This window comes from Triticum urartu, chromosome 6A (assembly GCF_056163025.1).
Source record: "Triticum urartu cultivar PI428250 chromosome 6A, HENAU_Tu73, whole genome shotgun sequence".
Classification (NCBI taxonomy): domain Eukaryota; kingdom Viridiplantae; phylum Streptophyta; class Magnoliopsida; order Poales; family Poaceae; genus Triticum; species Triticum urartu.
In genome coordinates this window covers 540,363,721-540,435,809 of record NC_141878.1, presented here as the reverse complement: position 1 = coordinate 540,435,809, position 72,089 = coordinate 540,363,721, and the positions used below count along the sequence as shown (strand labels likewise).

The 72,089-nt window shown below is 45.9% G+C and overlaps 2 protein-coding genes across 5 annotated transcripts; one reads left to right on the top strand and one right to left on the bottom strand.

Annotated features, from left to right (window-relative positions):
* The first annotated feature begins 45,257 nt into the window (after positions 1–45,257).
* On the top strand, positions 45,258–48,851 carry LOC125514803 (uncharacterized). Of its 2 annotated transcripts, none has more exons than XM_048680157.2 (2): positions 45,258–45,468; positions 47,588–48,851. In XM_048680157.2, the coding sequence occupies exon 2, from the start codon at positions 47,600–47,602 to the stop codon at positions 48,638–48,640; it is 1,041 nt and encodes a 346-aa protein (XP_048536114.1). In that variant the 5' UTR covers positions 45,258–45,468; positions 47,588–47,599; the 3' UTR covers positions 48,641–48,851. The 2 variants fall into 2 exon arrangements, with proteins under 2 accessions (XP_048536114.1, XP_048536113.1); XM_048680156.2 differs by having other exon boundaries at positions 45,260–45,468; positions 47,584–48,851.
* Positions 48,852–49,424: 573 nt separating this feature from the next.
* LOC125514802 (separase) lies at positions 49,425–62,325 on the bottom strand. 3 transcript variants are annotated; one of them, XM_048680151.2, is made up of 27 exons: positions 61,531–62,325; positions 61,269–61,446; positions 61,085–61,177; positions 59,907–60,038; positions 59,344–59,807; positions 59,148–59,256; positions 58,734–58,859; positions 58,350–58,649; positions 58,144–58,263; positions 57,825–58,046; positions 57,496–57,606; positions 57,219–57,365; positions 56,764–57,132; positions 56,589–56,678; positions 56,210–56,458; positions 55,836–55,959; positions 54,853–55,740; positions 54,081–54,324; positions 53,876–53,978; positions 53,522–53,713; positions 53,383–53,435; positions 53,066–53,295; positions 52,731–52,977; positions 52,176–52,566; positions 51,546–51,785; positions 51,020–51,107; positions 49,425–50,472 (listed from the first exon to the last, which is right to left on the bottom strand). In XM_048680151.2, the coding sequence occupies exons 1-27, from the start codon at positions 62,256–62,258 to the stop codon at positions 49,955–49,957; spliced, it is 6,756 nt and encodes a 2,251-aa protein (XP_048536108.2). In that variant the 5' UTR covers positions 62,259–62,325; the 3' UTR covers positions 49,425–49,954. The 3 variants fall into 3 exon arrangements, with proteins under 3 accessions (XP_048536108.2, XP_048536109.2, XP_048536111.2); XM_048680152.2 differs by having other exon boundaries at positions 59,148–59,253; XM_048680154.2 differs by lacking the exons at positions 61,269–61,446; positions 61,531–62,325 and having other exon boundaries at positions 59,924–60,038.
* Positions 62,326–72,089: the final 9,764 nt, after the last annotated feature.

Genomic DNA, 72,089 nt, shown 5'->3' with positions numbered 1-72,089 from the left:
CTTCCTTTTCCAAGAGGGGAGAGAGGGAAGGAGTAGGAGAGGGAGAAGGAAAGAGAGGGGGCGCCGCCCCCTCCCTAGTCCAATTCGGACTTGTCATGGGGGGGCGTGCGGCCACCCCATGAGGCCCCCTTTTCCTTTCCCATATGGCCCATTAAGGCCCACTACTTCCCCCGGTGAATTCCCGTAACTCTCTGATACTCCAAAAAAATACCCGAACCACTCAGAACTTTTCCGATGTCCGAATATAGCCTTCCAATCAATCTTTACATCTCGACCATTTCGAGACTACTCGTCACGCCCGTGGTCTCATCCGGGACTCCGAACAACATTCGGTCATCAAATCACATAAACTCATAATACAAATCGTCATCGAACGTTAAGCGTACGGACCCTACGGGTTCGAGAACTATGTAGACATGAACGAGACACATATCCGGTCAATAACCAATAGCGGAACCTGGATGCTCATATTGGCTCCTACATATTCTACGAAGATCTTTATCGGTCAAACCGCATAACAACATAAGTTGTTCCCTTTGTCATCGGTATGTTACTTGCCCGAGATTTGATCGTCGGTATCATCATACCTAGTTCAATCTCATTATCGGACAGTCTCTTTACTCGTTCCGTAATGCATCATCCTGCAACTAACTCATTAGTCACATTGCTTGCAAGGCTTATAGTGATGTGCATTACCGAGAGGGCCCAGAGATACCTCTCCGACAATCGGAGTGACAAATCCTAATCTCGATCTATGCCAACTCAACAAATACCATCGGAGACACCTGTAGAGCATCTTTATAATCACCCAGTTACGTTGTGATGTTTGATAGCACACAAGGTGTTCCTCCGGTATTCGAGAGTTGCATAATCTCATATTTTGAGGAACATGTATAAGTCATGAAGAAAGAAATAGGAATAAACTAAACGATCATAGTGCTAAGCTAACGGATGGTCTTGTCCATCACATCATTCTCTAATGATGTGATCTCGTTCATCAAATGACAACACATGTCTATGTCTAGGAAAGTTAACCATCTTTGATTAACGAGCTAGTCAAGTAGAGGCATACTAGGGACACTTTGTTTGTCTATGTATTCACACATGTACTAAGTTTCCGGTTAATACAATTCTAGCATGAATAATAAACATTTATCATGATATAAGGAAATATAAATAACAACTTTATTATTGACTCTAGGTCATATTTCCTTCAATCTCCCACTTGCACTAGAGTCAATAATCTAGCTCACACCGTCATGTGATTTCACACCAATAGTTCACATCTTTATGTGATTAGTTCACATCTTAATGTGACTAATACGCAAAGGGTTTACTAGAGTCAATAATCTAGTTCACATCGCCATGTGATTAACACCCAAAGAGTGATCATGTTTTGCTTGTGAGAGAAGTTTAGTCTACGGGTCTGCAACATTCAGATCCGTATGTATTTTGCAAATTTCTATGTCTACAATACTCTGCACGGAGCTACTCTAGCTAATTGCTCCCACTTTCAATATGTATCTAGATCGAGACTTGGAGTCATCTAGATCGGTGTCAAAAGCTTGCATCGACATAACTCTTTACGACGAACTCTTTTATCACCTCCATAACCGAGAAATATTTCCTTAGTCCTCTAAGGATAATTTTGACCGATGTCCAGTGATCTACTCCTAGATCACTATTGTATTCCCTTGCCAAAATCATGCTAAGGTATACGATAGGTCTGGTACACAGCATAGCATACTTTATAGAACCTATGACTGAGGCATAGGGAATGACTTTTCATTCTCTTTCTATTTCTTTCCGTGGTCGGGTTTTTAGTCTTTACTCAACTTCACACCTTGTAACACAGGCAAGAACTCCTTCTTTGACTGTTCCATTTTGAACTACTTCAAAAACTTGTCAAGGTATGTACTCATTGAAAAAATTATCAAGCATCTTGATCTATCCCTATAGATCTTGATGCCCAATATGTAAGCAGCTTCATCGAGGTCTTTTATTGAAAAATTCTTATTCAAGTTACCTTTTATGCTATCCAGAAATTTTGTATCATTTCCGATCAATAATATGGCATCCACATATAATATCAAAAATGTTGTAGAGCTCCCACTCACTTTCTTGTAAATACAAGCTTCTCCAAAAGTCTGTATAAAACTATATGCTTTGATCAACTCATCAAAGCATATATTCCAACTCCGAGATGCTTGCACCAGTCCATAGATGGATCGCTGGAGCTTGCACACTTTGTTAGCACCTTTAGGATTGACAAAACCTTCTGGTTGCATCATATACAACCCTTCTTTAATAAATCCATTAATGAATGTAGTTTTACCAGATTTCCTAAAATGTGGCAACTGCTAACATGATTTGGGCAGACTTTTAAGCATCGATACGAGTGAGAAAATCTCATCGTAGTCGACACCTTGAACTTGTCGAAAACCTTTTGTGACAATTCGAGCTTTGTAGATAGTAACACTACTATCAGCGTCCGTCTTCCTCTTGAAGATCCATTTATTCTGAATGGCTCACCGGTCATCGGGCAAGTCAATCAAAGTCCATACTTTGTTCTCATACATGGATCCCATCTCAGATTTCAGGGCCTTAAGCCATTTCGCGGAATCTGGGCTCATCATCGCTTCCTCATAGTTTGTAAGTTCGTCATGGTCTAGTAACATGCCTTCCAGAACAGGATTACCGTACCACTCTGGTGCGAAACGTACTCTGGTTGACCTACAAGGTTCAGTAGTAACTTGATCTGAAGTTTTCATGATCATCATCATTAACTTCCTCACTAATTGGTGTAGGCATCACTGGAACTGGTTTCTGTGATGAACTACTTTCCAATTCGGGAGAAGGTATAATTACCTCATCAAGTTCTACTTTCCTCCCACTCACTTCTTTCGAGAGAAACTCCTTCTCTAAAAAGGATTCACTCTTAGCAACAAAGATCTTGCCTTCGGATCTGTGATAGAAGGTGTACCCAGCAGTTTCTTTTGGGTATCCTATGAAGACGCACTTCTCTGATTTGGGTTTGAGCTTATCAGGCTGAAACTTTTTCACATAAGTATCGCAACCCCAAACTTTAAGAAACGACAGCTTTGGTTTCTTGCCAAATCATAGTTCATACAGTGTCTTCACAACGGATTTAGATGGTGCCCTATTTAACGTGAATGCAACTGTCTCTAATGCATAACCCCCAAAATGATAGCGGTAAATCGGTAAGAGACATCATAGATCGCACCATATCTAATAAAGTACGGTTACGATGTTCGAACACACCATTACACTGTGGTGTTCCAGGTGGCGTGAGTTGCGAAACTATTCGACATTGTTTCAACTGAAGGCCAAACTCATAACTCAAATATTTTGTCTCCGTGATCAGATCGTAGAAACTTTATTTTCTTGTTACGATGATTCTCCACTTCACTCTGAAATTCTTTGAACTTTTCAAACGTTTCAGACTTGTGTTTCATTAAGTAGATATACTCATATCTGCCCAAATCATCTGTGAAGGTCGGAAAATAATGATACCCGCCGCGAGCCTCAACACTCATTGGATCACATACATCAGCATGTATTATTTCTAATAAGTCTATTGCTCGCTCCATTATTCCGGAGAATGGAGTCTTAGTCATCTTGCCCATGAGGCATGGTTTGCAAGTATCAAGTGATTCCAAAAGCCCATCAGCATGGAGTTTCTTCATGCGCTTTACACCAATATGACCTAAACGGCAGTGCCACAAATAAGTTGCACTATCATTATTAACTTTGTATCTTTTGGCATCAATATTATGAATATGTGTATCACTACAATCGAGATTCAATAAACCATTTATATTAAGTGTATGACCATATAAGGTTTTATTCATGTAAACAGAACAACAATTATTCTTTGACTTAATGAATAACCGTATTGCAATAAACATGATCCAATCATATTCATGCTCAACGCATACACCAAATAACATTTATTTTAGGTTCAACACTAATCCCGAAGGTAAAAGGAGTGTGCGATGGTGATCTTATCAACCTTGGAATCATTTCCAATACACATCGTCACCTTGTCCTTAACTAGTCTTTGTTTATCTTGCAACTCCTATTTTCGAGTTACTACTCTTAGCAACTGAACCAGTATCAAATACTGGGGGGTTGCTATAAACACTAGTAAAGTACACATCAATAACTTGTATATCAAATATACCTTTGTTCACTTTGCCATCCTTCTTATCAGCCAAGTAACTAGGGTAGTTCCACTTCCACTGACCATTTCCTTTGCAGTAAAAGCACTCAATGTCAGGCTTGGGTCTAGCTTTGGGCTTCTTCATGGGAGTGGAAACTTGCTTGACATTCTTCTTGAAGTTCCCTTTATTTTCCTTTGCCCTTTTACTTGAAACTAGTGGTCATGTCAACCATCAACACTTGATGCATTTTCTTGATTTCTACCTTTGCCGACTTCAGCATCGCGAAGAGCTCGGGAATTGTTTTATGTCATCCCTTGCATATTACAGTTCATCACTAAGTTCCAGTAACTTGGTGATAGTGACTAGAGAACTCTGTCAATCACTATCTTATCTAGAATATTAACTCCCACTTGATTCAAGCAATTGTAGTACCCAGACAATCTGAGCACATGCTCATTGGTTGAGCTATTCTCCTCCATCTTGTAGGCAAAGTACTTGTCGGAGGTCTCATACCTCTCGACTCGGGCATGAGTCTGAAATACCAATTTCAGCTCTTGGAACATCTTATATGCTCCATGGCGTTCAAAACATTTTGAAGTCCCGGTTCTAAGCCGTAAAGCATGGCACACTAAAATATCAAGTAGTCATCATATCAAGCTTGTCAAATGTTAATAATGTCTGCATCTGCTCCTGCAATAGGTCCGTCACCTAACGGTGCATCAAGGACATAATTCTTCTGTGCAGCAATGAGGATAATCCTCAGATCACGGAGCTAGTCCACATCATTGCTACTAACATCTTTCAACATAGTTTTCTCTAGGAACATATCATAAATAAAACTGGGAAGTTATATGCGAGCAATTGATCTACAACATAGATATGCAAATACTATCAGGACTAAGTTCATGATAAATTTAAGTTCAATTAATCACATTACTTAAGAACTCCCACTTAGATAGACATCCCTCTAATCATCTAAGTGATCACGTGATCCATATCAACTAAACCATGTCTGATCATCACGTGAGATGGAGTAGTTTTCAATGGTGAACATCACTATGTTGATCATATCTACTATATGATTCACGTTCGACCTTTCGGTCTCAGTGTTCCGAGGCCATATCTGCATATGCTAGGCTTGTCAAGTTTAAACCGAGTATTTTACATGTGCAAAACTGGCTTGCACCCGTTGTGTGTGAACGTAGAGCTTATCACACCCGATCATCACGTGGTGTCTCCGCACGAAGAACTGTCGCAACGGTGCATACTCAGGGAGAACACTTATACCTTGAAATTTTAGTGAGGGGTCATCTCATAATGCTATTGTCGTACTAAGCAAAATAAGATGCATAAAGGATAAACATCACATGCAATCAAAATATGTGACATGATATGGCCATCATCATCTTGTGCCTTTGGTCTCCATCTCCAAAGTACCGTCATGATCTCCATCGTCACCGGCATGACACCATGATCTCCATCATCTTGATCTCTATCAACGTGTCGTCAGCTTTTGCAACTATTGCTATCGCATAGTGATAAAGTAAAGCAATTGTATGGTGCTTGCATCTTATGCAATAAAGAGACAACCATAAGGCTCCTGCCAGTTGCCGATAACTTTAACAAAACATGATCATCTCATACAACAATTTATATCTCATCACGTCTTGACCATATCACATCACAACATGCCCTGCAAAAACAAGTTAGACGTCCTCTACTTTGTTGTTGCAAGTTTTATGTGGCTGCTATGGCTTCTAGCAAGAACCGTTCTTGCCTACGCATCAAAACCACAACGTAGTATAGTGATTGCTTTTTGATCTTCAAAAAGAACCCTGTTCATTGAAACCGATTCAACTAAAGTTGGAGAAACAGACACCCACTAGCCACCTGTGTGTGAAGCACGTCGGTAGAACCAGTCTCGCGTAAGCGTACGCGTAATGTCGGTCTGAGCCGCTTCATCCAACAATACCGCTAAATCAAGAATCAACTAGTGACGGCAAGCAATATGTATATACCCACGCCCACAACTCCTTTGTGTTCTACTCGTGCATATAACCTCTACCATAGACCTAGCTCGGATGCCATTGTTGGGGAACGTAGTATTTCAAAAAAATTGCCTACGATCACGCAAGATCTATCTAGGAGAACCATAGCAATGAGCGGGGAGATTTTGTCCACGTACCCTCGTAGACCGAAAGCGGAAGCGTCTAGTAACACGGTTGATGTAGTCGAACGTCTTCGCGATCCAACCGATCAAGTACCGAACGCACGACACCTCTGCGATCTGCACACGTTTAGCTCGGTGACGTCCCTCGAACTCTTGATCCAGTTGAGGCCGAGGGTGAGTTCCGTCAGCACGACGGCATGTTGACGGTGATGGTGAAGTTACCGACACAGGGCTTTGCCTAAGCACTACAACAATATGACCGAGGTGGAAAACTGTGGAGGGGGCACCGCACACGGCTAAAGATCAACTTGTGTCTCATTGGGGTGCCCCTTCCCACGTATATAAAGGAGGGGGGAAGAGGAGGTCGACCTAGGAGGGGCGCGCCTATAGGGGGAGTCCAACTAGGTTTCCCAATCCTAGTTGGAGTCCCCTTCCTTTTCCAAGAGGGGAGAGAGGGAAGGAGTAGGAGAGGGAGAAGGAAAGAGAGGGGGGCGTCGCCCCCTCCCTAGTCCAATTCGTACTTGCCATGGGGGGCGCGCAGCCACCCCTTGAGGCCCCTTTCTTCTTTCCCATATGGCCCATTAAGGCCCACTACTTCCCCCCGCGAATTCCCGTAACTCTCCGGTACTCCCAAAAATACCTGAACCACTTAGAACTATTTTGATGTCCGAATATAGCCTTCCAATATATCAAACTTTACGTCTCGACCATTTAGAGACTCCTCGTCATGTCTGTGATCTCATCTGGGACTCCGAACAACCTTTGGTACATCAAATCACATAACTCATAATACATATTGTCATCGAACGTTAAGCATGCGAACCCTATGGTTTCGAGAACTATGTAGACATGACCGAGACATATCTCCGGTCAATATCCAATACGGAACCTGGATGCTCATATTGGTTCCTACATACTCTACGAAGATCTTTATCGGTCAAACCGCATAACGACATACGGTGTTCCCTTTGTCATCGGTAGGTTACTTGCTCGAGTTTCGATCGTCGGTATCATCATACCTAGTTCAATCTCGTCACTGGCAAGTCTCTTTACTCATTCCATAATCCACCATCTCGTGACTAACTCATTAGTCACATTGCTTGCAAGGCTCATAGTGATGTGCATTACCGAGAGGGCCCAGAGATACCTCTCCGATACATAAAGTGACAAATCCTAATCTCGATCGATGCCAACCCAACAAACACCTTCGAAGACACCTGTAGAGCATCTTTATAATCACCCGGTTATGTTGTGACGTTTGATAGCACACAAGGTGTTCCTCTGGTATTCGGGAGTTGCATAATCTCATAGTCTGAGGAACATGTATAAGTCATGAAGAAAGCAATAGCAATAAACTAAACTATCATAGTGTTAAGCTAACGGATGGGTGTTGTCCATCACATCATTCTCTAATGATGTGATCTCGTTCATCAAATGACAACACATGTCTATGGCTAAGAAACTTAACCATCTTTGATTAACGAGCTAGTCAAGTAGAGGCATACTAGGGACACTTTGTTTGTCTATGTATTCACACATGTACTAAGTTTCCGGTTAATACAATTCTAGCATGAATAATAAACATTTATCATGATATAAGGAAATATAAATAACAACTTTATTATTGCCTCTAGGGCATAATTCCTTTAGTATGTAGTCCAATAAGTGTTGTTGCAAGGAGTGGATTTATCTATCTTCAAGGATGACTCAAGTAGATATTTATATTTACTAACTGAGACATAAATCTAGATCTTCTGAAATGTTTCAAAAGATTTTCAGTATGAAGTAGAAATCAATGTAACAAAAAAATTATGTTTCTACAATTGGATTGCAGAAAAGAATATTTGAGTTACAAATTTAGCGAATGTCTGATGAGCTATAAAAGACATTTATAGCTTGCACCTCCTAAAAACACTACTAAGAATAGAGTGTTTTGAGTAGATGTAATCAAACTATGTATGACATGGTGAGATCAGAGATGACATTGATTGTTCCACCGATATACTTTTAAAATGATGCTTTAGAGAGTATGGCTTTTTAAACTGAAAAGAGTGCCATCAAATTTGTTGGAATAAGTGCTACTTTGTAGGTTATCCCAAATGGTTGGGTATTCCTTTATCACTATGCCAAGGCAAAGTATTTTGCTAGAGAGTGCGGTAGTTTTGAAGAACAGTTTTCTGGAAAATAATGAGTGGGAGGACAGTGCAACTCGATAAGATTACAGAATCTTCGTAATCAGGTCGAAGAAAAGAAATGCTAGAATTAGTTCTAGTATTTCATACTTCGACTGGTAAGGAAGCCTCTACGTAAGATGTAGTAATTTCGGTCAAACGTGCAGCTGAACTATATAGGTTGGAAAATTCATACAGACCATCAGGGTGTGCAGATGAAATATTGTTGAAACAAACAATGAACCTATAATACACAAAGAAGCATTAATGGGCCCTGACTCCGGAATTGGCTATACGCCAAAATAATCTAAGATAGTATACATACAGATAATTCAAGTTTAGAACTTGATAGACCCTCTGAATGCTTTGCAAAAATGCTTAGGCTAGTCTTTTTGCATACTCGTTTGACTAATATTTTAAAGATGGCCCCATATGCTAAGTATATGAAAGATATTGTCACTAATAAAAGAAAGATACCTGAAGCTGAAATTTCCACCATGCTTGCAAATTACTCTTTTAGGATGGAGTACCTAAGAAACTACGAGATCCAGGAATACCTACTATACTATGCTCCATTAAAAGAAATTATGTTAAAACTGCTTTGTGTGACTTGGGAGCCGGTGTTAGTGTTATGTCTTTCTCTTTATATAGAAGACTTGATTTGAATAAACTCACACCTACTAAAATATCATTGCAAATGGCTGATAAATCAACTGTCATACCTATAGGTATTTGTGAGGATGTGCCTATTATAGTTGCAAATGTTACTATCTTAACAGACTTTATTATACTTGATATGCCCGGCGACGACAACATGTCGATTATCCTTGGTAGACCCTTTTTGAATACTGCAGGGGCTTTTATTGATTGCAACAAAAGCAAGGTCACTTTCATATAAATGGTAATGAGCATACGCTGCACTTTCCGAACAAACAATTACAAGTGAATGGTATCAATTGTATTGGGAAGGTTTCGACGATTACTATTGGAAGTTTTCAACTCCCTCTTCCTACTATCAAAAACAAATATGAAACTCTTATTATTAGGGAGATGCATATCCCCGTTGAGAAATTTGTTCGTAGGAAACATGAACTTATTTTGGAGAAGTTCCTCAAAAAAGAGTGCCAAGGGAGTCACTGGGGACTCCTCGGATAGTGACCCCAACATTCCACGTAGGACGGAGGTCCAGCCGTGCGAATGGCCACATAATGCCTTCATGAACAAAGTCGGATTCTACCAAGAGTTCATGCAATTTGTTGCAAATGTCGGGTTGACCGACTTCCTCACAGATGAGTGTGACCAGTAACATCCTTACAAATTCCTTTGTGCAAAATTTCCATTTCTTAAATAGGCTCGAACCCCCCATGGTGCATTTTGTGAGATATGTTTGATTCCCTCTGATGGGGAATTAAGAGAGCCTACACCGGGGGATTTTGAGGGTTTCCTCCGCACTCTAACTATGGGAGACGAAAGGGGCATGTCGAAAGCCCGAGCTACTAGTTTGCAATTTCCTGTTGTCCATTACTTTGCTTTATTCATAGGGAAATGTTTGACTTCTAGGGAGCAAGGTTGTGCAATCTATGCCCCTGACCTCACCATTTTACGACACTTATAGCCTTGAAGCTATCATTGCACGCCGCTTAGACACTAACAGGACTAGGGGCAAGATTCACAGTGGTATTTATGCTACTCGTTTAGCGAGACGTTTCCATGTCAATATACGCCCCCATGATTATTTGTTGCCTAGGATTTATCTAGATCACCAGGCTATGATAGATCACCATTTTATTGATGCCCCTGAGCATCCCACCCCATTCATTATAACTTGGTTTTTAGTGAGGATACTCGTGATATTATTAGGTTCCCTGCACCTGCTTTGTTTGACTCTCATGCCAGGAACAGATACACCGTCATGCCACCGGACGTCGTTGCTTACTGAAACACGTTGGCAGTGGTAGAGAACAAGGCCCAGGCTTGGGACGCTCAAGTGCCGTGTCGGTGTACTAGAGTAGGGGTACCCTAGTATCCCGAACTTGTGCACGGGCAGTCGCAGCATCCCGCGGCAAGGCTTGTCGGGTGACCGCCAAGATCCTCCGTGGTTCCTTTGGAGCCATTCAAGAACAAAGTGTCCAAGCCAAGAAGACAAGACCCCGGCAAGAGGAGCTTGTCGGGAAGACTAACAAAAGCATCCCAAGACCCCGGCAAGAGGAGCTTGCCGAGAAGGCCACCCAAGGCATTTCAAGGAACTTGCCGCGGCGCACCACGCGTCCCGGCAAGACCCGGTGAGCGACAAGCTCCCGGACGCGACAAGACAACGACCGCGGCAAGGCGCTTGCCGCGGCAAGCCACCTCTCCGCGCCCGCGCTCCAGCACATCCACCAACGTGTCGCTCTGGGGCACTTCCAGGCGTATGTGGCGGAAGGCTGTGCAGCTAGGGGCGTGCGGTGGCAAGCGGCGCTGACAAGATCGCCATCGTGGCGAACGGTGGCGTCCCTGGCGGTCCCTTTTCGCACTGTTTAGGCGACACAGACGGGCATTTAAGGCCCTTGTCCCCTGCCGTCAGGGTTAGGTATGATACACTGTAGCAGGTAGCTGTGTCTATCACAACACCTTTCCATTTTTGCCCTTTACCTCCGTTGCCACCTGTCGGTAACCCCTTGAGCATATAAAAGGAGGTCCGTGTGCAACATGGGGGGGGGGGGTTCGAACACTCACGCTCGGTCTCGCTAGCTGCTGGTGTGTACTGTAGCACTCCGCGCTCCCGAGCAAGAAATCAATACAGACCACAAAGCAGGAGTAGGGTTTTACGCATCCGTGAGGCCCGAACCTGGGTAAATCGCTCGCGTGCTTCGCCTCGATTTGCTCTTTGCATGATCTCCGCCCCCGCCGAACCGAAAGGGACCCGGTCCGCCGGTCCCATAGGTGCCCGTGGATCAGTACCCCGACATCTTTGGCGCGCCAGGTAGGGGGCGTCGAGGTTGTGTGAACCAGATCCGGCGTTCTCGCGAGCTAGATCTTCATCACCCTCATCAACATGCCGCCGAAGAAGAAGGTTTCGGAGGCAGCTGCTCCGTCCGCGCCGAGCCAACCACCGCCGGAGCAAACGGTTGGTGGGGCGGGCGTCGGCGGAAGGACACGCGTCGACGAGGGAGCTCATGGTGCTGCCAGGTCCCAGGACAAGGCTGCGCCACCCATCGGCGGCGTAGCCGGCTCCCACAACGACCGGGCGCACTCCAAGACCTCGGCGTCCGTGCATGCACCACGCCCATCTCAGGAGGCGCGGGACCGGCAGCGTCATGGTACTCACGGTACCATGCGTTCGCTAGACCAAGATCGAGCTGGTGGCTCTCGGAGCGCTCAGGACCACCATGCACGTCAACCTGCTGGCGCTAGCGAGACACGGTCGCTTGGACGAGATATTGCTCCTTCTAACGTGGTTAGAAGTCCGAGCATATCCCGCTCCTCGCACCGTTCGCCACCGCCACCCGCCACTACAGCAGAAGCTTTGGCGCGAGCCCAGCTGCTCCTAGACTACCCTCCAGCGGCGGACAAGATCGACGACTGGAGGGCCACTATCCAGAGTCTCATCGGCTTCGCCAACGGCGACACTCCTCGGCAGCCGAGCACGTCGCAGCCGCAGCGAGTCAGCCAGGCACGAGCCGGAGACGACAAGACTGGTGGGGGTGCAACTACTGTGCACTCCCCACCCCGAAGGCCAAGATCGCCGACTCGCCGGATTCACCTCGACAGCGACTCCACCGCGTCGTCAGATCCGCGAGCTCGTCGCGATCAGCGCCAAGTTCTTCAAGAACGACAACAAGAAGACGCTCGTACTCGCATCGAGCGCCGGAGAGAAGCGCGGCGTCAATCAGACCAGCGCGCTGGGCCCTCTGTTGACATGCATGCGCCAGGGGAACCAGGCGACTTGCCGTACACGGTAGGTTGCCCTGCGTTCACTCATGAGCTGCGGCAAGTCCAGTGGCCCAGTACGAAGAATTTCAAACCAGATGTACCAGAGAAGTACGACGGCAAGTCGCATCCGTCGGAGTTCCTCAGCATCTACACCATCGCGGTGCAGGCTGCTGGGGGCGGGACGACAAGATCCTTGCCAACTACTTCCCGTTGGTGCTCAAGCCCAACGCCAGGTCCTGGCTCATGCACTTGCCGGACAACTCCATATCCTCCTGGGCTGATCTATGTCATCAGTTTGTCGGCGCCTTTACTGGCGGCCACAAACCTCATGGCCAAGAAAGTGATCTTCATCTGCTCGTCCAGAAGGAAGGAGAGCCCCTGCGCAAGTACATCCAGAGGTTCAGCCGTGTACAGTACAACATCCCAGACGTCCACCCCGCCGCGGTTATCAGCGCGTTTCATCAAAACGTGCGTAACCGCAGGATGCGGGAGGAGATGGCGATGTGCAGGATCAGAGACGTCAGCGAGCTATATGCCCTGGCCGACAAGTGTGCACGCGCTGAAGAAGGGAGGAGACTCCCCGGAGAGAATGCAGGAATGGGAGGATCTGACAGTGAGGATGCTGCCCCGGCAAAGAAAAACCAGCGGCGGAACAGGAAGAAGAAAGGCAAAGAGGTGCTAGTCGTTGAACAGTCCGGCAATGAAGGTGGCGCCAAGAAAGCCAAAGTTGATAGCTCCGGCAAGGAGGTTGCCGCGTGCACCAACTGCCAGGCTGTGGCGGTCGCCGACAAGCAGGACGGCTCCGACAAGCAGTATTGCAAGATTCACCGCACCAAGGGCCATGACCTCCAAAGCTGCAAGAAAGTCGAGCAGCTTGTCCAGCAACAAAAGGCTGAGTACGAGCGGAGAGACAAGGAGAGGGCCCAAGGTGGCGCTGCAGAATCTGGCAAGAAGCGCGCCGGCCGAGGAGGACGCGCGGCAAGGCCAAGCAGCGGCAAGGAGACAGACCTCCCCGCGGCCGCGATAACGATGAAGACGACGACTACGAAGACATGGATGATGTTGAGACCAGTGAGCAGGAGTTCCAGAAAGCCACAGAGGTCTTGTGCGTTGACGGCGGCGCTTCCCTGCATACTTCGCACCGCCAACTCAAGCAGTGGGTGCGGGAAGTCAATGCAGCGGAACCACCTGTCGAATCGCGCAAACTTCTGAAATGGTCCAGCACGCCTATCATCTTCGACATTGAGGATCACCCTGATCGCACAACTGCGGTCGGGTGTTTGCCGATGTTGGTATCACCAACTATCCGCAACCTCAAAGTCACCAAGATGCTAGTTGACGGCGGGGCCGGCTTGAACCTGATCTCCTCCGCTGTACTCCAAAAACTCCAAATCCCTGACAGCGAGCTCGAAGAGACCGGCACATTCCAAGGAATCAATCCGGGAAGGAGAAAGCCGAAGGGGAAGGTCACGCTGCCGGTAACATTTGGCAACGAGCTGAACTACAGGACTGAGAGGGTCACATTTGACGTTGCCGATATTCCATTGCCTTACAATGGGATACTTGGCCGTCCAGCACTCGCCAAGTTCATGGCAGCCTCTCACTATGCGTATAACATGCTAAAGATGCCAGGCCCGATAAGCGTCATCTCTGTCCCTGGCGACAAGAAGGATGCTCTTATCTGTGCCGACAAGATCTACCGGGAAGCAGCAGCCGCAGCAGATCACAAGCCACTTGCCGCTGAAGCTCCCGGGGGGAAGAAGACTAAGTCCGGCAAGAGCTCTGATGCCCACTCCGGCAAGCGCACCTCTTTGGAGTGCTGCGCTGCCGTCGAGGACGCACCATCGAGCTCCACCGGCAAGTGCAAGAAAACAATGGCAGCTCCGCCAGAGACGAAAAAGGTGTCCGCCAAGGAGGATGGCACTGGTGGTACCTTCACCATCAGTGCCACGCTTGATCCTAAATAGGAAAGCGCGCTCGTTGCTTTCCTGCGGGCGAATGTCGACGTGTTTGCATGGCAACTGTCTGACATCCCCGGTGTTCCCAGGAAAGTGATTGAGCACCACCTTGCCGTTTGTCCTCATGCGCGGCCCGTCAAGCAGAAAGTCAGGAAGCAAGCAGTGGAGCGCCAAGAATTCATTACAAAAGAGATCAAGAAGTTGGAAGCAGCAGGCCTTGTCAGAGGAGTGCTCCATCCTACGTGGTTGGCCAATCCTGTAGTCGTGCGCAAGGCAAACGGGAAATGGAGACTTTGTATCGATTTTACTGATGTTAACAAAGCTTGTCCCAAAGACCCATTTCCCTTGCCGCGCATTGACCAGATTGTTGACTCCACAGCCGGATGTGATTTGCTTTCACTTCTTGACGCATACTCAGGATACCATCAGATCTTCATGGCAGAAGAGGATGAGGAGAAGACCGCATTTATTACTCCATGTGGCGCGTACTGTTTCGTACGGATGCCTTTCGGATTAAAAAATGCTGGTTCAACATTTGCAAGAGTAGTCCATGTCGCTCTCGAGCCACAAATACACAGAAATGTGGAAGCCTACATGGATGATATAGTGGTCAAGAGCAAAGAGAGAGCAACCCTGATTCAAGATTTAGACGAGACCTTTGCAAATCTGCGCAAGATCAGCCTCAAGCTCAACCCAGAGAAGTGTGTGTTTGGAGTTCCCTCCAGCAAGCTTCTCGGGTTCTTTGTGTCTCAGCGGGGAATTGAAGCCAATCCCGACAAGATCAAGGCCATTGAGCAGATTGAAGCACCCAAGCGCGTCAAGGATGTACAAAGACTTGCCGGTTGTGTGGCTGCTCTCAGCAGGTTTATCTCTCGGTCTGCTGAGCGCACCCTGCCATTTTTCAAATTATTGAAAAAGGCAGGTCCAATGAGATGGACACCGGAAGCGGACGCTGCGCTGCAAGACTTGAAGAGATACCTGTCCTCCCCTCCAATACTTGTCGCACCTAAGCCACAAGAAAAGTTGCTGCTTTATATAGCGGCAACCAATCAAGTGGTTAGTGCTGCGCTAGTAGCAGAGAGGGAGGCAGATGACGAGCCAGCAACCACGGCAAGCGAGTCCAGCGACAAGCAGAGGGCTTCCCCGACAAGCTCTGGTCCCGACAAAGATGAATCTGCGCAAATGCACAACAAGATACAGAAGAAGATGGTGCAGCGCCCAGTTTACTTTGTCAGTTCCCTTCTGCAGGGGGCTAGGTCAAGGTACTCTGGCGTGCAGAAATTGCTTTTCGGCCTTCTCATGGCCTCGAGAAAGCTGCGCCATTACTTCCAAGCACATGAGATAACAGTTGTCACTCGCTTTCCGCTGAAGAGGATACTGCAGAATCCAGAAGCGACATGCAGGATTATTGAGTGGGCACTGGAACTGTCAAGCTTTGGCCTCAAGTTTGAAAGTACTTTAACTATCCAGAGCAGAGCATTGGCAGAATTCATAGCAGAATGGACGCCAACACCAGATGAAGAAATTCCAGAAACGAGCATCCCCGTCAAGGAAGCAAGCAAAGAGTGGCTGATATACATTGATGGTGCCTTTTCGCTGCAAGGCGCCGGCGCTGGTGTGCTGCTTGTCGCACCCACCGGAGAGCACCTCAAGTACGTAGTCCAGATGCACTTTCCCAAGGAGCAAGCAACAAACAATACTGCAGAGTATGAGAGCTTGCTTGCCGGTCTACGGATCGCGGCAGACCTTGGGATCAAGAAGCTCATTGTCAGGGGTGACTCACATCTTGTCGTCCGCCAAGTAAACAAGAGTTATCAGAGTCCGTTGATGGAAGCTTACGTCGACGAAGTGAGAAAGCTGGAAGAGCACTTTGACGGCCTACAAATGGAACATGTTCCAAGAGCTCAGAACGCCATTGCTGATGGCCTGTCAAAGTGTGCTGCACTTAAGTTACCTGTGGAACCAGGGATCTTTGTGCTCAAGCTGACTCAGCCGTCCGTAACGCCATCAACTAGACAGACCAAGAAGAGGAAGTTTCTTTCTGGTGACTGTTTGCCGGCAGAGCTTCCCGAAGCCGCCGTCAAGAAAGTCCCTAAAATCAACGCCAAGAGTGCTGAGGAGCAGTCTGCTCCGGCAAGCCCTAGGGTTTGTTCCGTTGTAGCAGAAGCTCCCGACAAGTTTTGCTCCGGCAAGCTTGCCGGGGGGCGTCAAGCTCCGGCAGAGGCCCAGGTTCTCGCCGTAGAAGCGGACGTTCCCGCAGCCGCAGATTTGCCTTTAGTCCTTGTTGTCGAGCCACAAGCTCCAGCATGGGCACAGCAGATTGTCCATTTTCTTCAGACAGGAGAACTTCTCGAAGAGCAAGAAGAAGCGGAAAGAGTAGCCCGGCAGTCAAGTATGTACCAGTTTGTTGACAAGACACTGTACAGAAGAAGACTCAACGGTGTGAAATTGAAGTGTATTCAACGGGAAGATGGACAAAAGCTGTTGGCAGAGATACATGGAGGCGTATGTGGTCACCACATTGGCGCAAGAGCACTTGTTGGTAAAGCTTTCCGGCAAGGTTTCTTCTGGCCAACAGCCCTCCAGGATGCAACTGCACAAGTAACCAAGTGTGAAGCGTGCCAGTTCCATTCCAAGCAGATACACCAGCCAGCTCAAGCTCTCCAGACGATCCCTTTATCCTGGCCATTTTCGGTCTGGGGGCTCGATATCCTCGGCCCCTTTCCCCGAGCTGTCGGGGGCTTTGAGTACTTGTACGTTGCAATCGACAAGTTCACAAAGTGGCCGGAAGTGGAACCAGTGAGGAAGGTGACCGCACAGTCAGCCGTCAAGTTCTTCAGGTCGATTGTTTGCCGCTTCGGGATCCCTAACAGGATAATCACCGACAACGGTACACAGTTCACGAGCCGCACCTTCATGCAGTACGTCCAAGATCTTGGCGCCAAGGTCTGCTTCGCTTCTGTTGCTCACCCAAGAAGCAACGGTCAAGCGGAGAGGGCAAATGCTGAAGTGCTGCGCGGGCTCAAGACCAGAACTTTCGACAGGCTGCACAAGTGCGGAAGAAACTGGATCGAGGAGCTGCCGGTGGTTCTTTGGTCGATCAGGACGACGCCAAATCGAGCCACTGGCCAGACACCTTTTGCTCTAGTCTATGGAGCAGAGGCAGTTATCCCCACGGAACTCGTATACGGGTCACCTCGAGTGCTCGCTTATGATGAGCTTGAGCAAGAGCAGCTGCGACAAGATGACGCGCTGCTCCTTGAGGAAGACCGTCTTCAGGCTGCTGTGCGAGCTGCTCGCTACCAGCAAGCTTTGTGCCGCTACCATAGCCGCAAAGTTAATGCCAGAAGTCTCGAGGAAGGCGACCTTGTTCTTCGGCGCGTTCAGTCCGCCAAGAATTCCAACAAGTTGACGCCGAAGTGGGAAGGCCCTTACCGGGTGAAACGAGTCACTAGGCCTGGCGCTGTCCGCCTTGAGACCGAAGATGGCATTCCGGTGAGCAACTCCTGGAACATTGAGCATCTTCGTAAGTTTTACCCGTAAGGCGCGGTTGTCGGAACCTGTTCCGGCAACCACCTTTTGTACAAGTCTTGCCGTTGTTGCATGTAATCCTTTGTACAAAGCCGGGCGCAGACCCCGTGCGTAAATAAAGCTCATGTGCTCCGCACATTTTGTCGATTTTATGCTTTCTATTTTTTGGCATATATGATCTGACATTTGTGCAGCACCTACTCCACGGTAAGCAATAACGAGCCGTAAAGCTCCATATCTGTGTTGTCTCTTCTTCCTTCTGAAAGCAAGGTTCCCCTCGCCCACAAGTTTGCCGGGGGGGAAAGGAAAGGATGATGGTATGGACCAGGCGTCGTTCAAGAAAGCTTCGCCTTGCCGGGAAGCAAACAAAAGAAAAGCTAAGTTGCCAAAGTTTGAGCAATCAAATTTTTTAAATTCTAAGTTATCTCCCTTGAACGACCGCGCTTTGTATGGAAAACCTGTGCGCGGAGGAACCAACTCGCAGCTAGTTGCGCCTTTACTTTGTTTCGAGTCCGCTCAACAACTTAAGTGAGCTGCTAGCGCCCTTACTTTGCTTCGAGTCCGCTCGGCAACTTAAGTCAGCTGCTAGCGCCCTTACTTTGTTTCGAGTTCGCTCAGCAACTTAAGTGAGCTACAACTAGTTCTGACAAGGTTTCTTGTCGGTAGTGGCACCGCCAGCAGGCTGCTGACGTTCCGCACTCAGCGCTCGCGGCTCAGGTGCCTGCACTGGCAAGTTCCCTAAAAGCGTAGGGTAAAAGCATACAAAGCAAAGAGTCAAGTAAAGGGAATAACGTTGCAATCATTCCATAGAACCAAGCTATATTACAAAGATAGCTTGTCGCAGCTCTAACAGATTGTTTTCATGACATGGTGAGCAGCGACAAGGAAAGAAGAAATGGGCGGCCTAATCTACGCGATCGCCTTCGACCCGCTTGATCCCACTCACCTTGTCCACAATGGGTGCGACAAGGGCCTTGAGCTCCTCCAGATCAGCCTCCGGCGGCAAGGTCCTGAGAATTTTGGTGAGGCGGAGGCCCGGATTGCGGAAGGCCACCTTCATCAACACCTTCTGGAGGGCTCCTGCGCAGATCTTGCGTGACTCGTCGGCCAGCTGCTTGGGGATCCTCTCCCGGAGTCGCTGGAGGGCTGTCGCCACGCCCTTGAAGAACAGGACGAGCTTGGCGCTGGGTTGGAGATTGTCGTCGGAGGGATACCCAAGATCCACCATTCCCAACTGCGCCAGCTCCTTGTCGATATCTGTGGCGGCGTTCACCAGACTATCCGTCCAGTGCGTCACAGTCTCCCTGAAGGCGTTCTGGGCAGCGGCAGCGCTCTCCAACAGCGCCTTGTCGGCCTTGATCTCCTCCTTCAAGGCCGCCTCCCGCTTCTTGGCGCTATCCAGAGTCTTGGTCAAAGTGGTTAGCTTCAACTCAAGATCCACGTTGGAGACCTTGGCGGCGCTGAGCTCTCTGCCCTTCTCGGCGAGATCGGCTTCTAGCTGTGCCACCTTTGTCTTCAACTCCTCCTTGCCGGCCTCGGCGGCGGCGGCAGCGTCCTATGCTTGTTTGAGGCTTTCGCCGAGCTTTCCCTCGCGCGCGGCAAGCTCTTCCTCATGGGAGTCGAGATTGACCTTCCGCTGCGCTAGCTCGCCCTCCCCCGCGGCTAGCTTCACAGCGGCAAGACGCTGCCGCTCTTCGACTTCGGCCTTCTCAAGAAGGAAGGCCTTCTGCGCTTCGCCAAGCTGCTCCCGCTCCTCCGCCAGGGACCGGAGGGCTTCCCGGTGGAAACCCCCGAGCTCTTCCGCGCGCGTTTCGATGTCAGCTCCCGCCTTCGCGACAAGCGCCTCCCGGGACTCCAGCTTGGCTTGCCGCACGCGGTAAAGCGACATCAGCCTCCGCAGCAACCGCTCTTCTTCGGGCTCGTTGCTGCTGCTGCTTGGCGCGCCGACCAGCTTCAGCCCCGCGGAGGCAAGCACTTCTCCGTCGAAGACCTCCCCCTCGACCGGCGCTCTGGAGCTTGATGCCTAGGGAAGATTGATAAAGACGTCATCGCCGGCCTTCAAATAGACGCCCGGCTGGGGCTCCTTGGAGCTTGGCGCTGCGGCTTCGGCGGATGGGTCGGCGGTCGGCGTAGCGCCTGGCGCTCCTGCGGCCTCTGGGCCGTCAGTACGACCGCCAGACTCCTCGCCAGTTGCTGCGGCAGCAGCCTTGGCGGCCTCTGCGCCGGCGGCGTCTCCAGCACCGGTTGGTTCGTCGGCGGCGACCTCGGTCTCCATCTGCTCCGCAACGGATGGATCTGACGGCCGGGAAAGGGGAGAAGAGTCAAACAAAATCCAACAGAAAAAAGATCAAAAGAAGAAGGATCCAAGAGAAGTTTTGAAGCAAGGGGAGTACCTGCACCAGGCTCTGCGGTCGTGGTCTCCGTCGTCGGGGGGCCGCTGGCACTGTCCCTCGCCGGAGAACCCTCCCTTGCCGGAGACTTCTCCCTCACCGGGAAGCCTTCCCTTGCCGGAGAATTCTCCCTTGTCGGAGAATTCTCCCTTGGTTCCTAGTGGGGCTGCTCGGCTCCTACACAAGTCAACAAGCAGATATCAGCAAAGACAAGTACCCAAACGCACCTCGCAGCAGGAAGTAAATCATGCACTTACGCTGGGGGCTGCCCTGGAGGAAAGTCGCCGGGTCCGGCAGGGTTGTCTCGGGCGCGCCACCTGCTGTCGCAGTGGGCTCGTCCTCGATGACGATCACCGGGACCTTAGCTCTCTTTGCCGCTCTCTGGGCCAGAGTCCTAAAAAGGAACAAGTTCAGAAGAAAAGCAAGTGAGAAACAAGATCAACAGCAAGAATTGAAGAACTACAAGTACAGCAAGAGAAGCTTACTCTTCTTCTTCTTCCTCGTCGGAGCTTAACGCGGAGAAGTCGAAGCCCGGTGCGCGCCCGGCGGGAGGAGGCGGAGGAGAAGCTTCCCTTGGCCGCTTGGCGGGAGCAGTGGCGGCGGTCTGAGACGACCCCGCTCCGGCTGTCGGCGCGGCGTGAGTAGCGGTAGGGACTGAAGCAGTGGTCCGGCTAGAATCCGCTCCAGTTGCCGTCGTAGCATGAGGCGCTCCCGCGGCAACGGTGTTTGCCATGGTGGAGCGTGTCACGCGGCATGGCGACTGTTGACCCGCTTGCCGCTCCGCCACATCACCGACCTTGCGGAGACGCCTTCTTGGCGGGGATGGAGGCTCTGCTTGCGGCAAGCTGCTCGAAGATGAGGAGGAAGAAGAGTTGATTTCCAACGAGCCGCTCGTGTCCTTGGCGGGCTCGCTCGGCTCGGCGCCACGCCCGGCAAGCTCCTTCTTGCCGGCGGGCTCCCCTCGCTCGGCACGGCTTGCCGCCTCCGCTGCATCTGCTTCCTCCATAGTGAACCCAAATTCACCCGCGGCTGCGGCTGCCGCTGCCTCCTCCAGCCTAGTGGCGATGAGCGCCATCTCCGCATCCGTGGTGTCGCGGGTGAGGCCGTACTTTTCGTCGGGGCGGATTGGCACCTCCACCAAGTCGTCGAAGAACTGCTGCACGACCTCATCAGCAGGCTCCTGCCAAGTTGGCACAATCCCGTGCGAGTCGCACTCCGGCATCATTGCACGGATGCGGTCGAGCGCGGAATTGTTGCACAAAGGCACGACGCCCCCCGGCAACCTGAACACCTCGGGATGTTGGGGGTCATACTTGAACAGTTCCTGCAGCATCGCGTTGAGCTCCAGGACTGTGAAGTTGTAGTTGAGGCCCGGCCGCAGCCTCATGATATCTGCCGCGTTCTTGAACTCCCAAGTGGGCCTCCCCCGTTCCTGCAGGGGGCGATGCGGCGGCGAAGGAATTCTGCACCAACAGCGCCAACAGTAAGCCCGGCAAGCCTGAGGCGCAGGATCCTGGTGACGGCGATCTTCAGCCTGTCGTCCTCCGGGGCCACGTCGCTCCAGTCGCTGTCGCGTGCTACTGGGGTTCGGCGCCGGGTGGTGAATGGCTGCGGGCTCTCCTCGTCAACCCAGCACCAATCAGCCCTCCACTCCTCCCACTTGCCGCGGAACTCTCCCTCCAGATAGGTTTCCTTCTTACCGGCCCTTGAGATCCAGGCGATTCCGCCGGATAGAGCCTCTCCTCTCTCCACTCGGGGGATAAAGAAGTGGCGGAAGAGGGCTACGTTGGGAAGGACTCCGACAAAGTTTTCGCAGAGATGCGCGAAAACTGCCATCGTCAGAACGGCATTGGGGGTGAAGTCAAGGAGGTGGAATCCATACGTATTCATGATGTCGCAGAAGAAATCAGAGAAGGGCGGGCAGAGCCCGCAGTAGAAGAACAGAGCAAAGAAGGGGTGCCCATTCGGAGCCTTCTTCCAAGCGGCGGCGGGGAGAACCTTTGTGCGCGGATGCGCGCGCGTCTCCGCCGACCAGAACAGATAGTAGTTCTCCCTCAGCTCCTTTGCGCCGAGCTTGGGGGGGAAGACAGACCGCTCCTTTCGCAGCGCCGCGAGCCGCTGCGCCTCGGTCGACTTCACAGCCTTCCCCTTGTCGACCTTTGGAGCCATGACGGAAGCAGTGGAGGAGGTTGACGGCGTTGGTGGTGCTGGCGGCGATGGGGGGCGAAGCACTGCTCTCTCTCTCTCAGCTTTGGGGAGGCGAGGGGAGCGGCGGAGATTTCTGAGATTGGAAGCGGCAACGGGCAAATGGGCAAACTGCCCCTGTTTCCTCCGCTTATAAAGGGGGAGGGGGCGGACGTTCCGCATTTCCGAATAAAGAAACCCCCACGATCTCTCCCACGACGCCGCATTCAACGCGTGCCGTTCAGGGAGGGCGCGGTGGATACGGAGTGAGATACGGCGTAACCTAGGCCGCGTGTGCCCGTGCCCTGTTTTGGGCCTGGCCCAACAGCGCTCGGCACCGTGTATGGCCCAGGCCCGGGGGCTCCTGTCGGTGTACTAGAGTAGGGGTACCCTAGTATCCTGAACTTGTGCACGGGCAGTCGCAGCATCCCGCGGCAAGGCTTGCCGGGTGACCGCCAAGATCCTCCGTGGTTCCTTTGGAGCCATTCAAGAACAAAGTGTCCAAGCCAAGAAGACAAGACCCCGGCAAGAGGAGCTTGCCGGGAAGACTAACAAAAGCATCCCAAGACCCCGGGAAGAGGAGCTTGCCGGGAAGGCCACCCAAGGCATTTCAAGGAACTTGCCGCGGCGCACCACGCGTCCCGGCAAGACCCGGTGAGCGACAAGCTCCCGGACGCGACAAGACAACGACCGCGGCAAGGCGCTTGCCGCGGCAAGCCACCTCTCCGCGCCCGCGCTCCAGCACATCCACCAACGTGTCGCTCTGGGGCACTTCCAGGCGTATGTGGCGGAAGGCTGTGCAGCTAGGGGCGTGCGGTGGCAAGCGGCGCTGACAAGATCGCCATCGTGGCGAACGGTGGCGTCCCTGGCGGTCCCTTTTCGCACTGTTTAGGCGACACAGACGGGCATTTAAGGCCCTTGTCCCCTGCCGTCAGGGTTAGGTATGATACACTGTAGCAGGTAGCTGTGTCTATCACAACACCTTTCCATTTTTGCCCTTTACCTCCGTTGCCACCTGTCGGTAACCCCTTGAGCATATAAAAGGAGGTCCGTGTGCAACATGGGGGGGGGGGGGGTTCGAACACTCACGCTCGGTCTCGCTAGCTGCTGGTGTGTACTGTAGCACTCCGCGCTCCCGAGCAAGAAATCAATACAGACCACAAAGCAGGAGTAGGGTTTTACGCATCCGTGAGGCCCGAACCTGGGTAAATCGCTCGCGTGCTTCGCCTCGATTTGCTCTTTGCACGATCTCCGCCCCCGCCGAACCGAAAGGGACCCGGTCCGCCGGTCCCATAGGTGCCCGTGGATCAGTACCCCGGCATGCCGCAACCCCAGCACTTTCATATCGGACCAGATGGATACTAAGGGTGGTGATTACCAAGCTAGGCGAAAGCATAAGCTTGGGGGAGTACGTATTTCTCACCGACATTACATTCATGTTCATACATTTCATTCCACCTGTCGGTGTTCATCCTTTTTAATTATATAATCCATGTCAGTTTTTATTTCTCGCTTTCTTCTTGTGTGCTTGAAAAACTTTGAGAAAATATAATAAAATCTCGCTTCTTTTCATTGTTTTTCTAGTTTAATTAGTTGTAGTATTAAAAGAAAACCCAACAAGATTTATCATTTCTTCTTTTGCTTGTTGGGAGCTTTCCCGTGTAAATAGTTTTTTCTCATTTTTGATTTTTCCTTCGCTTATTTGCTTTCTTCAAGAAAAACTAAAACCCCAAAAGTATTTCAGTGTGTTTCTGTGAAATTCTTTTCTTTTGTTGACTCATCGTAATGAGAAGACCACAATGAAAATGTTGAGTGGCTCTCATATGGATTATTGTTGATCTAACAAAGAACCCTGTTGTTTGTGAGCTGCGTTGGAATTTTCTCAAAGAGGAGAGGATGATGCAGTATAGTAGAGATAAGTATTTCCCTCAGTTAAGAACCAAGGTTATGAATCCAGTAGGAGAACCACGCAACACCTTGTTAGTAGTACCTACACACAAAATAACAAATACTTGCACCCAACGCAAACAAGCGGTTGTCAATCCCTCAGCGGTTAATTGCAAGGATCAAATCTCGTAGTGATAGATAGATAACTAAAACAGAAAATAAAATAAATAGAGAAAAATTGCATCAAATATTTTTATTTTAATATATGACAAAAAGTAGACCCGGGGACCATAACTTTCACTAGAGGCTTCTCTCTTGAAAATAGCATACGGTGGGTAAACAAATTATTGTTGGGGCAAATAATCATGACGATATCCAAGGAAATGATCACGTATATAGGCATCACGTCCGAGACAAGTAGACCAACTCCTTCTTGCATCTCCTACTATTACTCCATGCATCGACTGCTATCCAACATGCATCTAGAGTATTAAGTTAATAAAGAATGGAGTAACGCCTTGAGCAAGATGACATGATGTAGATAAAATAATTAAACTCATGCATTAATTAACCCCATCTTTTTATCCTTAATGGCAATGAAGCAAATACTTGTCACATCCCTTTCTGTCACTGGGATTGAGCACCGCAAGATCGAATGCATCACAAAGCACCTCTCCCATTGCAAGAAAAATCAATCTAGTTGGCCAAACCAAATCAATAGATCAAAGAGAAATACAAAGCTATAACAATCATGCATAAAAGAGTTCAGAGAAACTTAAATAATATTCATGGATAATCTGATCATAAACTCACAATCCATCGAATCCCAACAAACACACCGCAAAAAGCCATTACATCGAATAGATCTCCAAGAACATCGAGGAGAACATTGTATTGGAGATAAAAGAGAGAGAAGAAGCCATCTAGCTACTAGCTATAGACCTATAGGTCTATGGTGAACTACTCACACACCATCGGAAGGGCAGCAAGGTTGATGTAGAGCCCCTCCATGATCGATTCCCCCTCCAGCATAGTACCAGAGAAGGCCTCCAGATGGGATATCGTGGGACAGAAACTTGCAACGGCGGAAAAAGTATTTCGGGTGGATCTCTAATGTCACGGGAATATCTGAGAATTTATATAGGCAAAATTAGGTCAAGAGGTGCCACGAGGGGCCCACAAACCGAGCCCTCCCCCCCCCCCCCCGGGGCGTGTGCTACCTCTTGAGCATGCGTTAGTTTTCCCTTGAATAGGAAAGGGTGATGCAGCAAAGTAGCGTAAGTATTTCCCTCAGTTTTTTGAGAACCAAGGTATCAATCCAGTAGAAGACAACGCACAAGTCACCTAGTACCTAAACAAACAAACAAGAACCTTGCAACCAACGCGATAAAGGGGTTGTCAATCCCTTCACGGTCACTCGCAAAAGTGAGATCTGATAAAGATAGTAAAGTAAATATTTTTGGTATTTTTGTAGTATAGATTGGAAAGTAAAGATTGCAAAAAAGTAAACGAGATGCGATGTAAATAAAAGAGATGCAATATAATAAGAAAGAGACCCGGGGGCCATAGGTTTCACTAGTGGCTTCTCTCAAGAGAGCATGTATTACGGTGGGTGAACAAATTACTACCAAGCAATTGATAGAAAAGCGCACAGTTATGAAGATATCTAAGGCAATGATCATGAATATAGGCATCACGTCTGTGTCAAGTAGATCGAAACAATTCTGCATCTACTACTATTACTGCACACATCAACCGCTATCCAGCATGCATCTAGAGTATTAAGTTCATAAGAACATAGTAACGCTTTAAGCAAGATGACATGATGTAGAGGGATAAACTCAAGCAATATGATATAAACCCCCATCTTTTATCCTCGATGGAAACAATACAATACGTGCCTTGCTGCCCCTACTGTCATTGGGAAAGGACACCGCAAGATTGAACCCAAAGCTAAGCATTTCTCCCATTGCAAGAAAGATCAATCTAGTAGGCCAAACTAAACCGATAATTCGAAGAGACTTGCAAAGATATCAAATCATGCATATAAGAATTCAGAGAAGAACCAAATAATATTCATAGATAATCTTGTTCATAAACCCACAATTCATCGGATCTCGGCAAACACACCGCAAAAGAGTATTACATCAAATAGATCTCCAAGAACATCAAGGAGAATGTTGTATTGAGAATCAAAGAGAGAGAAGAAGCCATCTAGCTAATAACTATGGACCCAAAGGTTTGTGGTAAACTACTCACGCTTCATCGGAGAGGCTATGGTGTTGATGTAGAAGCCCTCTGTGATTGACTCCCCCTCCGGTAGATCACCGGAAAAGGCCCCAAGATGGGATCTCATAGGTACAGAAGGTTGCGGTGGTGGAAAAGTGGTTTCGTGGCTCCCTGTGATCGATCCAGGGTATAAGAGTATATATAGGCGAAAGAAGTACGTTGGTGGAGCTACGAGGGGCCCACGAGGGTGGGGGCGCGCCTACCCCCCTGGGCGCACCCTCCTACCTCGTGGCCGCCTCACGGAGTTCCAGACTTCCACTCCAAGTCTCCTGGTTTGCTTTCGGTCCAAGAAAGATCATCGCGAAGGTTTCATTTTATTTGGACTCCGTTTGGTATTCCTTTTCTGCGAAACTCTAAAATAGGCAAAAAAAATAGAAACTGGCACTGGGCCTCCGGTTAATAGGTTAGTCCCAAAAATAATATAAAAGAGCACATTAAAGCTCATTAAACATCCAAAATAGATAATATAATAGCATGGAACAATCAAAAATTATAGATACATTGGAGACGTATCAGCGCGCCTCCCGAGCTTGTTGCTCCCTCGTGGCTCGTCAGGTCTTCTCCTGAACCTTCTAGGGTCTCTTCTAGTATAGAAAAATTAATGTGAAGTTTTTTCTCTGTTTGGTATCATAAAGAACTGAGTAGTGCCTTAAGCAAGATGACATGATGTAGACAAAGTAAACTCAAGCAATATGAATAAACCCCATTGTTTTATCCTTATTGGCAACAATAAAAATATGTGCCTTGTCCCTTTCTGTCACTGGGATATAGATCACCGCAAGATTGAACCCATCACAAAGCACCTCTCCCATTGCAAGATAAATCAATCTAGTTGGCCAAACCAAATCAATAGATCGGAGAGAAATAGAAAGCTATAATAAGCATGCATAAAAGAGTTCAGAGAAGACTCAAATAATATTCATGGATAATCTGATCATAAACTCACAATTCATCAAATCCCAGCAAACACACCGCAAAAACGATTACATCGCATAGATCTCCAAAAACATCAAGCAGAACATTGTATTGAAGATCAATGAGAGAGAAGAAATCATCTAGCTACTAGCTATGGACCCGTCGGTCTGTGGTAAACTACTCACACATCATCAAAGGGGTAGCAAGGTTGATGTAGAAGCCCTCCGTGATCGATTCCCCCTTAGGCAAAATGCCAGAAAAGGCCTACAAATGGGATCTCACGAGAACAGAAACTTGCGGCAGCAGAAAAAGTGTTTTGGGTGGCTCTCTATTGGTTTCCCGATTTTAGAGAATTTATAGAGGCGGAATTAGGTCAAACGGAGGCACCAGGGCACGCCCTGGTGGCTTGTGGCCACGTCCTTCGCCTTCTGCCTTCCTCCCGAAGCTTCCAGTGTCTCTTATGTCCAAAAAAATCGTCAAAAAGTTTTGTGGCATTTGGACTTCATTTGGTACTGATTTCCTGGAAAACCAAAAACAGGCAAAAAAATAGCAACTGGCACTTGGCACTAAGTTAATACTCTACCTAATAATAAAAGCACGGAGTGCTTCCGCTCGCACACCCGTCGCGGCACTTTTGCAAAAAAAAAGTCCCTGCTTTTTTCTGTATTCAACCCGCAGTCCCTACTTAAGACATAGCCCGAACAGTTATTTTACATTTTTTAAAACCTCCTGACCTTTTAGATAATTCATCCGTGGAACATATTTTGGTCAAACAAATGCTTTTCTAAATTATTCATATCTTTTAAACCGTAACTCCGATTTTAACATGTTATATATGAAATTTGATTAGAAAAACATGTAGAATATGAATATGATACTATTTTTATCTATTCAATATTTTTAAATATTTTGTTGGAAGATATTTAGATCAAACAAATACTTTTTAAAATTATCCGTATCTTTTAAACTGTACCTCCGATTTGAACATGTTATATATGAAATTTGATTAGAAAAATGTCTAGAATATGAATATGATGTTATTTTTACATGTTAAATATTTTTTAGATATTATTTTATTTTGGAAGCAAACTTATAATCTATAGCGCACAATCCGTTTTTCTTTCATACCAGCGGCGATCCGGATTGCAAATAAACACCCACTAAAACCATATAGCAAAAAGAAAATATCGATAACTACACATGCATACCTCTGAAAGACCTCATAAAGGAAAATAACAGATTTCTCATCACGAGAGTGGGAGAAAGCGAGGGAGAGAGAGACGCCTTAGGATTAACCACATTCAAACATGTTTTGGTTTGTGTGAACACTGAAACCACCGCTGGCGAGGGTGAGAAAGAGGATAAGCGGCAACACAAATGTGATGCCTCGCTAAAATAAAGGAGATGGACCCATTGTTGTCTTGAGTGATGGTTGTTGGGTTAAGAGCGTGTGTTATTTTTTTCTCCTGTTGCAACGCATGGGGCTCTTTTGCCAGTATCATATAATTGCATATAAAACATCCAAGATTGATACTATAATAGCATGGAACAATCAAAAATTATAGATACGTTGGAGACGTATCACTCTTGCACTATTATTATTTTTATATCATTCGGTTGTCCAAGTGAAAGGCAATAAAGACGATAACTTGATGAAGTGGTTGTGGCAAGGAAAAGCGGGTGTGAGCTCAACTTGTTTTTGTTTTTGTAAATATGTTTAACTTAGTATCCATGATTCAGCATATTATGAGTAAACATGTTTATGATGACAATTAGAGATTATAGTTGCTCATGACATGCTTAAGTAGTTAGGAGTGGATAATGATTTATCTTGGGTGTCAACATGCATTAAAATAGTTATGATGTAGTATGATAGTGTGGTATCTCTCTCTGAATGTTTCAAGTGGCTTGACTTGGCACATGTTCACGCATGTAGATGATTCAAAACCAACATAGCCTCCATGATATTTATGTTCATGGTGTTTATATACTACTCATGCTAGTATTCAATGTTAATTATTCACAATGCATGATTATGACTGTTGTCGCTCTCTAGTCGGTCGCTTCTCAACCTATTTGCTAGCCTTCTCCTGTACTAAGCGGGAATACTGCTTGTGCATCCAAATCCCTAAACCAAAGTTGTTCCAGATGAGTCCATTATATCTACCTATATGCGGTATTACTTCGTCATTCCAAGTAAATTTGCATGTGTCACCTCCAATCCTTCAAATAATCATCTGTTTGGTGTGCCCATACCACTCATGGAGCGACATGGGGTGGTCAGTATCTTCCATGCTGAGTGGGTTATTCTCATGATAAGTGTTTATTCACTTGTCCTTACATGAAATGGGTTGGTATTTGGGTGCCCAGTCCCATGATCAAATCGCAAAGTAATGAAAAAAACTCCCCTGAAAAGTTGTTGGTATGGAGGGCACCCGAGGATTCGGCTAGCCATGGCTTGTGTTTGTTGGCTGATGGGGAGTAAACTTTACCTTTCCGCTCGAGAACCGCCGCTAATATGTTTAGCATGGAAGATATTGAAAACTCTCGGTCGTGACGTTGACAGGAAAGGCATACCTCCCAAAATTATATCCATCTCTCTTCTAAGATTTGAGCTCTAGCACCTCTGCAAATCCCTGCTTCCCTTTGCGAAGGGCCTATCCATTACTTTTATGTTATTTTACCTTTATTGTTGAGTCATCACCTTCTCAATTAAAGCACCAGTCCTGAGAGCACTATTGTCATTTTTATGCATTGTGTGTAGTTAATATTGTGTGCATCATGACTGGATCTCTTCTACCATGAGTTACAATGTTTAGTCACTGCTTGAACTTTGGAAGTGCTCTGCATTTATGTTTTGCAGTCTGAGAAAGGGCTAGCGAGATACCATGTTGTCATATTGTATCATGATTGTTTTGACAAAGTGTTGGCATTTGAGCTATGTTATTATTGCTCGCTAGTTGATTATGACATTGATATGAGTGTATAATTTCTAAGAGTTGTCATTTGCATCGTTAGTTATGATCTTTGCTGAAAACTTGGGTACTATTTAAGCTTATATACGGATACAACAACAAAAGAGTTATCACTTTTAGTTTGTCAACTGAATTGCTTGAGGACAAGCAATGAGTTAAGCTTGGGGGAGTTGATACGTCTCCGTCGTATCTACTTTTCCAAACACATTTGCTCTTATTTTAGACTCCAATTTGCATGATTTGAATAAACTAACCTGGAATGATGCTGTTTTCAGCAGAACCAGCATGGTGTTGTTTTTGTGCAGAAATAGAAGTTCTCGGAATTGGACGAAACTTTTTATAGATTTTTATGGGATATATAAAAAATACTGGAGCGAAGATCCATAGGAGGGGGCCCACCAGTGGCCCACAAGCCACATGGGCGCGACCACCCCCCTGGGCACGCCCATGTAGCTTGTGGGGCCCATGTGGCTCCACTGACCCTAATCTCAAGCCTATAAATTCCTATTTCCTGAGAAAAAAATAAGAGAAGAAGTTTCATTGCGTTTTACGATACGGAGCCGCTGCCACCTCATGTTCTTCATTGGGAGGACAGACCTGGAGTCTGTTCGAGGCTCTGAAGAGGGGGATTCATTGTCGTCATCATCACCAACCCTTGTTCATCATCAATTTCATGATGCTCACCACTGGGAGTGAGTAATTCCTTCATAGGTTTCTGGACAGTGATGGAATTGGATAAGATTTATCATGTAATCGAGTCAATTTGTTAGGGCTTGATCCCTAGCATCCACTATGTTCTGAGATTGATGTTGCTATGACTTTGCTATGATTAATGCTTGTCACTAGGGCCCGAGTGCCATGATTTCAGATATGGAGCCTTTATGTTTTCATGAATATATTTGAGTTCTTGATCCTATCCTGCAAGTTATATGCACCTATTACGTGTTATGATCTGCATACCCCAAGGTGACAATAATTGGGATCTTTCCTGTGATTACTGTAGTTTGAGGAGTTCATGTATTCACTATGTGTTAATGCTTTGTTCCGGTTCTCTATTAAAAGGAGGCTTTAATATCCCTTAGTTTCCTTATGGACCCCGCTGCCACGGGATGTAAGGATGGCAATTTTACCCATGGGTACGGGTACCCGCGGGTACCGTACCCGCATGGGTAGAGTATAGGCACACTTTTATACCCACGGGTAGTACCCATATCCTACCCATTAAGTCATGGGTAGGGTACGGGTATAGTCTTGTACCCACGGGTATACCCATACCTTGCCCGTTGGTGAACTAATGTTAAGTTGTCCTCAATTACTCATTAATTTGCCATGTGACTCGTCTACTCCTATTGACTTAAGAGTATGTTGTGGTTTCTCAATTTTGATATTGGTCAATTACTCATCTACCTGTTATTGAGCTGACATAATTGGTTTTTTGTAAATTGTGCTATTAATAAGCGTAAAATTGTGAACAACTTGTGTACTATTTGTTCTGCCCGCTGGGTACCCAATGGGTACGGGTACCGGTCGGGTATGGGTATGGGTAAAGTTTCATGCCCATGGGTACGGGTATGGGTGGAATTTTGTGCCCACTGACTATACGGGTATGGGTATGGTATTGCTCTACCCTGCCCATACCCTGCCCATTGCCATCCTTTGGGATGGTAGGACAAAATATGCCATGCAAGTTCTTATCATAAGCACGCATGACTATATACAAATTACATGCCTATATTACATTGATGAATTAGAGCTAGTTCTGTGTCGCTCTAGGTTGTGACTGTTACATGGTGAATGTCATCCAACACAATTATCCATCATTGATCCAATGCCTACGCTTTTTCATATATTAATCTTTGCTAAGTTACTACTGATGTTCCTGATGCTGTTACAATCACTACAAAACTGCTACTGCTATTGTTACCGTTATCGTTACTATTGCTATTGTTACCACTGCTATCAAATTATCATACTATTGTGCTACTGATCACTCTGCCGCAGATATTTAGTTCTCCAAGTGTGGTTGAATTGACAACTCAACTACTAATACATTCAAAAATTCTTTGGCTCCCCTTGTGTCGAATCAATAAATTTGGGTTGAATACTCTAGCCTCGAAAACTATTGTGATCCCCTATACTTGTGGGTTATCAGCACGCTTAGCAGTAGCGCGGGGTAATAGATCTACACTACTACTATGCGACTACCTGTAGCACAGGCAGTAAGCCCGTGATGCTGGTAAGTGGGGCCCACAAGCTGGCTATACGTATAAATAGTACCAGCGTCGGGTGCCTACACCGCGCTACTGCTATAAGATTAGTTGCAGCGCTGGTAGGATATCCAATGCTGCTAATGTGGCCTACCCTGGGGGTACCGTGGGGACCACTTAGTAGTAGCGATGGGTTGCTTACCCAGTGCTGCTACTAAGTGGTACCTATAGCGCTGGGTTTTGCCCGCGCTGCTACTCGTTAATAGTAGCGTGAGGTAGGTAGCCTGCGCTACTGCTAAGCATCTACCTATACACTTTTTCCTAGTAGTGCGTCCATTTACCGGTTGTACCGCTGTAGTATAAATTCCAGCATAATTGTTGATTTGGAGAGGACTATAAAAGGAAGTGGTTCTTCCACCTCCCACCAACCTCTTGCCTCTCTCTTTCCTCCATTGTTTCCCTTCAAGCTTTCTTGCTCGGTCTCCTTTTCTAGCCAACCAAACTTGTTGATTTGCTAGGGATTGAGGGAGGAGACCTAGATCTACACTTCTGTTGGGGAACGTAGTAATTTCAAAAAAATTCCTACGCACACGCAAGATCATGGTGATGCATAGCAACGAGAGGGGAGAGTATCGTCTATGTACCCTCGTAGATCGTAAGCGGAAGCATTATGACAATGCGGTTGATATAGTCGTATGTCTTCACGATCGACCGATCTAGCACCGAAGGTACAGCACCTCCGCGATCTGCACACGTTCAGCTCAATGACGTCCCACGAACTCACGATCCAGTAGAGCTTCGAGGGAGAGTTTCGTCAGCACGATGGCATGATGACGGTGATGATGTTGCTACCAACGCATGGCTTCGCCTAAGCACTGCTACGATATAATCGGGGTGGATTATGGTGGAGGGGGGCACCGCACACGGCTTGGAACAATCAACTTGTGTGTCTTGGGGTGCCCCCTGCCCCCGTATATAAAGGAGCAAGGGGGGAGGCCGTCCGGCCCTTGCAGGGCGTGCCAGGAGGAGGAGTCCTCCTCCTAGTAGGAGTCGGACTCCCCTTTCCTACTCCTACTAGGAGGGGAAAAGGAAGGAGGAGAGGGAGAAAGAAGGAGAGGGGTGAAAGGAGGAAAGGGGGTCGGCCCCCTAGTCCAATTCGGTTTGGGCTGGGGGGGCTGCCTTGTCATGCCTCCTCTCTTCCACCACTTGGCCCATGAGGCCCAATACTTCTTCCCCCGTATTCCCGTTACTCCCCGGTACTCCGAAAAATACCTGAATCACTCGGAACCTTTCCGATGTTCGAATATAGTCGTCCAATATATCGATCTTTACGTCTCGACCATTTCAAGACTCCTCGTCATGTCCTCGATCTCATCTGGGACTCCGAACTACCTTCGGTACATCAAACACATAAACTCATAATACCGATCATCACCCAACGTTAAGCGTGCGGACCCTACGGGTTTGAGAACTATGTAGACATGACTGAGACACGTCTTCGGTCAATAACCAATAGCGGAACCTGGATGCTCATATTGGTTCCAACATATTCTAGGAAGATCTTTATCAGTTAAACCGCATAACAACATATGTTGTTCCCTTTGTCATCGGTATGTTACTTGACCGAGATTCGATCGTCGGTATCTCAATACCTAGTTCAATCTCGTTACCGGCAAGTCTCTTTACTCGTTCCGTAATGCATCATCCCGCAACTAACTCATTAGCACATTGCTTGCAAGGCTTATAGTGATGTGCATTACCGAGAGGGCCCAGAGATACCTCTCCGACAATCGGAGTGACAAATCCTAATCTCGATCTATGCCAACTCAACAAGTACCATCAGAGACACCTGTAGAGCACCTTTATAATCACACAGTTACGTTGTGACGTTTGGTAGCACACAAAGTGTTCCTCCGGTATTCGGGAGTTGCATAATCTCATAGTCATAGGAACATGTATAAGTTATGAAGAAAGCAATAGCAACAAACTAAACTATCATCATGCTAAGCTAACGGATGGGTCAAGTCAATCACATCATTCTCTAATGATGTGATCCCGTTAATCAGATGACAACTCATGTCTATGGTTAGGAAACATAACCATCATTGATTCAACGAGCTAGTCAAGTAGAGGCAAACTAGTGACACCCTGTTTGTCTATGTATTCACACATGTACTAAGTTTCCGGTTAATACAATTCTAGCATGAATAATAAACATTTATCATGATATAAGGAAATATAAATAACAACTTTATTATTGCCTCTAGGGCATATTTCCTTCAGTCTCCCACTTGCACTAGAGTCAATAATCTAGTTCACATCGTCATGTGATTTAACACCAATAGTTCACATTTTTATGTGATTAGTTCACATCTCCATGTGACTAACACCCAAAGGGTTTACTAGAGTCAATAATCTAGTTCACATCACTATGTGATTAACACCCAAAGAGTGATCAGGTTTTGCTTGTGAGAGCAATTTAGTCAACGGGTCTGCAACATTCAGATCCGTATGTATTTCGCAAATTTCTATGTCTACAATGCTCTGCACGGAGCTACTCTAGCTAATTTCTCCCACTTTCAATATGTATCCAGATCGAGACTTAGAGTCATCTAGATCGATGCAAAAAGCTTGCATCGACGTAACTCTTTACGACAAACTCTCTTATCACCTACATAACCGAGAAATATTTCCTTAGTCCTCTAAGGATAATTTTGACCGTTGTCCAATGATCTACTCCTAGATCACTATTGTACTCCCTCGCCAGAATCATGCCAAGGTATACAATAGGACTGGTAAACAGCATAGCATACTTTATAGAACCTATGACTGAGGCATAGGGAATGACTTTTCATTCTCTTTCTATTTTCTATTGTGGTCGGGTTTTGAGTATTTACTCAACTTCACACCTTGCAACACAGGCAAGAACTCTTTCTTTGACTGTTCCATTTTGAACTACTTCAAAATCTTGTCAAGGTATGTACTCATTGAAAAAACTTATCAAGCGTCTTGATCTATCTCTATAGATCTTGATGCTCAATTTGTAAGCAGCTTCACCGAGGTATTTCTTTGAAAAACCTTTTCCAAACACTCCTTTATGCTTTCCAAAAAATTCTACATTATTTCCGATCAACAATATGTCATTCACATATACTTACCAGAAATGTTGTAGTGCTCTCACTCACTTTCTTGTAAATACAGGCTTCACCGCAAGTCTGTATAAAACCATATGCTTTGATCACTTTATCAAAGCATATATTCCAACTCCGAGATGCTTGCACTAGTCCATAGATGGATCGCTGGAGCTTGCTTACTTTGTTAGCACCTTTAGGATCGACAAAACCTTCTGGTTGCATCATATACAACTCTTCTTTAAGAAATCCATTAAGGAATACAGTTTTGACATCCATTTGCCAGATTTCACAAAATGCGGCAACTGCTAACATGATTCGGACAGACTTTTAAGCATCAATACGAGTGAGAAAATCTCATCGTAGTCAACACCTTGAACTTGTCAAAAACATTTTGCGACAATTCGAGCTTTGTAGATAGTTACACTACTATCAGTGTCTGTCTTCCTCTTGAAGATCCATTTTTTCTTAATGACTCACCAATCATCGGGCAAGTCAATCAAAGTCCATACTTTGTTCTCATACATGGATTCCATCTCAGATTTCATGGCCTCAAGCCATTTCGCGGAATCTGGGCTCATCATCGCTTCCTCATAATTCGTAGGTTCATCATGGTCTAGTAACGTGACATCCAGAACAGGATTACCGTACCACTCTAGTGCGGATCTCACTCTGGTTGACCTACGAGGTTCGGTAGTAACTTGATCTGAAGTTACATGATCATCATCATTAGCTTCCTCACTAATTGGTGTAGCAGTCACAGGAACAGATTTCTGTGATGAACTACTTTCCAATATGGGAGCAGGTACAGTTACCTTATCAAGTTCTACTTTCCTCCCAATCACTTCTTTCGAGAGAAACTTCTTCTCTAGAAAGGATCCATTCTTAGCAACGAATATCTTGCCTTCGGATCTGTGTTAGAAGGTGTACCCAACAGTTTACTTTGGGTATCCTATGAAGACGCATTTCTCCGATTTGGGTTCGAGCTCATCGGGTTGAAACTTTTTTACATAAGCATCATAGCCCCAAACTTTAAGAAACGACAGCTTAGGTTTCTTGCTAAACCACAGTTCATATGGTGTCGTCTCAACGGATTTAGATGGTGCCCTATTTAACGTGAATGCAGTTGTCTCTAATGCATAACCCCAAAACAATAGTGATAAATCGGTAAGAGACATCATAGATTGCACCATATCTAATAAAGTATGGTTATGACGTTCGGACACACCATTATGCTATGGTGTTTCAGGTGACGTGAGTTGCGAAACTATTCCGCATTGTTTCAAATGAAGACCAAACTCGTAACTCAAATATTCTCCTCCACGATTAGATCATAGAAACTTTATTATCTTATTACAATGATTTTCCACTTCACTCTAAAATTCTTTGAACTTTTCAAATGTTTCAGACTTATGTTTCATCAAGTAGATATACCCGTATCTGCTCAAATCATATGTGAAGGTCAGAAAATAACGATACCCGCCGTGAGCCTCAACACTCATTGGACCGCATACATTAGTATGTATTATTTCCAATAAGTCAGTTGCTTGCTCCATTGTTCCGGAGAACGGAGTCTTAGTCATCTTGCCTATGAGGCATGGTTCACAAGCATCAAGTGATTCATAATCAAGTGATTCCAAAAACCCATCAGCATGGAGTTTCTTCATGTGCTTTACACCAATATGACCTAAACGGCAGTGCCACAAATAAGTTGCACTATCATTATTAACTTTGCATCTTTTGGCTTCAATATTATGAATATGTGTATCACTACGATCGAGATTCAATAAACCATTTATATTGAGTGTATGACCATAGAAGGTTTTATTCATGTAAGTAGAATAATAATTATTCTTTGACTTAAATGAATAACTGTATTGCAATAAACATGATCAAATCATATTCATGCTCAACGCAAACACCAAATAACATTTATTTAGGTTTAACACTAATCCCGAAAGTATAGGGAGTGTGCGATGATGATCATATCAATCTTAGAACCACTTTCAACACACATCGTCACTTCACCCTTAACTAGTCTATGTTCATGCTGCAACTCCCGTTTCGAGTTACTACTCTTTAGTGACTGAACTAGTATCAAATACTCTTTAGTGCTGGAACGTAGTAATTTCAAAAAAAATTCCTACGCACACGCAAGATCATGGTGATGCATAGCAACGAGAGGGGAGAGTATCGTCTACGTACCCTCGTAGACCGTAAGCGGAAGCGTTATGACAACACGGTTGATGTAGTCGTACGTCTTCACGATCGACCGATCTAGCACCGAAGGTACGGCACCTCCGCGATCTGCACACGTTCAGCTCGATGGCGTCCCGCGAACTCATGATCCAGTAGAGCTTCGAGGGAGAGTTTCGTCAGCACGATGGTGTGATGATGGTGATGATGTTGCTACCGACGCAGGGCTTCGCCTAAGCACTGCTACGATATGATCGAGGTGGATTATGGTGGAGAGGGGCACCGCACACAGCTTGGAACAATCAACTTGTGTGTCTTGGGGTGCCCCCCTGCCCCCGCATATAAAGGAGCAAGGGGGAAGGCCGGCCGGCCCTTGCAGGGCGCCCCAGGAGGAGGAGTCCTCCTCCTAGTAGGAGTAGGACTCCCCTTTCCTACTCCTACTAGGAGGGGGAAAGGAAGGAGGAGAGGGAGAAGGAAGGAGATGGATGAAAGGAGGAAAGGGGGGTCGACCCCCTAGTCCAATTCGGTTTGGGCTAGGGGGGCCGCGCGCCCTGCCTTGTCCTGCCTCCTCTCTTCCACCACTTGGCCCATGAGGCCCAATACTTCTTCCCCCGTATTCCCTTAACTCCTGGGTACTTTGAAAAATACCCGAATCACTCGGAACCTTTCCGATGTTCGAATATAGTCGTCCAATATATCGATCTTTACGTCTCGACCATTTTGAGACTCCTCGTCATGTCCCAGATCTCATCCGGGACTCCGAACTACCTTCGGTACATCAAACACATAAACTCATAATGCCGATCGTCACCGAACGTTAAGCGCGCGGACCCTACGGGTTCAAGAACTATGTAGACATGACCGAGAAACGTATTCGGTCAATAACCAATAGCGGAACCTGGATGCTCATATTGGTTCCTACATATTCTACGAAGATCTTTATCGGTCAAATAGCATAACAACATACGTTGTTCCCTTTGTCATCGGTATGTTACTTGCCCGAGATTCGATCGTCGGTATCTCAATACCTAGTTCAATCTCGTTACCGGCAAGTCTCTTTACTCGTTCCGTAATGCATCATCTCGCAACTAACTCATTAGCACATTGCTTGCAAGGCTTATAGTGATGTGCATTACCGAGAGGGCCCAGAGATACCTCTCCGACAATCGGAGTGACAAATCCTAATCTCGATCTATGCCAACTCAACAAGTACCATCGGAGAAACCTGTAGAGCACCTTTATAATCACACAGTTACGTTGTGACGTTTGGTAGCACACAAAGTGTTCCTCCGGTATTCAGGAGTTGCATAATCTCATAGTCATAGGAACATGTATAAGTTATGAAGAAAGCAATAGCAACAAACTAAACTATCATCATGCTAAGCTAATGGATGGGTCAAGTCAATCACATCATTCTCTAATGATGTGATCCCGTTAATCAAATGACAACTCATGTCTATGGTTAGAAAACATAACCATCATTGATTCAACGAGCTAGTCAAGTAGAGGCAAACTAGTGACACTCTGTTTGTCTATGTATTCACACATGTACTAAGTTTCCGGTTAATACAATTCTAGCATGAATAATAAACGTTTATCATGATATAAGGAAATATAGATAACAACTTTATTATTGCCTCTAGGGCATATTTCCTTCAACTTTCACCAAAGGAAATTTGATTCCCCCATACTTTCTTGTGTGGATTTTGTTACTCTTGTGTGTTTGGGCACCCTAGATGGAAGAGGTCACCTCAGAGCTACATTCCATTGTGGTGAAGCTTCGTCGTGGTGTTGGGAGCCTCCAATTAAGTTGTGGAGAGAGCTCCAACCTTGTTTGTAAAGGTTCGGTCACCGCCTTCAAGGGCACCACTAGTGGAATCACAACATCTTGCATTGTGCGAGGGCGTGAGGAGAATATGGTAGCCCTAATGGCTTCTTGGGGAGCATTGCCCCTCCACACCACTCTAATGGAGACATAACTCCTCCTAAAGGGAGGAAACTTCCATAACGCATCCTCGTCTCCGTCGACTCCAATTTTGGTTATTTCTAACCTTCGCTTTGTGCAAGCTTATTATGTTTGTATCTTGTGCTTGCTTGTGTGCTTGTTGTTGTGCTTGTCATATAGGTTGTCCACCTAGTTGCATATCTAGACAACTATTTTATTGTCAAGCCTAATTTGATTAAAAGAGCTAAAAGTTGGTAATCGCCTATTCACCTCCCTCCCCCTCTAGTCGACCATAGTGATCCTTTCAGGTGGCCCCAGGGACCCTCTATTAGTGGTTGGTTACTTGGCCCGTTACTTTCACATGATTTTTTACTTTAGTTTTTTTCTTCTGAAAATGCCAAAAATATTTATCCCACATTATCGTTTAATAGACTTGTGCAACTAGCAAGAATTGACACCCTTGTTAGAACTGTTGGGGACACAAGTCAAGTTTTATTTGTATTGAAGGGCACGGTTGCAGGATACCAGCACCTCCATGGATTGATACCTTGATTTATCACTGAGGGAAATCTTGTTGTGTACTGCAAACTCCTACATCGAGGAGCCCAATGTGTGTTATGATCTATAACAAGCAATGATGCATTGGATATTGTCACCCCATTGGCACCGACTTTTGGTTGAACGGTGGATGCATGATAGTAACAACAACGCATCATGTTCGGCACAAGGTTCATGGTTTAGACGGTGCGATGATGCGGCTATCGCTTTATGCAAACTCGACTCCTACTTTTTTGCTCTAAGTGTTTCTTTACAGACGATGGATGACGATTCAAGGGTCTAGGATGTTCAAATGAAGGGCTTTTGAAGAGTTGCTGGAGATTTGGTTGCATTTAGGTCCCTCCCTTTAAAATAATAAAACAAAAAAGAACAAAATGTCTGCTCACTTGGTTAGTATAGGTTTTTTTCCTTTTCTAGCAGAGTCGAACTTCAAGCTTGGGTCTTTGTATCAACATAGAATTTTTGTTGACTAATAGGTGATATGTGTGTTGTTATGTAGTGACTTCGTCAATGAAGCTTTGCAGGTAATCTTACATAGGCTCTTAAGCTTGGATGTTGTTGAGTGTGTGTATATGTTTATAAGTTGTATTAAATGTCTTTAGATGTTTGCTGAGTGTTAGTAGGGCGGGGCGTACCATCGATCGCTCGCCTCCTTCATTGTTTGTTCCCAAATACGAGATATGGACTGTACGACCATTGCAGCATGAAAACCCTGCATGCAACACTAGTTATGTGCATATATATTCAACATAACTGACAATTCCATGTATGAAACAAACATGCAAAAGCCACTAATCTCTCATTGACAAACATTTGAGGCACCAGGCTAGCTAATACGGACTCGCTGAGAATGAACCTTGCTCCCAAGAGCCTCGTCGGAGCCAAAACAGGCAAGCCAGTTGCATTCACTAGCCACCATCTTTCATAAAAATCGTGTGATACCATGGTTGACATGGTACCATTGCACAAAAATCTAACTTGAATGTTTCGACAAATCATTTATTTTGTCATGAATGTTCACAAGATATGTGCCAACGGTCCCTAAAAAGATTAAATTGAAATTCAAAATACACATAGAGAAACAAAACACATAACAGAATAATAGTGACATTTTTTTGGGGTATTCATGTTGGGTTTGTTTCAAATTTAGATCTTGTTTTCCGTTAGAGAAGAAAGAAATGAGAATTAATGAGAGGAACATTGTTGGTCGGTGGAAACCATTCCCGTGTTACGACAGAGAAATTAACTGCCCTGTCCAATTACATCTGACTGACTGAGAACCATTTTGTGGTTGAATGACTAGGTCAAGGGTGCTTGTACCCCCAACCCTCCATGGGCCAAACCCTCGCATTTGGCCCTTTGTATATCTCATTCAGGCTGAAATCTCTTCGGTGGTAGGTACTCGATTTCTAAAAAATATTTATACTTAATCATACGGAGAACAAGTTTAAATCACCATCTCAGAGAAGAAAAGAAAATACCCCCCCCCCCCCCCCCCCCCAAAAAAAAGGGTAATCGCCAACGGAATCGAAGTCATATAGCACATTTAAATACTAAAACTACTCAATGCCTCACGGTTCTCATCATGGGGGAGAGAGATCGAAAGCGGGACCGCAGCGCAGCATCGATCATGTGATCCCCGTAGCGTCCTTTCCCCGTCTGCGTTTTCTTCCTCTGAAGTCTGAACCACCGAAACTGAGTTTTCAGGCCTGAGAACAAGAAAGGATGGCAGCCAACAGCACACAAATCCAGTGCGTGCGTGCCGCGCTTCGCGGTCCATCCAGACCCTATCTATCCCCATCCAGATTTGATCGCATCATTATTCTCTTGCTGCCACATGCTGATATTAGTACTAGTAGTAGTCTGCAGGAATCTTCCAGCTTAGTCGCCCTTGATCGACCGATCCATCTGATCTGCACGGTGGACAAATCGCACAAGAAGACAGCTAAGCCAAGGTTGCGGTTGTTTTCACTCTTCTCCTTACTTGTTGGCGTGAAAGTCTCTCTAGTCCCCTTAAATAAAATGCCACAAGTCGACCAGAGAAGGGTGACCCTTTCCGGTGGTATACTAAACCACGTCACAAACGCAAAAAAAAGTACAAAAATGCGCGTATGGTTGTACAGCTAAACAGCATGTTTTCTATCTTCGTCAATGTACCACACCAAGTCCTAAACTAAAGAACCACATCAACTATTTACGACTCAAATTGTTCTACGCATGTGGCGATTTCCTTGATCTTAAAGCTCCGCAATTTTGATCCGGTCTCCAGCAGACGATGTGTGAGTGTGTGCGTCTCCGTTGTAATAGGTGTTCTGAAAAAGAAAATATTATACACAACGCGAAGAACGTATCAACATGCAACGAGTCGTAGGGTGCATTTTAGGCCGAGGACCTCGCTCAGAGTTCTCAAAGTCCTAAAGATAAATGAGGTCACAAACATAACGTATCATCTATCGTGAAGTGAAATTTCAAACAACGACACAAGAAACATAAAAAAGAAATTCAGTTCTAGCAGTGTTAACTGATGAAATTAACAATGCAGTCCAAATTAACTACTTTTCATTGCATTCTTTCCTCGATTCTCCAATCAAATTTAAAGTGAAATGCTTGTGTTAGGATATATGTATGTTGTATCTACCACGTGACTATACCTGGCCATACCTCGGGCCGGGCCTAGCCAAGCCCGACGCAAAAAACCCAGGCCCGAGCCCGGCCCGGCCCGACCGCCGAGCCTATTTTTTGGGCCCGAGCCCGGCCCAAACACGTAAAAGCCCGTCGGGCTTCGGGCCGGCCCAGGTCGTCCTTCAGGAAAACGCGAAAAACGATGGGCCCAGCCCGGCCCGGCCTTCGGGCTCAAAATCTAGGCCCGAGCCCGACCCGAGAGCGGCGTCGGGCCGGGCTGCCCATGGCCAGGACTACACGTGACACATATGGTAAGCAAAGCCAAACAACTCAAAAAATGTATGTTGTATCTATGTACTCATACATTTTAATTTGATTAGGTGCACAATATACGTTTTCTACAAGTCATAGAGGGTTATATATCTTTTTGTAGTTCATCATTAACATTTCAAATTGAGAAGCCCACAAAATTTAGCAATGGGCTTAAGCGTCGCCACCACCGTTCGACTAGTTAGCTATGACTAACCATAAGCTCCACTGCATCGTCAATTAGTAATGTTGTTGCTTCCTCGTCTGATGGGCCTACACTCAACTGATGCCTCGCCATAGTTGATTGTCAAGGAGAGGATGGGGCGATGAGGGGAAACAGGCTATCATGCACTCTAGGAGATCTCAAGGTCCAAGCCTCGGCCCTTCTTGGTCAATGTGATGTAGTGGCACTAGCGCCTCCCACTTCAACAAGGATGATGATTGGTCGGTGCACGAGATGATGACATTGCAGATCTAGTATGTGCGGTCGGATGAAGAGGAGTATGGCTCCAGTGAATGGCGATGCGTTGTCTAATCGAGGCGACGGTTCTCATTGTAAAAAAGGTGCCACCAATGAGATAATGTTGATCATGGTGAAAATCAAGTGTACATTTCACGCAGAAGGGCACAAAAACAAACAAAACATTATCCTTTGGCGGCCTATTTAATTTAGCTCATTGATAGCAAAGCTGACCATGTCAATCTCTAGACGATAATTTGGTAACAAACTATAGCATTAACTCGTAATCTTTTGGGCACCAAAAGAGCATGTGCTTGGTGGTTCCGTCGACAAATCACTAATTAAGACCCTCTTTTAGTAGCAGGATCTCGCAAAACACCCGAAAATAGGGTGTACAAGATTGCAATGCCAAACCTTTTGTAATGTAAAGCACATGAGAGTAAGAACCGTCCGCTTATTTTCAAACCACATGTAGAGACATGAAAGTAGGCATGGGTCGATTTTTCATACACTCCAGAAGAAGAAGAAGAAGAAGAAGGAGGAGGAGGAGGAGGAGGAGGACACCGAGACATAGGAGCTTTTTCAAGATGAGATAGCTCGGTAATTCGATCGACATGAAAAGAAAAATAACTCCCAAACCAAATGTTAGCATCACTCACGGTCATCGTCGGTTATAATACTTTTTTTTATGAGGATCGACGGTTCTACTACTTTTGTTTTTTGAAAGCTCGTCGGTTCTACTACTTGAACCGCTGGAGAGACGAGGCGTGAAAAGGTGAAGAGACCACGTGACGTATCATTCTCCGCGCGAAGGAATCAAAAAGATCGTTTTAACACGCGGGGTAAAAACACCCCCACCTCCCGCGATAAATAAATTCCGAACGAATATGAATATTCCGCCTCCCCGTCCGTCCGTCCGTCGTTTCAACGCAGCAGCACATGCCCCTCCGATCCCGTCGGTTGCGTCACTCACCGCGGCGCCTCCTCCCTCATCCCTCCCCCGCATGGACGCCGCCCACGCGCCCCGCCTCCTCCACGCCTCTGCCCACGGCCCTCGTGTCCGCCCGCGACGGGCTCGGCCCACGGACCCGCCCCACGCCTCCCCCGCCCCAAACCCCGAGCCGTAATTGCAACGCCAACGCAACAAAAAAGCAAACGTGGCCGCCGCTGCCTATCCCCCAGCCTCCTCCGGCCCACCGGCCATCCTCTCCCCCCCTCCCCCCTCGCGTCCATTTCCCAACTCCCCATTCTCTTTTTTTTCCTTATCCAGTTTTTTTTTCTCTTCTTTTTGCGCCACTTTTCTTCTCCTCTCTCCCTCGACCAAATCGTTGGCCTCCATAACTTGCGTCCTTGTCCTCTCCGTTCCCCCGCACGCCTCCCCCTCGTGCCCCTCGCCGTCGTCGCCCCGCCGTACCCGACTCCGCCGCCGGGACCGCCCGGACCCGCGCCCCTTGCCGACCCCGCCGCGGCCTAGGTATATATCCAACTACAGCCCCCCCTGCCTTGCCTCTGATTCGGTTCGCTTGATTTGGTGGTTGTGGTTTTGGTCTGGGAGGGACGGGGTGAGGCCTGCCCCTCTGGGGCGTGGAGTGGTGAGGGACGTGCTTTTGCTTGCGTGTTGCGCTGGGAATTGCGGGGAGACGGCCTGTTGCCGGGGAATTTCGGGTGTTCCGGCGGCGATTTGAGTGCTCTGCGGCTGGTTCCCGCGGGGAGGAGGCGGCACGGGGCCGTATCTGGGGAGCCCAGGCCGTGATCCGGGCGGGGGCTGCCGGGGAGCGGTCTGGGCAGGGGATCTCTCATGGGGTGACCAAAATTGGTCCTCTCCGTGCGAATTTCGCCAGGGACAGTGAGGATTTGGGTGCTTGCGATCACGATCTCTTGGGTCTTTGCTGTGAATTGGAGTTACCTCAGCAAACGGGGCTTCTCTTCCGCCAATTGCGAGTGGGTGAAGCAGCAATTTTCTCACTTTTGCTTGGTGTTTGGCTCTGCGTCTAGTGTAGATTGGAACCGTGTGCCCCAATGGCGTGGTCCATGAATTTGATGTGCAGTTGCGATTGTTGCTGTGTCTAGATTTCTCTTTTTCTGTTGGAAATGATTGACTCAACAGAAAGGAAGAACAAAACTCTAGTCTGTTGATGCTCATTTCTCTAGGAATGTGAATAATTAGGAGTCTTAAGTAAAGCAACAGGGCTCCGTTCTCCGGATTTGTTAGCATTCTGCCATGCAGTTCTTCGCCTGGAAGTGCAGGAAGAGAGATCTTGCTTAGTTACTACTGCACCATCGAGTGGATAGGGTGCTTTTACATGGAAGGGAAATAAATGCATCCTTTTGCCGCTAATGTTGGCTCGAGAATGCTGGATTTGGGTCCAAGACACCAAGTTGCGGCAAAAGAGATCATTTCCCAACCTCCTTCCATGTGCTTGCAATCTGCATTTATCGTGTAAGCAGGACCAGGAGCAAAGCGAAACTTAAAGGAGACACCTTTGCTTCATATTCTTTCCGTGTGCTGGTAACGTAGCATGTCCTCAAAGGATGGAATCTTTGGCCCAAGTGCAGTATCAAATGATTCTCTCCAATTAAAAAAAGTAGTATGTGTTGTTCCTTGTTTTTTCACATCTAATCTGGCAGATCTGAGACGAGCTGAGATGCTCCATGTGAGTCGCTGGTTTTTTTCCTTTAGCTAGTCTTATCTGGCTCTTAGGTGTTATTTTTTAATGGGGAATGTAGATCACATCTGATGCATTTCATTATTTAATGCTCCTGGTTGTGCCAGCGCCTTGTTTCTTTATTTATCTGCCTTCCCAACTGTACTTGGATCCCAGAAAGTCTATTTGTGACTTCTGGTGCCTGTGCTGCTTTGTTAGCCATTCTTGTGGATCTGAAGTTTGATAGCCTGCGCTGCAAGAGTAAAGCTGCAATTGTGTGGTAACGTTGCTCAAGAGTTTTCTTGTCTCAATCGAATTCTGTGGGGGGGTCGATTTGGTTATGAAAACATGATCGTTTGCCTAGAAGTTGATGTGCTCCTTGGTTGCATGTATATTGGCAATCTGTTGATACACTTTCACCAGTAATATGCTTCAGCTTTATTACTTGTGTGCTTTTGACACGATTCACAACCTTCTACATTATCTCCGTGGACTTTGATCTATGATGTGTTCTTCATCATGAGTGATGCAGATCAAGTAATCTTCAGGGCTTGGCTTTGCATATTCATTTTTATTTCTAGGGTAGAACTTTCTCCTGATGATCTTGGAAGTGTATGATCCCAGTTCCCAGAACCTAATGAAATCGGCACCTGTAGATCACCAGTCTACTTGATTGTGTTTCATGCTGTCAGCCCCCTTTGCTGCCCTGCTGCTTATGCTGTTGAACCATTCGGGGCAGAGAATATGCTGGATGAGTTCATACTCATTTTCCCCTTCATATGACTTTGATTGTCAATATACTAACATAATTGGAAGGGACTTTCTTTTGTTTGTTCATATTTCTGGTGTGGTTCTGATCTCTCCCCTCCTTTATTTGCTATTGATCCTCCTGTTTATTGTACGTTACACTGTTATGAGGTGCTCATGTAGTGATGGTTTTCCAGACAGGTTTCCAAGAAAATGGCAAGAAATGCAAGGGCAAAGAGGCATGCGGCTCGTCGTCTCAGGGCCACGCCGTATCCCATTCCTTCATACCGCTGGAAAGCAATGAAAGGAGCCAACCGGAAGAAAGCACTGCCAACTGTGCAGAAGATGGACTGGGAAGATGCCAACTGCTCTGTATGCATGGAATACCCACACAATGCTGTGCTTCTCCTTTGTTCGTCTCATGACAAGGGCTGCCGCCCTTACATGTGTGGAACGAGCTACCGGCACTCAAATTGCCTCGATCAGTTCAAGAAGGCATACACCAAGGGGGCATTGCTTGAGGAACTGCCTGCCAGCACTGTTGGCAGTACCTTGGACTTTGTGCCATTGACTGCAGTCGAGAAGACTGAGTCCATTGACCTCGCATGCCCATTGTGTCGTGGCAAAGTGAAGGGGTGGACTGTGGTAGAACCTGCTCGAAGTTACCTGAATGGGAAAAGGAGAACATGCATGCAGGATGGCTGCTCGTTTGTGGGGACGTACAAGGAACTCCGCAAGCATGTGAAGTTGGAGCACCCTCTTGTGCAGCCAAGGGAAGTGGATCCTGCCGTGGAACAGAAGTGGAGATCGCTCGAGTTTGAAAGAGAGAGGGAAGACGCACTCAGCACGGTCACTTCATCAATGGGGAGGGCAGTGGTTTGGGGTGACTATGTGTTGGACCTGGAGGATGGAGCGGACTTGGAGGACGAAGACAGCGACGACGACGATCGTGGCAATGACCGGGAGGCGGATAACGCTCGGAGGTTGATAATATTCATGATGCGTCAAGTTGCTCAGCGACATCGAACGCAAAGTCTCCAGAGTCCAAGTGGCATGCCTGGAAATGCCGATGAAGATTATGCGGTTAGCGGTGGTGGTGCCAACGAGACCACCCCATACCCTTTCACCTCGGAGGGCGACGACGAGGATGATATGGCTCTGGCCGGAGCAGGAGGCGCGGGTATGCTTAGATCAGACAGGCGTCGCCGGCGACGCCGTAGGAACCGTGGAAGACTGTTTTTAGATTCTAATTGAGAAGGCAGGGGCTCTGTCACCAGAGTACATGCACAGCTGATTCCCTGGTGCCTGGCATTCATCAATTCCAACCAAAATTTACTTGTTCATGATCATTGTACCAAAGTAGTTTGTCTTAACCTCAGCTCATTGCTTTCCATCAACCATGTATCATTTTCACATTCTTTGCTGAAAAAGGAAAATGCCGCATCCATCTTGTGCGGCTTGTGTAGTTTCCAATTGTTTCTGGCCAATTATTTCAGCTGCTGTTCTTTGTTGTGTGCGTGGCTCTGCTGTGTTGGATACTGCGTTGTCCACCTATTTCATTTGTGACATGTTGTTGGGTTTTAAATACAGCACTCACTGCACTGCCGGGTGAAGCTATGAATAATTGCAGACATGAGAACGATGAAATGCACATCTGCGCTCGCATAATACAGCACATTTTGGCATAGTGCTCCCTTCCTTCCATAACATTGTGCGTACGGACATTTTTCACTAGTCAAACATTGTAGAGTTCGACCAAGAATATCTAATAGTACAATATAAAACAGAAATGCTAAAAATCTGGCGTCGGATTTTTAAACATGGCATGGCAATTCCTGGCAAAAAAAACTGAACATGGCAAGGATTTTTTATGCTTGCTAAAAAAAACTGACATCAATTTGTAGCAAAATCCATGTAAAAAAACATGTCTCATGAATCATGATGTACCTGATTTAAATTTGGTCAAAGTTTATGAAGCTTGACTTTTGGAGATAAACTTTGCCAGCTATATTATGGAAGCTACAACGGTACGAGAACATACAATTAAACCAGTTATATTATAATGTAACAGAAAGAATCACATCTGTAGTGTACAAAATAATACAAACAACAGTTACCAGTTGCCTTGGGGCTGGTTCAGTTGCTCTACATGCTACGATTTCCAGTACATGAGATTACATATGTGCTCAAAATTACATTTGGAAGCACATGTATAACAAATTAACAACAGATCAAGGCTCATTTGCTCTACATGCTACTGATTTCCCGGAGCATAATTCTACTCGTATATACCCTGTGTTGGCACAGCACTGAATCTCGTCAGAATCGATGAAATTTCGGGCTGGTCCTTGGGTAAAAAAACAGCCAATCAGCATTATCTAGTTAGCTCTGCATCTGCTGCTAAGTACAAACAACAGCATAAACATGTCACCAGAACATTTGAGCTTGTGCAATGACATGCCTATCATGGCACTTCCCTCGGTGCGATGCGGTTTGCATCAGTGGCTCAAAGCCCAGAACTACAGCATGCAGTCCTCGATGATCTCCCATTAGAACACTGCATGTCCATTACTTCTTCCTGATGATAGTAGGCACACCATAACAAACAGGAGATGCACCGATCATAAGAGGAAGCCTGCAAGCACGCCTAGCTTCACTTATATGTGAAGCTATTCGCCTGTGCCCGCAGTTACAGCAGCTACTACTGCCGCCCATCTCTACTGTCTGTTGTTGCTTCCTAGATCGTGAGCCTTTTCGTCTTGACCTACCATTGTCCTTCGCGGCGATGGTCATGGACTCAAATTCTTGTGTCAGAGGGCAACATTTAGAGCAATTCTTGGCAGCCGTGACATTTTCTTGCAGCCATGAATTGAGCAGTGCTTTACTAAATCGATCTATATCTTTATCTGAGACGTCCCAGAGATTTGCAATGACGGACGGAGAACCAGCAAATAAATAAGACAAAGGGGTCCCTTGAGGAGCATACGCTCCTTTGCAATGAAGTGTCCCACTACTGCAACCCATGAGGAGAGCAGCTGCACAATTATCTAACTTCTCAATTTCCTTTCCAGAGACATACTGGCTTCCTGCAACATTTTCTCAGACTAGTTAGAACACTCTGTTAGTACAACTGATACCTGAGCAGTACCCAGTTTATAAAAAGTATCTGAATACTGAACGGTACTAAGTGCTGGGAGTTCATATTCCTCAACAATAATAGCACAAGTGGTCATCAAACCACCAGACTTGAAGGCATTTGTTAGCACTAGCATCAGAAGCAATAGTTCCTACTGATACATCTGCCACTATACTACTATACAAGTATTAGGTTTTATAAAACTATGCGTCATCTAGTGCTAGTTAAAGTTCCTGTGGAAGCTTTCAATAGAAGCTTGGTGAGCATTTTGTACAAAATAACTTAACACGGGTAGCTATGCCCATAGAAGAACCAGACACTGTTTTTTAGCTTGCATCCTATAGTATGGATATTATGGTAATGCGCTACACTTTGATGGCTTCAAATGTTGAAGGTTGAAGCCGTGGAAGTTCAAATGACTCCGACACAAGCACATTATACAAGCCAGCAAAATGACTTAACTACCAATATTTATATCCATAGACCATAGTGCATACCACTTCCATGTCCAAAGTAGAGAAAAAGATCATGATTCCTCAGGGCCAAGACAAGCTCTTCAGCTGTAGGAGCATCCCCAGCATTTCCCTGCATGGCATCAATGCATCACAATTATATGCTGGTGATTGCTTTAAGAAAAATCCAAATTTATACTTTAACTAGCTTGCATCATTCTTGGATACATGGCTTATTTCCTTGTGACAGACGTTAAAGCGCTTCAGCAGGTTGCATCATCTATATATAGTATGCTAAACTTGATGCATGCCTGACTAGTGAAACTAACAATACACTCAAATGTAGAGTCTACACCAAAAGCTACCAGGAAACCAGATTTCCAACTATTTATATTTACCATTTCTAGAGTTTAAAGAAAACAGTAAAGGTTCCACTTTCGCAAGCCAGACTACATTGTTTATACAACACAGGTGTAGGATTCTTCTTTTGCAATATTCACCATTGAGAAGGTTGTTTAAACAAGCAGCACATTTTCTCATCATCTCTAAATAGTTAACAGATCATCGTTACCTTCCACTCGTAGTTTCTAAACAACTGATCAAATTCCTCTTGTGTGCTGATCAAATCACCACCAGGATTCAACAGATAGAATGCATTGAAAGGGTCAATAACAGGAAAAGGAGGGTCTATGACACTGGCATCTTTCTGATGATCAGTGCTTCTAGTCAATGCTAGAAAGATGCTTCTCACTGACGGCATGCGGTACATTTCCTGATTCCTTAACACAGGCAAGTTCTCCCAAGGAAGCATCTGCACTCAATCATTTTTAAGAAGAGGTTAAAGAAGATATATGATGGGGATCAAAAAAAGCTTCTATTGGTAATATTGCTAGAGAAAGAATACGAGAAAGCTAGCAGTAGAACATTTCCTTTCGAGGTTAAAGAATATTGCTACACTAAAATTTACCATGAAAGATCCTTACAGTGTTGTTTCATCCATTGTTTAATTATTTACCGCAAAAATGAATTACATTAGATCACATCAAGGTAGATGCAAATGATGACACAGCTTTCATTTAATTTATATCCCTTCTAGTGGCTAATCAGTAGGCGGAACATCCGTCAAAACTTATAACAGAGTCAAAAGGACCTTTTTAATAACAGAAGAGATAGCCAATAATAAGGATATCATATTGCTCACCTGCACCTCAGTATCCAGAACTAAAATCACTGGAGTTCTCTCAACTGGCTCGGCCAGCTCATTCACTACACCATTGCATAAATGCTCAAGGGACACCAGAGCTTCAGCATCAATCTGGCAAGAGAAGGCTCTAAGTCTATCTCTTCCACAACACCCTCCCCTGCCAAAGTAAGCTTTATATGATACAAGCTGAGAAACACATTCTTTCAGTTCATCCACTGATGTAACCCCACCAAGGATGACCTTGATGAGCGCTGGATTTAATTCAAGTTTGAATTCTGATTCTAGACCAGTGATTAGATTTTCCAGCACTGCCTCACTGTGTTGGTCAGCTGATTGGTGCCCCAGCAGAAGGTATTTCCAGGGTCCTAGCCACAATTTTTCCATGCTTCTGTTCAAAACGGCAAACAAAGACATCAGAACAAAGGAATATTGATTTTTAAAACATAATCCTATAATGAAAACGCAAATCTTCAATAATGTACGGAGCAAGATATCTAGAGACCGTCTTAAAATATTTACAGTTGCACGCGTAGCATACATAAGAAATCTTACTCCAGTATCTCATTAAGGTCGTTGTTGAGCTTCATTCTATCCGACCACCACCTTACTGTATTTGCTTGTCCATCCTTTGGAATATCAATTGCACCAGAGAGGGATCTAAAGTTATCCTCAAGTAGCTTTCTGAAAGTTGGAGCCACGTAATCTATAATAGTGCAGCTCCAAGGGCACTTCCAATTCTTATCTGAAGCTCTAGTTGGATTATCCAGTTCTTTGATAGAAGAGTCTTCATTATGTGCTTCTGTCAAACAATAAGCATGTGAATAAAAAGTGCAAGAGACCCAATATTAACTTATAAGACTATGCAACACAACAGGCAATCTACACACCTTTTGAAATAGAATCCACTGGTAGAAGCATTGTGGTAGGCTTGTTTGTTGAATCAAACCTTGAGAGCAACATCCAAGCAGGAAACAGGGAAGGGAGAAGAAGTGCTTCCCCAAGAACATTCACAAAATCACCTCCAAGCATACTAATGCACACAATTGGTACATCAGGAAGTTGATTGAAGAATTCTGATACATGCTTTTCGAGATGTTCCATGTCTGCCGATGAAAACCTGATACCGAAATTGTAGTTTAATTATACATGTACATACACCATATGAAACAATAAATCAGCAAGTTAACTATTTAAAATTTTAAACCTTAGAAACTTTGGGACCTCATCTATCTTGTCTGCGAAATCTCCAACAAGACCCTGAAAACATGAAGGGGAAATTATTAGAACAAATGAAGTATGCCAGTATGTGTTAATCTGGTTGTGAACTTCGGAGTGGTACAAACCTTCGAATCTGTTTTTCTGGGCAATGCCTGTAAGCTTGCAAGGTAATGGCAATTGAGATGAGTTCCAACAGAAGCTTGATGAAAGTAAGCAGCCCAATGATTCAAAGAGAGAGATCCCTTGGAATACAAAGGTAATTGAACCGTGGAATCTATCGTTGAGAGTAAGAATATGCATGTGAGTAGCCTGCAAACCTGCAATGGGGAAGTTGGATGTAAAGACAGGAGCAAGTGTATAATTGACGACAAAAGGAAAAAATAGCCTGACTTGAGCAGACACTCACAAAAAGAGGTAGAAAGTTATACGAACTAAGCATTTAAAATTACGAGAGCGAATGACTTGAGAATATCACAGACCTCCTGAAGAAGTGAAGGACTCTCTCCAGATAACACAAAAGCTTTCAGCAACCAAGAAACGATATCAGCCGTTTGTACACTAGAGAAGCTGCAGCAACTATCCCTGCAGATAGTGATGATGACAGTTTAGCAGGGGTCGTGAACTGCTACGATCAGAATGTTATGCATGTGACTGATGCATAATAGGGAATTGATTTAGACAAACCTTGACTGTTCTGAAAGGAAACCCTTCAGCAAAAAGAAACTCATACTACATAGTATTTCCGCACGCTCTAAAGAAAGAAAATCACCAGTATTTTCATTCATGATTAGTCCAATTAAATGAGACTCATAGGTTCTATAACAACCTTGAGGAAGAGATCTGAAATACAACAATGATATACACTGCCAGTAGATACTATGAACTTCATGAGCTCCATGCTTTCCACCCTGAGCTCCCAAGGCTCTTGCTGCAAAGGCCGCACATCAGGACTGAATAATATGAAAAGAATTAAGGAACTTAACTACTAAGTAATGATCGACAAGTAGCCCAACTACAGAAGCAAGAAATCAAATTTGATCAAACTACTTAAGCTAACAGAACCATACATTTCCAAGTATCGCATGTAGAAATGTGGAGCACTATATTTGTGATGTGAGAGCTTTCAGGGAGTGTCTACTTGTACAACTTGCGTAAGAAACTTAGGCTACTGTTTGTTTCACAGGCATTGTTGTGGCCAGTCACACTTTTCTAACTCCATGGACCACCATCATAGACTAATAATTTAGCTAAGCTGAGCACTTGGGGCCCCCATTGTGTTGGCCATGTCTTTTGTGGCAAGGCACACTTCAGCTAACTTAGTTTTGACATAATTAAGCACCAAGTTACCAACCAATGAGGTTCCTTAGGTATGTGAAACCTTCAATTGCGTGTCTCATAACTGAAGTATATCACAAGATTGGTTTGGCACATAACAGAACATGGATAAAAATGGTACCTGTTTTTAACAGAAGAGACACAAGATGGCGTCGGCGGATGCAGTCTTTTCTGAACTGCAATATATTCTCAATGGACTCGGAATTGAGTGAATTAACAAAAAGGCAATTCCAACACCCAAACATATTGCATATGTCATCTCTGCTGCAGTAAACACCATCAAGAGAGCAGCTTAGCTTCCCACAGACCAAAGCATCTGTGGACAATTTGTAGCTCCCAGATATGTCATTCTCACTATTCAGTTCAGCTAGATCTTTTTCACTTTTCACATGTGCAGTTCGCTTGCTGGATCGGGTGGTTCTAGTCTTTGCATGAGCTGCCGCATTCTGTTCTTTGGCTAAACGTGATGAAGTTCTGGATGTCTTCTTAACGTTAACATCCAATGGTGGGGCACTTTCGGCATTCTTCATGTTTTCCCTTTCAGATTTTAATCCCACAAGTTCATTGTGCTGGTCAATAGGTGCTTGACTGAACAACAAACAAGGAGTACATGGAGGTAACACTCCATCCTTGGCTGCTAAGGGTTTTTTCCCACGATTACAAGCTCCACGCTTGGTTTCTGCAATACAGTCTTTGTTGCCCAAAATGCAACTCGTATTAAGTTTACCACAGGACCCAGCAGAAAATTCCAAACTGGTGTCATTCAATTTCTCCATGGCAGATCGGTACATGCATAAAGCACGAGACAAATTACATGTTGAATGTTTTTGCAAATCTTTGTCAAATTGATTCCAAAACAGATCCCCAGCTTGCACATCAACTGATATCTCTAGAGTCAACCTGCATGTCTCACATGAAATGAATTCACCATTTTCTTTAAGGAGATCCCTAGCATGTTTAAGCTCACCCTCTGCAGCATCCCACAGCTGTCTCTTGCAGTATAGTTGACCTAAAAGATGAGAAAGAAGGGAAAAATGAATAAAAACCAACACAGATGAATAAGAACAATAAACCAACAGACAGATCATCGCTAGATGTATGTACCTAACGCTGATGTAAAAACAACAGCAAAAATTGGCAATCCTTGGAAACATGATATCTCCTTTCCTGTCCGTAATAGAACTTCTGCTTCGGCGCCATCACCAATCAACTCATGCATCAGAGCAACCTGAGTACATAGTGAAAAAACATGAATAACATGAGAAAGTCTGTAGCCAACTTCAGACCATGTTTTACATTATGGAAATGATTGCGATATTGCCAAAAGCCAAAGCAGTGTCAACACAAGCCATCACTCATAAGTAGGTTGGACTCATCTTACTATGTTAAAGATGGCTAGCGGTGGTGCACATATTCCACCAACTTTTTCAATCAATTTGCTGGTACTGAACTTAACTCACGCCACACTATTGTCATACCTGTAATATGCTTTCAAGGTAACATTTAAGTACATTCCATGGGGTAAGGAAAGAATCTCTCATGCTGCTTGGCCTGGTGCAATCTGGCCAAATTTCAGCCATTGTTGGTCCCCATGCTTCAAGTGAAACAAAGCCTTGCCCATCAGAACATTCGCTTTCCTTGCTTACAAACTTGCCCAAATTAAATTTGAACTTATTTTTTAGGAGCTTCTTGCGCAATTGGAGGGCTTCTCTTCCATATGAAATGGCCTGCAAAACAAAACAAATAGTTGTTCTGATTACAAGGGGCTAAACTATAAAGCAGCTCTACAGTCAAGCAAATTTCATAATAGCTGGAGATTTTCCACCAAAGTAAATTGATGAGAGAGAAAATGATTACCTGGAGAAGTTGTCCTCTTGACAGACGTCTTTCTGACAAATCATAATACAGCCAACCAGCCAGATAGGTTGATTGATTATTCGAAGGAACCTGCAAAAAGCAATACAAGATGCATAACAGAAAAACTAAAGGACAATAAGAACTACATTTTTGCAATGCAAGTAACTGAGCTTACTTCAGAAACCAGAGATGATGCAACTTTAACAATCCCATCAACACTAGCATTGAAACCAAACTGATTTCCAAGGGAATATTCACATGGTTGAGAAAAGAATTCAACAGGCAACAACTGCTGAAGAAACATAGAAAGAGAAGGATAATCTCCTTTGAAACAGTTTCTCCAAAACAATGTATTGCGGCAATCAACACCAAGGTATTCTGCCACATAAGAAACAAATTTCTGGTCCACTGGGAGATGACAGCACGCATGATTAAGGCGCCGGTTGATAAATAACATGGATAATAACTTTTCTATGGGTAAATTTTCTTGCTTCCACATCGTTATGATAAGCTTGCACAGCTCAAACTGAAGCTCAAAGTGACCCTGATATAGGGCAAAAAACACATAATTATCTTGCTAAAGGCACAGTTATATCTTATCAAACCTAATAAGTTTTAGCTTTGACTTACCTTCATGGCCAACAAATCAACAAGAGAACAAAGAAGTGGTACAAGAGTTTCTGATGACTGTTGAAAGATCACACCAGGAGAAGAATGATGAGAAGTACCCAACTTTGACCACAAGCCAATGGCACTCCTAGCATTATCAAAGATTACCTATTCAAAATAACAAATAACCATGAGCAAACAACGGAAAGGCATGTTCTAGCTAATGTACAACAGTACAAGTGACTACAAGCAATTCTTGTGAACTCAACTAAATGCAGCTCGGATATGAAGCAGTTACCTTGCCGCCACGATTGGCTTCCTGCGCACAATGTGCATGCAAGCAGTATGCAATAGCTAATTCATGCATCACGATCGCATTCCCTTGAGATGAATCCAGTAAGATGCTTCGCTGGTTCGATGGAGGAAAATGATCTTAGATCTCACTCGTGGTATGTTATGATGCAACTTATCTCTATTGCATAGCCCAAGGAGCATATATATATTACACATGACTTGGGGTATAAGGAAAGGAAACATAGCCTAATAGGACTCCTGGACCAATAATAATACTTCCTACCATGGTATACATAAGAAAACAGGACAAGAAGGGGGTGGCGAGGGCTTCACCAGTAAAGATATGGCTTCAGATAAGGACTCAAGACACCTGCTTATGTTTTGCACCCCAGATGAACGGAGTGCACGTGCCTTTCTAACTAAAACTTTTGATCTGTCCAGATAGTACTCTTTTGAACAATAAAGTTCATTCAAGAGAATATCTATTATTCTTATTTGCATATTTCCGCAGAGCATGGTGGCACGAGATTCCATTTCTACATATGTTAATAATTCCTGCAAAAACCAATGCACGTCCACGAAGCACTTCACATCAGAAAGAGATCCAAATAAAGATACACTATTTTTAATCTAACAAAACAGAATCTGGTACCTGCTCTAAGATTGAGCCTATCAACTTCTTTGGCAAGGGAGATGGGTAGCCCATAAGAGAGTGATATAGAAGTGGGGCACTATCCATATTTTGGTCATTCGCAAAATCCTTAAGTGTTATCTAAAGTTTGCATAAGAAATAAACAAAACCAAATCAGCAAAGTGTTTGAAGTTGGATAGCTTCTCTAGTTTTTTTTATGTCAATACCTTCACCCACGACTTGATCAGAACCGAATAGCTTTTGTGATAATCTGATGTGTCAGCATGGGCCAACAATTCAGACAAGCTCTTCACAACAATATCTCGTATCACTTTTGAGCCACATCTATGGAGAGTGTCAACCATCTTGTCTATCCTAGCAAATGCATGTGTAATGATATCCTTCAGTGTATCCTTCGGTAGATCCTCAATTATGATGTGACCTTCCGTTCTTGTTGATAGTCTACAGTAAGAAAGTCTGATCTGTGCCCATGTTGCTTGGCAGCATAGTTCTAATGCCTTTGGTGCCTGAAGCAGTTAAAACAGTCAATCGTACAAAACTCCGTAGTTAAAAGCAAATTTAAGTAAAAGACCAGCACCTTAGAAGGGTACCTCTTCAAAATGTCCAATATTATAAAGTGTCACGCCGATGTTGCCAATTGAAGGGATCAAATATTTGAAATCCTCAAGCTTTATCCATGTACTTGAAATGGCACAATTGATAGAATACAAGCTCTTCTGGACTATGAAAGCAAAATGCATTAATAGGGATGGTAGTAGAAGATAGTAAATTCAGTGATTTAACAGCAATTCTCCACAAATGGACTGGTAAAGGAGAATACACAAAGTTGTTTATTGATAATAACTTATACATGCAACAAAATGCTCCAAAGATGATACCAATAACAGGTTGAATCAAGGGATTCTATGATGCACAAGTAATAACACCAGTGGTAAATGACTAAATGGTCTTGAGTTCCTATTAATAAGATTCAAATACAAGTATAGGACAAGCGACTTAGGTACCTGGATAGCCTCTTTGGTCACAAAGGAAATTTTGATTGCTGACACTAGGGCCCTCAGTAAGGTTTTATTTAATCTCTCCTTCTCTTCGTCAGACATTTTGGTACAACTGCTACAACACACAAAAGAACAGCTTGCAAAATCAGAAATCACTCGATTATTGCAGTGAGATAATACAGTACAATTTTATGGGCTTTACCTATAAGCAAAAAGGCTGGAATCAATAAACTGATTCAGTGCCATTAAGACACATGTCATTTTCCCCGAAGTGGGGACTGTTTTTTCTTTGAAGAAGCTCTCCCAAACTGCATTTGCAGGCTGCAATAGTATCTTGCAAACAAACTCCAAAGAATCCAAATATGCCAAAAAATTAATATGCTCACGTGACTGAGAACAACTATAACTGTGTTTCTTATTGGGATGCCTGGCATCACTTAGTGTACTTGAATATTTACCCAAATTATCATGTTTACTGGATTTGCCATCAGTGACACAGAAAATCCGTTCTAGTGTGCCCAGTGCATTGTTCAAAGTTTGTAGGTCCTTTTCATTCATGAGAAAATCCACTGACATAGAGGGCTGATCTTCGCTTTCCATTTGCTGCCTACTGAAGTGTAATCCAGTAGCATAAAGATGAAGAACTGAGGCGATGGGCGGGGAAATCTATAAGTTGCAAGCAAATTAATTAATCAAAAACAATAATAGCACTGTTATGGTATAAATTAACATCAAGCAATGGTAAAAAAACAGTACATAATGTACCTCAGAAGAAAAACCACCTTGTCCATAAAATAGTTTTGAAGCACCAGCATTTACATCCCTATTTGAAAGAAAACTCCGAGAAAAATAATCTATAAACTCCAGGAACTCGTTCAAAGCTTTAGGTAAGTAGGCCTGAAAAAAATTGCATGATATCACAACAGCTAACAATGTCTTATTGGTAAAATAACTCATTGCCTCGGTGCAAACAATATATGAGAACTGAGGTACACCAGAAATCTGCTTGCAAGACTTAATTGTCATTTATTCATAACTACCTAAATACCTGTGTGTTGCAACCGGGGCAACTTTATTCTAGTGGTCCGGCGTAGGAAATTTTGATTGGGTTGAGATTGAGATTTGCTGTGTGGAGGGAATCCATAAGCAAAGGTAAGGAAAGATATGATTTGATTGAGATTGTGTACATACAACTACATGAGTTGATTTTGTTGTTTTCTTGCAAGGGATTTCTTGCTATTGGTGATTTATTTTATTTCTGTTGATTGCTTTGAAAGGGATTTTTTTTCCAAGAAACGAGGAGGTGCGGTCGTTTTCAAAAGCTTCCTGTCAAACCGGCTCCTATTTCAATCCGTGCTGGACTGGTCAATTGCTTGTTTGGTTCGAGGTTGAGCTCACCCGCCGCCCTACGTCAGTAGTCTTCCTAACTTTTATTCCCTTTTTTTGCTCTAAAGTAAGCTCCTTCAAGAAGAGCATTGAGGTCGCAACAGGGCTCTGGGTAAATATTGTCCGCCCGTATGAGCCGGGCTGTGAATATTTATAGGTCAGGATCTTTACTATATGACACGGATGAACAGTTTCTTAAGCCGGGCTGTATGAGCCGTACTATATGACACGGATGAACAGTTTCTTAAGCCAGCCTAAATTAAAGAACAAATGCAGTGTCTAAAGAAGTCTAAACCATGGACAGGAAACAATGTTTCGTAAGATAGATTTGCAAAATCCAACTATTGACAAGCCTTATTCCACTTTTAATCACACACACACACACACACACACACACACACACATCTCCATAGCAAGGAATCTCACTAATATAGGGACCATATTTCTAGCTTCACAATCATTTGGTACAGCCAAGTCACGGTTTTGCCGCTAAACTTTGTATAGTTTAATGTTCTTCTGAATTTTAGTGAAATCAACATGTTTCAGAGGTACATTACCTTGACACGTAAAACAGACTCAAGCACGGCAAGCAAAAGCGATGTGCTCTCACCCCAAGTCAAATCTACAGAAGAACAGATCTTGTGTGCAACCTTCAATAAGAATAAACAGTAAACCATTAACCAATATAATTAAGTTATATTTGTTGAGTTCAATGGCAATCAAATTGGTAGACACACGTACGATGGGCAAGCGTTCAATCAGCTGTGCCTTCTCGCACTCCCCTAAGGTTGCAACACAGAATTCACGGACAAGATCAGCGTCGAAAAATGAAGACTCAGCAGCCAGGAAAATGGCACAGCGGCTCAGTGCATTCACAAGCAGAGTGAGATACTTCTTGCTGGCCCCCTCAGTCAGAATCCTGCAACCACACAAAATCTCAGTCACACACAGTATATGCTTCCTTGGTAAAAAAATGCAGAGTTGGCAAAGCACATTATCTCACCGGAGCCATGGCCGGAGCTGCTCAACAAGGTTACGAACACGTTCGTAGCAGGCATCTTCCTTCACCTTGCCCTTGCTGGCACAATTAGCAAGGCATACGGTGAGCTCAACCGCAAGGGTGGTGACTTCAGGGTCCGCGCCAGCCTCTCCTGCAATGCCAGGCTCGGGGAGGAGGGGAGCAACACTTGCAGCGCCACGAGAAGGCTTTGCGGCCGTCGGTGGCGAGAGCGCGCAGCGGAGGGCGTCGAGAGTGGCGGCGGCCTCCGCCTCGGCGCGGGCGTAGTGGCCGCGCGACTCGAGGCAGCACACGAAGCGGCCGCGCTGGAGCAGCACGGAGTAGGGCTTCCCGGCGAGGCAGGTCGAGATGGCCGCCAGGCAGTCGAGGGTGAGGCCGTAGATCTCGAGCAGCTCGTCGAGGCCCGCCGCGTCGCCGCCCGCGCTAGGGTTCGGGCAGAGGAGCGGCGGGAGGATCTGGAGCGCGCGGCAGAGGAACGGGAGGAACCGCTTCGCGAGGGGGCGGAGGGCGGCCGCGTCGGGGGGCGGCGGCGGCGGCTGCTGCTGCTGCTTGCTCTGCTTCGTCGCCCCCTTCGGCGGCGGCTTGGGGTTAGGGTTCGCGGCGGGCAGGTGGGGGGAGAAGGGCTGGAGGTAGGCGGCGAAGCGGGAGTGGAGGCCGGCGCGGGAGCTCGGGGAGGAGAGGGCGGCGAGGAGGTCGTCGGCGGCGGCCTCCATCGCGGTGCGCGGGGTGGTCGGAGCGGGGCCGTGTGGGGAAAATTTTCGGCCGTTTGGGGGGGCGGGAAAAGGGGAGGGTTTTGGCAGAGGCGCCGCTACTCGTCTCGTCGCCTGCGCATTCCAGATCTGGCCCGTGCGAAGCGTGTGGCGGAAGATTGGGTGTGTATGGGCCGAACTGGAATTCTGGGACAATAAGCAGGCTTTTGTTCCATTTGGGCCTCAGATGTTGGATTGTTAGCGGCTGGTTCAGATTTAATTCCTGAAAAAAAAGCTAGTTCAGATTTTTTTTTTCAAAAAAAAGGAATCTGATAACGCCCAAACATCAGGTACGAGCACATGGCGAATCGAACATTTTCGATGGCAAGTTTAGTGACGAGGCGATGGCAACTTCGTGCTTGAGTTTATTTTTTGACAGAGTTTATCGTGTTTGTCAACTAACTTATCATCCTCGTGTCACTAGAATTGCCATAAAAAACGTTTGATTTGCCATGTGCTTGTACCTGACTCAGGTACCTATCATTTTTGCAAAAAAAAAAGGTTCAGGCCATTATTCTAGCAATAACGAGCTTTGTATATCCAATTTAGCTATTCATCTTCATTACGTAAACAAATATTGAAAACTATATTACAAAAAAGCAATCAAACAACGATAAAAAGTGGCTCTTGTTAAGATCGGACCTTGGCAAAGCTTGGCGTGACATTCCGGTTGTATTGAACTCTCGCATCCAACGCACCAAATTACCACATTAAGTGGCGGAGCTTGACAGAGGCTGTTGAAGGGATTAAGCGGCATTGAGGGGGCAAAGAATGCAAATTAAGCTTAATTTTGACTACTATTTGATATTTAAGCCCAATATTAAGGGTGTACACATAATGGATTTTTGTTAGAGTAGGGGGGTGATTGCCACCTTTGGCCCTAGGGAAGCTGTGCCACTCACCAGACTGATTCTTTTACTCAGCCAAGCATTGTCCCCCACCATGTTCTTATCGCCCCTCCACCTCCATCTAGAACAGAAATTTCTCCATTTTGATGTTCCTCCAACCAAGCAAAACAATGGCGTCGAGCTCCAACTCAGTGGCACTTGTTGTTCTTTTCCTCGACATATAATTTTTCTTTACCAGCGCCAACGGTCGCATTCTCCCAAGGAAGGTTTCGGGGCGAAGCACCGCGTCTCGAGGCGGAACCTGGGTAGGAGCACTTTTGCTCTCCGATGGAGCAATTCCACCGGGGAAACTTCTCTACATGAGGGGGAAATCGAAGCCATTGTTATCACCAATAATCCTCTCATCATGGAAGAACCAATCTCCATCAACATCTTCACCAGCACCATCTTATCTCAAACCCTAGTTCATCTCTTGTATTCAATCTTTATCTCAAAATCTCATATTGGTACACGTGAGTTGCTAGTAGTGTTGATTACATCTTATAGTTGATGCTAGTTAGTTTATTTGGTGGAAGATTATATGTTCAGATCCTTAAAGATATTCAGTACCCCTCTGATCTTGAACATGAATATGATTTGTGAGTAGTTACTTTTGTTCTTGAGGACATGGGAGAAGTCTGGTTATAAGTAATCGTGTGAATTTGGTATTCGTTCGGTATTTTGATGATATGTATGTTGTTGCTTTCTTTAGTGGTGTCCTGTGAACGTCGACTACATGACACTTCGCCATACTTGGGCCTAAGGGAAGGCATTGCGGAGTAGTAATTAGATGATGGGTTGTTAGAGTGACAGAAGTTTAAACCATAGTTCATGCGCTATTCCAACTACATGACACTTCACCATACTTTTAGTGTTTTGTAATATAGTTTTGATCTGTTTCTCTCTCGTGTTGCTGACTCGTCACCGCCGCCTGGGCTTTTTTGCTCTGTTTCTTCTTTGGCTTCCGTTGTCGTCCTTTCTGCACGGCGCAGCCGCCAGTGTTATCGCCTCCTTAGTGCGGCCCTTCTTTGCTGTCCACGGCGCTTCGTCGTTCGGGCCGTCGTAGTTGCCTACCGCCTGTCTGTTTTCGGTTTGTTTTCCTTGTTTTCTCATTATATTTCCAGGCAATAGAGATTTATGGGATGATTATGGGTGTGGGCTTCCAACACTATCAAATGTCAATTTTCAACCCGGTTTGTGCAATCAGTACGTAATAATCATTGTGTTCTTTGCAAGTATGGCTTGTCCTTTTTGCCGTATGCCGGGTGGCCTTTGTTCCTCTTTTGATTCTTATGTAGACGTGTTCAGTGTGGTGCTGGATCGGTGTTGTTCGAGACATATTGTAAGAATATCATTTTATAATTGTTCATTTTTTGACACACATACTTGTTTCTTTTAGTGTTGTTGATGGTGTTTTGAATGGGAATTATTCTAGGTCTTTTTTTATTATGATGATTATTTTTACTCATTTTGTGCCCATGTGGATATCATCACAGGCATTGGAGACATTGTCATCTTACCAAAGTTTAGGCCTCTAATGGTTTGTGTAAATGAATGGACCATCACAGTGTACAGTGTGTATCTAGAGAAACTTGAACTACGAATATGGTATTGCAGATGTGACTGGTATCTGGTGTGAGGGCGGTCGAGGTTTTTGTATGTGTCGTTCTCTTTCGGTAAGAAGGCGACTATCATCAGGGTGATATGATTTGATCCGTATTATGTTGTTTCAAGGAACAGATGTTATGCGAGTGACTACTCCGGTAAGACTGGGTTCTGTTTATTCCATGCTCGGTGTACACACATGTGTAGTTCTCGCGCACTCTCCTTTACATTTCTTTCCACATACACTAGCAGCAATAGTAGAGGGTGTTGATCAGTTTCTCAATGGAGTCTGATGTGTTGGAGAAACACAACCACTTCATAGGCTATTGGAATTAGACTGACGGGCCTGTTCGGATGTTCTCTAGCTTCACAAAACTTCCCATATCCAACTTTTCTTCCTAACTTCTAACTCCAGGTAGCGATCAGAGATGTGTTCTGCTGCATCGGCAGCTTCTCAAACGTTGCAGCCCGGTTAGGAGGGCTGAGGCCTTGTACATAGCAGACTGGGTCGGCTGGAGGCAGCCCAATTAAGGCGGACAAGTGCACAGCGAGGCGAGGGGGACCGCTACAGGAGCGATAGGTTCTATTTTTCTAGCATACTCAACGAACCGGTATCTTTAGCGGTGGCAGGATGTTGTAAATAGAGCGAACTCTAGCTTTTCCAATCGGTGGAGCTGGGCCTTCCTCGCTCCACATTTTTGCACTAGGATCGATCTCAGCTTCGCGAAACCAGCTTCTCGACGTTATTCCGTTCGGCTGTGATCTGCTCAGAAATTTATGAAGCATGGAGTGGGAGAAGGTCCGAACACTCCCAACTTTGGCTGCATATTGCCTCTGGAGCAATCGTCTAATAACGTCCACACCCCTCGAAAATAGCAACACCCCACAAGCAGGGATGAGATGTGTTGTCGTTTCCGGCTGTGACATAGCGTGCAACTTGTCCTGTGGTTGATTCCCTTTCTTTTGCGGATGGTTGTCATTGAGCATTCATTCCACGAGCCAAATCCTAAGAGCGTCTACAACGGGCCTCTCAAACCCGCCTCAAACGTCTGGATAGGCCGCTCGGTCATTATTTGATCATATATTTTTGACCCAGACGTCCCCTCAAACGACCCTCAAACACTCCGGCTGACCGACACCCCTCATATACAACCTAAATATGATGTGGAAATGGGGGCGCCGCTCGCCCGGGCACGCCCGCTACGTCGGACCCGGCCCACGCTGACCCACCCGACCTCGCATAAATTCCTTTCCATCCGCTCGTCGGACTAAAGCCTAGCCATTTTACTCCCCTTCCCTTCGCTTCCCTCCGCCACCCAACCTCGTCTCCGGCTCCTTGCAGCTGTCTCCGGCATGGCGAACAGCAGATCCGAGTCTTTCACCTCTAGATCCGTCGACCCCGAGCTCATCCCACACGGCCCCGAGGAGGAGATGGCCGTCTGGCTTGCGCGCTGCCGCTCCCGAGAGGAGGCATGTGCGAGGCAGCGCTCTGACTCCTTCCGTCGGGAATCCATTGCGTCTTCCCAAATGGCGCATGGATCCGGCGCTAGGCCAGCCATAGTTGCCTCTCGCCGGAGGCCATGCGGTCCGTTGGGGCGCGGAGCATGGGGACGCACCATGGGTATGACGTGTCCGCCGTGCAAGGCACCGACGCGCGGGAGACGGTGATACGTCTCCAACGTATCTATAATTTTTGATTGTTCCATGCTATTATATTATCTCTTTTGGATGTTAATGGGCTTATTTTTACACTTTTATATTATTTTTGGGACTAACCTATTAACCGGAGGCCCAGCTCAAATTGCTGTTTTTTTGCCTATTTCAGTGTTTCGTAGAAAAGGAATATCAAACGGAGTCCAAACGGAATGAAACCTTTAGGAACATGATTTTTGGAACAAACGTGATCCAGAGGACTTGGAGTGGACGTCAACCAACCAACGAGGAGGCCACGAGGCAGGGGGCGCGCCTACCCCCCCCCCCCCCGGGTGTGCCCTCCACCCTCGTGGGCCCCTCGTTGCTCCACCGACCTACTTCTTCCTCCTATATATATCCATGTACCCCGCAAACATCCAGGAGCACCACGAAAACCTAATTCCACTGCCGCAACCTTCTGTACCCAAGAGATCTCATCTTGGGGCCTTTTCCGGAGCTCCACCGGAGGGGGCATTGATCACGGAGGGCCACTACATCAACTCCATGGCCCCTCCGATGATGTGTGAGTAGTTTACTTCAGACCTTCGGGTCCATAGCTAGTAGCTAGATGGCTTCTTCTCTCCCTTTGGATCTCAATACAAAGTTCTCCTCGATCCTCTTGGAGATCTATTCGATGTAACTCTTCTTTTTGCGGTGTGTTTGTCGAGATCCGATGAATTGTGGGTTTATGATCAAGTTTATCTATGAACAATATTTGAATCTTCTCTGAATTCTTTTATGTATGGTTGGTTTATCTTTGCAAGTCTCTTCGAATTATCAGTTTGGTTTGGCCTACTAGATTGATCTTTCTTGCAATGAGAGAAGTGCTTAGCTTTGGTTCAATCTTGCGGTGCTCGATCCCAATGACAGAAAGGGAAACGACACATATTGTATTGTTGCCATCGAGGATAAAAAGATGGGGTTTACATCATATTGCATGAGTTTATCCCTCTACATCATGTCATCTTGCTTAAGGCGTTACTCTGTTCTTATGAACTTAATACTCTAGATGCATACTGGATAGCGGTCGATGTGTGGAGTAATAGTAGTAGATGCAGAATCGTTTTGGTCTACTTGTCACGGACGTGATGCCTATATACATGATCATGCCTAGATATTCTCATAATTATTCGCTTTTCTATCAGTTGCTCGACAGTAATTTGTTCACCCATCGTAATACTTATGCTATCTCGAGAGAAGCCACTAGTGAAACCTATGGCCCCCGGGTCTATTTTCCATCATACAAGTTTCCAATCTACTTTATTTTGCTATCTTTTACTTTCAATCTATATCATAAAAATACCAAAAATATTTATCTTATTATTATCATCTCTATTAGATCTCACTCTTGCAAGGGATTAACAACCCCTTTATTGCGTTGGTTGCGAGGTTCTTATTTGTTTGTGTAGGTACGAGGTGACTCGCGCGTGGTCTCCTACTGGATTGATACCTTGGTTCTCAAAAACTAAGGGAAAAACTTACGCTGCTTTACTGCGTCACTCTTTCCTCTTCAAGGGAAAACCAACGCAGTGCTCAAGAGGTAGCAAGAAGGATTTCTGGCGCCGTTGACGGGGAGATCTACGCCAAGTCAAGACATACCAAGTACCCATCACAACTCTTATCCTTCGCATTACACTATTTGCCATTTGTCTCTCGTTTTCCTCTCCCCCACTTCACCCTTGTCGTTTTATTCGCCCTCTTTTTCCGTTCGCCTCTTTTTCCGCTTGCTTCGTCGTTATGGCTAGTCCTTTATCTCCCGAGAATGAAGTTCTTAATTTTAAACAAAGGGAGGGAGAAAATCTAAAAGATGCTTGGTACATAATTTGCCTCTAGGGCATATTTCCTTCAAGCAGGGGCAGCAAGGCACGTATTGTATTGTTGCCATCGAGGATAAAAAGATGGGGTTTATATCATTTTGCTTGAGTTTATCCCTCTATATCATGTCATCTTGCCTAATGCGTTACTCTGTTCTTATGAACTTAATACTCTAGATGCATGCTGGATAGCGGGTGATGTGTGCAGTAATAGTAGTAGATGCAGAATCGTTTCGGTCTACTTGTCACAGACGTGATGCCTATATACATGATAATGCCTAGGTATTCTCATAATTATTCGCTTTTCTACCAGTTGCTCGACAGTAATTTGTTCACCCACCGTAATACTTATGCTACTAGAAGAACGCCCATGCGTTGTCACGGGACCACATTGACTTTAAGAGTTCAATATCAGTTATGGTGTAGCAGCCCGCAGCGGAACCAACAACGGCCCCCGCAAAAGTAGGATCGCACGAGGCGATCTAGCGAGGCGACGAGGGTTCCCTGCGCGCTGCCGGTGACGCTGCCGGTTCCCTCTCTCTCCGTCGGCCGCTCCGGCGGCGGGAGGGAGGGGGAACCTCGGGTCTGTTCACTAGGTGGGTGTGTGGTAGGGTTAGGGTTGAGGGAGACGCTACCGAGGTCGTTGCGGTGGTGTCGCGTCGGAATAAGTTTCTCCGGGCTCCGTTCGCGGTCAGGCGAGGCTTTTGCCTTCGTCTAGGAGCCAGCGGGGTTGGGGATCCCCGAATCTTGTCGAGGTCACGGGCTATGGTGGCTGGAGGTCCATCGGCACTGGCCGTTTGGGTCCTCAGATGGGCGATGGATGCAGGGAGACGAAGACCCTTCTTCTTCCTTGTTGGTATGATTTGCTGCTACTGTTCTTCTCCTTCCTCTGCGCTGATGCTGGTGGGAGATCCTGCTTTGCCCGGGCGGATGGCCCGGCCGCGGTGCTGGACCGGTCGGATGACTCGAGTTCTCTTCCTTTCGGAAGGGACACTTTTCGCGGTACTCAAAGCCAAATATGGCGACGACTGTTGCAGGTGTGTTGGATTGATGTCCATGCCCTCTCAGCGCTGGTGTCAAAAAAGAAGGAAGCAGCGTGGCGGTAATTGTACCGAGGTCGAAGATGATGACCTGCTTGCGACTGGTTGCAGATCCTTTTGCTGCAAGGGTCTTCTCTCAAGATTCAGGGATGATGACACAGGGCTCCGGAGATCTTCTTGCGTTATGGTTGTCTTAGGGTACTCTAGGTGTTCATGGTCCTTTGTGTTTGGGTTTCAGTGTGCTTGTAAGGGTCAACTACTTTGTACTGATTCGTGATATGAATGATAAAATTCTCAAAAATATCAGTTATGTTAATATTACATTTAATATTCTCATACATATCAAGTGACATTGGCGACATTTTTTACCATCAAATTCTCTCACACGCACTCTCTCTCTCTCCCTCTTCCTCACTCTCTCTCCCCCTCTCCCTCTCTCTCTAACACACACACATATCCATCTTATTGGGTACGGGATCATAATCCATCTATTTCACATGCACACGCGCTAGTGCATAACAATATGGATTATGTGTATTATATTTGCCACCACAACTTATATTTCCTTGAGCCGCGTCGCTACAGAGCCGAGCTCCCGCCCGACCACCTCGCCGGCATCGAAGGGGAATGGATAAGGGTAACGCCCTGCCTCCCCTGCCCCCCATGGCCTCACTCCTCGACGCCCCCTCCCAGATCCACTTCTCCTCCTCGCTCGCTCGATCCCGTCGATCTGGACGGAGTCAGACGCCACGGCCCCTGTCGGTGTCAAAACCGGTGGATCTCGGGTAGGGGCCCCGAACTGTGCGTCTAGGCCGGATGGTAACAGGAGGCATGGGACACAATGTTTTACCCAGGTTCGGGCCCTCATGATGGAGGTAAAACCCTACGTCCTGCTTGATTGATATTGATGATATGGGTAGTACAAGAGTAGATCTACCACGAGATCAGAGAGGCTAAACCCTAGAAGCTAGCCTATGGTACGATTGTATGTTGTGGTTGTTGTCCTACGGACTAAAACCCTTCGGTTTATATAGACACCGGAGAGGGTTAGGGTTACACAAGGTCGGTTACAAAGGAGGAGATATCCATATCCGTATTGCCTAGCTTGCCTTCCACGCCAAGTAGAGTCCCATCCGGACACGAGACGAAGTCTTCAATCTTGTATCTTCATAGTCTAATAGTCCGGCCAATGGAGATAGTCCGGCTGTCCGGAGACCCCCTAATCCAGGACTCCCTCAGTAGCCCCTGAACCAGGCTTCAATGACGATGAGTCCGGCGCGCAGTATTGTCTTCGGCATTACAAGGCGGGTTCCTTCTCCGAATACATCACAGAAGAACTTGAAAACGAGGATAGTGTTCGACCCTGCAAAATAAGTTCCACATACCACCGTAGAGAGAATAATATTTTCGCAATTCTAATTTGCTGACTTGTCTTGACAGTATGACGTTATGTCATGGCCCGGTGATTATTCGAACCGTTTCCTTTAACTAGCCCCGCACATAACGCGAGGCAGTTTTTCGACACGTCTTGTCAAAGCAGAGATCGTGCCCCCTTATTACGGGATTCTCATCAATACGGTCGTGGGTAACCCAACCGTGTCTAGGACTCCTAGATTATAGGCAAGTCCCAAACAGCTACGGAGAGGACGCTTGATATCCACCCTCTTTATAAAGGGACAAGGTTTTCGCTTTTTCCCTCTCGTGCTCAATCGGACCCTTCCTCCGCCTCGAGTTCTAACACCCAAAGCCCAGGCCAGGTGCTCCGGATCTTCAATCATGTCCGGATCCAGCCTTCAAGGCCGGTGGATGCCCTGCTCCGTCACGGAAGAGGATATCAAGAAGTTGAGGGAGGCCAGATACCTGACCGCCGAGGTTTCGCATCGGCTGCCTGCTCGAGGGCAGGTTGTCCCTACTCCCGAACCCAACGAGAAAGTCGTGTTCGTCTCCCACTTCCTCCGAGGCCTAGGCCTCACTCTGGATCCCTTTGTCAGGGGTTTGATGTTCTACTACGGGCTAGATTTCCACGATCTAGCTCTGGACTCCTTTCTCCACATCTCGACATTTATTGTCGTGTGTGAGGCCTTCCTCCGCATTACCCCTCACTTCGGCCTGTGGCTCAAGACCTTTGAAGTGAAGCCGAAGATGATCGAGGGGCAACATGCAGTGTGCGGAGGTGCGTCAATAGGCAAGATGGCAGGAGCCCCGTGGCCGAAAGGTTCCTTCCCAGAGGTGTCCGAATTATGGCAACGTGAGTGGTTTTATGTCACGGCTCCCAGAAGTGCCAAGTGGGCGGCTGCCCCCGCTTTCCGCTCGGGCCCCCCACGACAACTGATGTCATGGATTAGCAGAGGTCTGAGCTGGGCCCAGCCAAGGACGTGCCCATACTGCAAAGGTGCATTCAAGATCTCTTCGAGGGAGATTTTAATTTGGTTGTGGTAATGCAAGTTATGCTGGTTCGTCGAGTCCAGCCCTGCAAACGCTGGCCCCTTCGCTTATGGGAGTTCAATCCAGAAGGGCCGCGTGCCATTCAAAGTTTCCTCGGCCTGACGCACGAGCAGATGTACAAGTCATTCTTCGGACCTCAAATAGAGTGTCCGGATACTACCGAGTGTTGGAAATATGCCCTAGAGGCAATAATAAAAGCATTATTATTATATTTCCTTGTTCATGATAATTGTCTTTATTCATGCTATAATTGTGTTATCCGGAAATCGTAATACATGTGTGAATAACAGACACCAACATGTCCCTAGTAAG

Coding starts and splice junctions, on each gene's coding strand:
- LOC125514803 (XM_048680157.2), top strand. CDS start 47,600: ATGGCAAGAAATGCAAGGGCAAAGAGGCATGCGGCTCGTCGTCTCAGG.
- LOC125514802 (XM_048680151.2), bottom strand. CDS start 62,258: ATGGAGGCCGCCGCCGACGACCTCCTCGCCGCCCTCTCCTCCCCGAGC. Junction 57,133..57,218: donor TTGATTTGTTGGCCATGAAG/GTAAGTCAAAGC, acceptor GCCCTATATCAG/GGTCACTTTGAGCTTCAGTT. Junction 53,436..53,521: donor CCAGAAAAACAGATTCGAAG/GTTTGTACCACT, acceptor TCATGTTTTCAG/GGTCTTGTTGGAGATTTCGC.